Consider the following 72,089-nt stretch of genomic DNA (forward strand, 5'->3'; position numbering starts at 1 on the left):
ATTGAGTATTAACTTTGACAAGTCTAGCTTGATACCGGTGAATTGTAGCCAGGAGTGGGTTGGTCGGATATGCCAAATATTAGGGTGCTAGGCGGCGAGACTACCAGTGAAGTACCTGGGCATTGAGCTAGGAGCAAACCCGAGGCTAGTTAAAACATGGAAGCCAGTAATAGATAAAGTAGAGAAGAAACTTAGTTTGTGGAAAGCAAATGTGCTCAGTAAAGCAGTAAAGTTGGTCCTTATCAAGTAAGTGATTAACAGTCTGCCTACTTACTATTTGAGTTTGTAAATGCCGGTTACAGTGGCAAAAAAACTAATTTCATTGCAAAGGAGGTTCTTTTGGGGGAAGGATGATGGACGCCCTGGGCTGGCTCTTGTAAAGTGGGAGTTGGTACAGGCACCGAAGAAATTAGGAGCGCTAGGTGTGGGGGATGCGATGATCCGCAATACCGCTTTATTATTTAAGTGGTGGTGAAGATTTTTTAAGGAGGATTGTCTATTGTGGAAGAAGATTGTGTGCTCCTGCAATAATCTGAATCCTGGACAGTTATTGTCTACTCAATCTATACCGACAAAAGGAGGCCAGTGGAGAGATATTTGTCACTTGCAAATAAAAGAGCAATATGTAAGACAAAAGATGATTGACGGACTGGCTATGGAAGTAGGCGATGACAGATCAACCAGATTTTAGGAACATACATGGTTACAGTCGGAAAAGTTGAAAGACCCCTTTCCGAGACTCTACTTGATTTCAAATAACAAAGGATCCGTGATTGGGGACTGTGGGTTTTGGGATGGGATTGAGTGGGTGTGGAACTTTCAGTGGAGGAGGGAGCTCCGCCAGTGGGAGAATGACAGCTTGAACCATCTTTTAGATACCTTGCAAGCTGTGAAATTGATAGAAGGTGCACAAGATAGAGTGGTGTGGAAATTTGATAAAAAAAGGCGTTTATACTACTAACTCATTTGTGCAGGTTCTGCAGGTACAGACGGTAACAAAAGACATCCTCATCTATAAGTTTACAAATGGAATCTGGAAAGGACTGGTGCTCCCTCGAGTAGAGTTATTTACTTGGTTTGTCCTTGTAGGTCGAATAAATACAAATGATCGTTTGAGTCTTTTGGGTATCACTGAATGAAGTAATAATGTCTGTGTTATGTGTAACAAAGAAATTGAAACTATACATCATTTATTTGTTACGTGTGAGTACGCTTGGCAGGTGTGGTACGCATAAATTAGTTATGTGGGTTGTGCATGGAGCCTCCTAGGATCCATAAAGGAGCACTTTGAGAGTTAGAGGACAATGCCCTTGAGGAAAGATGCAAGGAAAACATGATTAGTGGGGTTCTTTTCTGTTATATGGAATATCTGGCTATGTAGAAATGAGTTCATTTTTCAAAATAAGTCAACAGGTGTAGTGGACTGTGTTTCTGTTTTGTTGCGCTAAGGAAAGATGTCAAAGTAAACCATGTTGTTGATGGCTCTATCGGAAATGATATAGGTGTTACTATAGTTCATGTTATGTCTCTTGTACGCTCCACTTAGTGTGTTGAACTCGTTTCCTTTCAAAAAAAATAAAATAAAATAAAAGAGAGTGAGTAAAAAATGTACGTGAAGAGAACAAGTGATCAAAACAAGTGAATTAAAATGTACACATTTAAATTTCGAATTTATTGTATAAGGAAAAAATAGAAAAATACATCAAGGATAAATGTGATGATGATAAAAGAAAAAGAGAACAAGATTCAAAAAAATTTAGTGAGAGTAGTAAAAATTTGATAGAGGTAAGACGAAGAGATTGAATTGAATGAATGAAAGAAGAGATTAGAGGGTGGAGACCTAGTGCAATGATGATTGAGTAAGTTGGGTGCATAAAAAATTTAGTATATAACTAATTTGGCGTATAAAAATATGGTGTGGATTCTTGTAATTTATACATTCTTTATATACATTAATTACATCATAATGCTTGATATCAAAGATAATAATTATTGGATTTAGCTAATATGTATTTTATAAATTAAAAAAATTTATTAAAAATATAAAAATATAAATTTTTAATATATTTATTTTGTATTTATTAAATAAAAATATTTAAAATTTTTTATTAATAGTAAATTTTTTCTTAAGACACATGTTAATTAAATCTATAATATTTTATAACTAGTATTTTTTACTCGTAATAACATTATGAGAATATAAATTTTTTAAAATTATGTCGGTTTTGTCTTGACATTATAGATTATAGCACAAAAGTTTATACAATTAAACTATTTTTACAAAAAAAATCGTAGGAGACAAAAGTCACAGTCGACTAAGAAGATCAGAGTTTCCGTAGATAAAAAAAAAAATCAAATAATAAAATTTTTAGTTATTATTTTTCATGTGAAAGGGTTTACTTTTTTTACTAATAATTAATTTTAGCATTCGTTATCTAAAATTTGAAAGAATTTAACGTGTATACTTTTATATTTGATTAAGTATTACATCTGGTTCACAAATAGAAATAATTAATTTTTATGCTTGTTATTTAAAAATAATATGTTTCTCTCTATGTATATAAAAATATAATTAGATATTAGTATAAAAAAATTATATTGATATTTATAAAATTAACTCAAAATTATTTTTTTTAATAAAACAATTGAATCTTGATTCTAACTTTAATCACAGCGTTAGTATTTTTTTTAAATTATATGTAATCAATATTTAAAAGAACATAAGTAAAATATAAATTAAAAAAATAAACAGTAAAAATTTAAAACTAAATAAAAAATATGTATATAATAATATTTTTTATTTGAATTATATTATGTTGTTAATTTTATTTTTTGTATAACAGAAAGGTAGAAAAAAATAAAAAATGAGAAAAAAGAGAGAGAAAGATAAAGAAGAAGAATGAGAGGGGGAGTTTGTTAATTTTGGATAAAAAATTATTTTAATTATAATGAAAAAAGTATGGGTGACATGTTTTGCTTTGTCAAAATACTAATATAAAATATAAAATATAAATTATAAATTATATAAAGTAGGAAGGATAGAGAGAAATAGAAAAAGAGAGATATAGATAAGAGAATGTAAGGAGGAAATTTATTAATTTTGGAGGAAAATACTTTTTCTCAATTTTAATAAGAGAGTGTCATGTGACACATTTTGCTTATTAAATTAGTTAGTAATATATAAATATAATATATAATATAGCTATATTTAAAGTTTATTTTTAATTTAATTTGCATACAATTAGAGAATGTTATGTTGTATATTTTGATTGTCAAATTTATAATTAGTCGTTGATAATGATATATAAGAGGGATAGAGTGAGTGAAGAAATGAGAGAGATAGATAAAAGGAGAGAGAGGAGAGAAAAACTCTTTAATTTTAGAAGAAAATATTTGATTTCAATTGCAATGAGAAAATGACACGTGACATTTTTGTTATAAAATTAGTAATACTAGTATATATTTCCGTATCCTGTACGGAATAATTCATAAAATTATATAAAAGATTTTATTGAAAAAATAAATTAAATATATAATAATTATTATTATAAATATTTTACAAAGTCATAATTAAAAATCAAATTTTTAGGACTTTTAATATTAAAATATTAAAAATAATTAGTATTTGTCTTAATCAATTTGAGTTTGATGAGTGATAATCTCATTCGTCCGCTTAAACAATTATTAGGAGTTAGAATCTCGCTTTGTGTGTAGTAATTCATTAGCTAGCGATAAACCCTTAATAAATAGAGCATCAATACGCGGGTATCCGACCCATCCATACCTAGTTTGGGAGGATAATAACTTGATCCGAGTCGGGGCAGATTTTGCTCGAGACAGGACTTAGTCGGGTTTAGGGTGTACCCCCAGATATATACATATAAACACTTTTTAGGAATTAGAATTTATATCACATCACAGATTCAGTGATTCATAACATGCCAGAGAAACCCAACCATCCTCACCGAGAGTCTTCTTCTTCTCGGCTTCACAAAAAATCTCATAACTCTCGTCATCGTGCATCGCCACCTACCCCTTCACCCTTCACAACCCCCATCTTTCTTCACAGTTCATCTCTCTCTCTCTCTCTCTCTCTCTCTCTCTCATTGTGAGTCTATTAGGTTCTTCTCTTCTTCTTCTACGGACTCATCACTTAGTCGCTGTCGCTATGAATCTGGACATTGTCATTGCAATTTTATGTAAGTCTGACACTGAATAAAATATAATTTTTATTCAAGTTGGACCAATTGAAAATAGGTATGCATGAGATTATTTTTGCATGTAATTTCTGAATTTTATTATTTAAATTTGATCTATGTGGTTGAGTATTTTAGTATGGCGATCATCATGGATTCGTTGCGATACTAATGTGATAAAAGCTGCGATAATTTCATAACTAATTAATATATGAGATTGACCAGATTATTAAAATAATCAAGGAAATAACATTCAGATATGCGCATAAAATTTATAAGATGTGATTATCTCAGAAAAATATATATGTATAGCCCAAGTGAAAGATTATTAAAAAATTATTATTTCTTAATATATTTATGGACAATACATATATTAATTATAATTACAATTTAAGTAATTTCACATTAAATAACTTATATAACAGTGATCTCATTTATTATCATAAATGTTAAATTAAATAAGTCATTATTACTTTTTATTTAGATAAATGAGATTAAAACCACATATTCTATTTTATTTGTGTTTTAGAGTTTAATGAGTGCCACACTTAAATATAAATAATAACTTCAAAATTTTGGTCCCCAACACATCAAACCGCCTCCGTAGCTCTTTTCCCACAGTAGAGTTGCGATTCAGCCCTATCAGGGATATAGAAGGTTTTGGTTGACGAAGATTAAAGAACCACAAGAGTCAAACTCTCTGATCTCAATCATGCTCTCGAATGAAGGGACGCTTTCGCTCTCTCAGTTATATTTTTTAATGATTTAACATGGATGATCTTGAGGTGAGAAATACTAAAATTTTCAGATAAAATAGAATTTTTATTCAATAAAATGATAATAAATAATTTTATTGAATTAAATTATATTAATATGATTATTGAATGATAAAGAATGTTAGAAAATAAATAAATAATATTTTTAGAGTATAAAAATATTAAATTGTCATTTTAATTTATTTTTTCAATGAACAAGAATAAATATCTTGAATTAATTAAATTTTTAAAAAAATATATACCTGAAATTATTTTATTTATTCAAAAATATTTTAAACATATAATGGTTCAATTAGAGGTTGACTATTGAAAATTGAATATAATATTTTTAAATTCATATTTTCAATAAAAAAGATGTACTTAATTCTATCCATCCTAAATAATTCTATATTCACTATTACTTATCCATCTAAATAATTCTAACATTGATAGAATATTATTTTTAGATAGAAAAAATTAAAATATATTTATTCTATTTCAAAAATTAATATTCACATTTAATTTAAGATTTCAACAAATATGACAAAAACATATTATATTTTTTAGTTAAAAAAGCAAAATATCTATAAATATATTTTTGTGCTTTAATTTTAGATTTTTCAAAAAAATTTGGCAAGTTAATAAAATCAAATCATATTTTTATAACATATATAAGAATGTATATTACACATAAATAAAAAATATTAGGTGTAACAAGAACAAATACATAAATTAAAGTAAAATTTAAAAAAATAAAAGCCAATAAAATATTAAAAGAAAGAAATATAAATAAAAAAAAACAAAATTATTAGACGAAAGAGAAATAATTTAATAAATTTTATATGTATATAAAAGAGGAATAAAAAGAAGATATACAGTACCTTGTTTAATTTAATAATATTTATGAAAATAAATACATAGAATAAGAGAATAAAAAATAATAATAAAAAAACTAAATATCTGAATTAATATAAAAAATAAAAAATAATAAAATAATAATAATTCATCATAATCTTAATCTTTTAATATAATTAATTAATAACAATATAATTAGTCTACTATAATTTTAACCTAAATTTTTAATATAATTAATTCTAATTAAATAATCAAATAAATTAAATATAAATATGTCTAATCTAATCATATAAAGAAATAGTAGATTTTCTACGATTAGACATATATATATATATATATATATATATATATATATATATATATATATATATATATATATATATGGGGATAAAATATTATTTTAAAATAAAATTATTATTATTAATGGCATATAAATATTAAAATAATAAAATTATATTAATACATAATTGAAATATATTATTAGAATAAAAATTTACAAGAATTAAAATAATTAAAATTTATTAACTTTAATTAGTTAAATTAGCATAAAATAAGAAAGAGATTAATCAGGTTAAATAAATTAAAAAATATTACCGAATAAAGCAAATATCACAATAATTATATTATTAATTGAAAAAAATCAATTCAATCAATTCAAATTTTTATTTAAAATAGATAACCAAAGATTACCAATGAATAAAAATAAATAAAATATAATAAAAAATAATTTTAGTAATATAAATAATTAAATTAAATTATTATATATAATTTTTACTTTTTACTTTATTATAATTGAAGTTAACATTAATAGTAAAAAACTAATTTTAAATAGTCCCAATTTGTATTTTACAACATAATTAAAACACAATTTATAATTTTTTATTTTGTAATTAACCAACATTTTTTAAATTTTTTGGTTAAGTCTACTGTATTTTATGATTGACAATTTTTCTCTACAAAACACAAATTTATGATGAATTATTACAATCATGATTAATTAATAAAATCAAAAAAAAATTATAAAAAATCAAATAAAAGATAAAAAGTAGAGTAAAAAATTATTTGAAACTAAAAATTTGTTAATTGTGCTAAATTTTATTACTCACTTCAATTTCATTATCTCTTTGTATCTAAAAAAGTATAGAATGTCACACTTATTTAAAAAATAAATAAAACTCTTTAAATATACGGTATAATATTTAATTTATGAATAATAAGCTAAAAAATATCTAGATTTTTATAATAGTATTTGAAATTTTAAATAATGATAATACAAAGAGTTTAAATCTACCAAATGAATTCTAGATCTCAATTCAATAATTGTCCTTTACACATCTTATTTAAATTTAAATTTTAAAATTTAATTTGTATGTTCTTTTTTTTCTCCTAATATATATTATTTTTGACAAAAAAAGAAAAAAATTTATTAGACCAAAAAAATATTCTATCAAAGAATTATTATATGGAGATTTATAATTAGAGAATAAATAATAATAAAAATATTAATAATAATAAAGAATAAGAAATGAAGGCCATATGAAAGAATGTTAAAAAAAATAATAAAATTCATATTAATAATAATAATAATGCTGAGAAATGATATTGTTGTTTTAGGATTCTAATCTCTGTCTTTGGCTATCATTTTTTTTTCTCTTTTTTTGCTCTTTTTTTTTAAATTATCAAGTGATAAAAAATTAAAGAACAATTCAAGAAAACGAAATCAGCAAAATCAATAGTAATTATACAAATCAAAATACATAAGAGAAAAATAGACTATTATATGATAAAATTAACATGATTATATTTCATTATTAAATAAACAAAGTTAACGCAAAATAAAATTACATGTAAAGAGAAAAAAAACAATGAAAAAAGAGTTAAAATATTCAAAGTGATAAAAATATAATTTTTACAATTTTATTCTGTCATGTATATATATATATATATATATAGAAGACTATAAAACAATGAAGTTCTAACTAAATTAATTTGTATTTATTATATTCAATTAATTGATATATATAATATTAAATTATGTGATACTTAAATATTTAATCAAATTAATTAGTTGATATAATTAATTTATCGTAATAAATTATATTTAATAAATTAAAAAATAAATTAAAAAATACTCTCAGAAGTATACTATGTAACACCCCAATTACCCTAAGCCTTACCTATAATCGTAAAGCAAAGGTTAATAAGAGGTTACGACAGTCCTAAGGCTTATACATATTTATATATAGAAAGAAATAATATATTCTAGGAGCCCGATGAAGGATTAAGCTCAAAGACAGATTTACAATAGCACGAGACGTTCACACGAAGCTAACGTATAAGATACAAGATAAAAGTATAAGAGAATAAAATATATATAAATATAAGAATATAATAATCATAGAGAACTAGCCGCAACTTGCGGAGTTTAAGCCGACTAGTTACAAATAGAAAGATACAGAGTTTTAGAATTAAAACAGCTTATACAACCTATCTCTCAAATAAGTCTCTAAGGTCATAAGGATAAATATACAAAAGGTGAGAGAATACTATGACGAAAGTAAAACAGAAATAAACAAGGAACGAACCATACTCTGCTCTGTCACCATATTCGCAATCTCACCGAAGAAGATTACGACCTACATCTGAAAAACAATAACAAAGTATGGAATGAGAACCGGAGGTTCTCAGTATGGTAACAACGCCCAATGATGTAAGATGTAAGGCTCCGGGATGCCGAAAGCAATCCTAGAACTTCACATCACATACGGATATTCAAGCTTAACGAAATAAAATAAATATATAAGAAGCTTAAACCATAAACCGGGTTATCTAAACTTAGGGGAATTCTAACTAATACTAATCACACCGCTGTATCCCACAGCCTCCGCCAACCTAACCTCCGTGCGATCCCATCGCCACCGCCTGCCTAACCTCCTCAGCACAAGACAATCACAAATAATGCAAGCAAGTAAAACACAGATAGTATTCATTTATAGCAAGTAATTCAAGAAGCAAGTAGGCATGTTATACAATTAGGCAAACTCAAGTAATCAAAGCAAACAAGCATATAGAAGATGCATATGATGAATACCTATCCTATTGGCTCGTGATATCACTTATCGGTCCGTAAATGCCAGCTCGACACATCCTCCCGAATGTAGCCTTTTCTGCCACGCCAGGGATATAGTGTCCTGCACACTCATGCAGCAGTTCTTCTGCTACGCCTGAGATATAGTGCTCTGCATACTCATGTAGTAGAGAGTCTACTACGCCGGGGATATAGGCCCCGCACACTTCCTGCAGCAAAGAAGAAAATAACCACAACAAATCATGCAGCAGAACTATCTGCTACGCCGGGGATATAGGCTCCGCACACTCTTACCAAAACTGGTCATGCAGCAGAACAATCTGCCACGCTGGAGATATAGGCTCCGTACACTTTCAACAATAACTGGTCATGCAGCAGAACAGTCTGCCATGCCGGAGATATAGGCTCCACACACTATCAATAACAACTGGTCATGCAGCAAAACAATCTGCCATGCCGGAGATATAGGCTCCGCACACTATCAACAATCCAATAACTTCATCCTCAAATCATCACCAGACATCACCATTTCTCATCTCAAATCACTTCCAACAACATCTACTCATGCAGCAGAGAAACCTGCTACGTCAGGGTTATAGGCCCTACACACTTTCTTTCCATATCCATCATCAGTTCTTAATTCCATTTCGAACTCATTAGTTCATCAGTTTCTCAATTTGTTGTCAATACTCACCAAGTTCGCTAACTTTTTATCAAATTACCAAGTTAAAATCACCTAGGACCTTCTCTACATTTTGATATCCAAAAAATGAGCCAAAAGTCTTAAATAAGTGTCACAGAAGTTTACAAGCCTAATTCTCCGTCTCTAGACTCAAAACGAAAGTATCCTATAGATTCGAACCCAGTTGAAATAGTTTAGTTGAATAAAATAGAAAGGAAAACCATTTCACTTGCAAAAACCGATTTTAAGTTTGAAATCTCTGCACCAAGACAGCAAGCTACCCCGTTCTTAGAAAATCCACCAAAAATCGTATTTTCATTTGATGAATATGAAATTTTCCAGAAATAAACTAGACTCATAGAGATTTAAATAAGTCAAAGTCTCATAGAAAAATCATTTTCCTGGAGAGAGTTTTACTGATTACAAGTTTACTTTTAAAAACTAGTTTTGTTGTTAAAATAACTAAGAGGTCTATTTTTAAAACGAGCACAACTCCTTCTACAAAATTTATAATAATATAAAATTTTGACACAAACAAGAAAATAGTCCAAGTCTCAATGTCCTTTTAGTCCCACTCAAAATTATGATCAGGATTGGGAGATCTAGGCTTAGAAAGTTGCTGGTTTGATTATGTAGCAGCAGAAAATCAGTTTTAAAGTAGCAAACTTCAAAAATTTATATTTCCTAATCCAACCATTAAACTTTAACCAAAATTTTCAGAATTTTTTTACACATCACAAAGATTCAAGAAAAATTAATCCCATTCAATTGTGATGGTTAGATCGTTCCCAAAAAGCGTCCAAAACTGCTACCAGAAAATAGATTATACAGAATTTTGCCAAACCTCAACTTTCAAAATATTTCAACCAAAATTAGACCAAAATCATACCAACTTCAATTTACCTCATAACTCACCCTTTAATATCCTCAACCTCAAATATCAAATATATAACACTATAATCATTCCTCTACCAACCACATTCATCAATTTCCATTATCAAATACATAACAATACATTCATTTTTCAAATCAACACATTAATCAAATTCCATTCCACCATTTCCAACAATCATCATAATCAATTTCAATCTCAATCCTCAATACCATACTATCAACATCAACATTTCAATTCATCAACAACCCAAATCATCAAATTCTCATACATCATCGTACAACAATTCTAACAACCAATTTAATTCAATCATATCCTATGGGTCACAAGTCTAAGTGTCAAGAAACATTACATATTATATAAAGGAAACCGAAACCATACCTTGGCCGATTCTCAAACGCACCAAACACCAAACGAAGCCACCAAGCTTGATCCAAAGCCTCAACCAACTCCAACAAACACCCAAAACTCAATCTAACATCATATATATATATATACCAAATCAAAACCTAAGATACACAAAACAACTAAACACAAGGATTTAGTGGAACTTTACCTTATCCAACGTGAGTAGGGGTAAAATCCAACAATTACCCGTTATTAGAGATCACCTAAACAACCAAAACCACAAAATCTATTCAAAAACCAAACATAAAAATGCGCAGAATCTAGAACTGGAAACTTGGGATGGAGAAGTGAGATCTTACCAGATTTCTTTAGATAGAAAGGAAGAGCTCGTCGGGAACTTCGCGTGGCCGTAAACAGCTCGTCAATCGAAGCTCTGAATCAAAAGTTATGGCTCCCGGAAGGTGGAGGTGAATAGTAACCACTCCCCTCTTCTCCTCTCATCTCAAAACCGCGGCTCTCTCTCGTTTGGGGGAAGAAATGAGCTGAAAAGCTCATTAAATGAGCTTATATTTGGTCCAGTCTAACTCGTTAGCGTTTTTAGCCCGTTTGTCCCACTTTGAGCCAAAACCTTTGAGATTAGTACTCAGTTTTAAATTCTAAATTATTTTTGTCATTTCAAAACAATAAATCAATCTTCAAAATATTATTTTTCAAGATATGCGGCACTGGATAGACTAAAGCCGGTACTGCCAGCTTAAGCGCCAATATACATTTTTTTTTTACAAAAGCTTTTCGAAAGAAAAATATTTTCCAACTCAGAATAGTTCACTGAAATCAAATTTTATATTTATATTTTTAAATTAAAACTTCTAAATTTTGAATTCATCTCGAACACTTAAAATTATTATTTTTATTAAAACGATTTTGCATGAAAATTCCGATTCTTACATACTACGTCAACTTTATTATTAAGTATAAAAATTTGATTTTTACATAGATAAACTAAATATAATAGATAATAAATTCGTACATAAACACACACCAATACACCATCAATTAGAATAATATAACCTCATTCAAGGATATCTCAATATCTATTTACTTTTCACATGACATAATTCATATATACATTAAATAATTACACAGCAATATTGAATACATATAGTATAGAAATTGGGGGTTAATTTTTTTGGATATTGGATAGTAATTAGTGTAATTTTTTAATATTAAAAATTATGGTGTTTTATAAAATTTTGAGGGCTATAGAATTTGCAGAGTGCGAATTGTCAGATCAATTTTTTTTTAATTTATAAAAACAATACACAAACTGCGTATTGTATTATTTTAATATTAAATTACAATACACAGACTATGTATTGTCAGTACAATATATGATCTGCGTATTATATTTACACAGAATAGCACTTTTAGAATACTGTAAAATTCTATTTTTTATAACATTAACCTAAAACTTTATTCATTCACTATATTAAAATAAAAAATCCGAAATTGGGAGCAGTGAGCATATTTAATAATTGTGGGGCTGCCGCCGTTCAAGAAGATGGCAAGTCAGGCCAACCAACTTAAATAAGGAAGATGGATCTAAATTCTAAAATCACCAGCCATATGATCTCATCCCTCGCTAGTTTTATTTATTTTTTAATACGTGGCAATAAATTATTTATTTTATTATTCGCAGGAATTTTGATAACCACCTAAATTATGTGGACTTTTTAACCTGGTGCTAAGACATACACGAATTTACTCTCTTTTTCTTTGAGTCTTTGACCTGTAACCTCCCAATAAAATTCCTTAATTATATTCATCAAAAGTCTATTTCTCCTCACATGAGAAAAATATGGAGCCATGCACATAAAAAACTCTAATGCTGTCTAAATCACATGAATCCCATACCCTTTTTTTTTTCTTGATAAGTAATTATGCAATTCTAAAAATACATGTTGAAATTATTATTAATATAAATGTTTAAACTTTTTTATTTAATAAAAACACAATAAATACAATGAAAATTAATTTTATATAATTTTTTAATTTATAATTTTATTATATATTTTTAAGATACATATTAATTAAATCTTATTACATAATTATTAAATCCAGTTGGACTCTCAGATTAAAACTTCAGTCACCCCTTATTAATTTGGATTGACTCATAATTTAAATCGGCCAAATAATTAATTTAGTTAAATTTAGTAAAACCTGATAAAATCTGGTTACATTAAGAAAATATATTATTTTCTATACATAATATTTTTTATTAAATGTATTACATAAATAAAATTAAATTATATTTACTACTTTACCAAATTAAAGAAAAATAATATTTTATTAATTATACTATATTTTCTATTTCTATAATTATTATTTTTATTTTTTTATAAATACTTAAAGAGTATAATAAATATAAATTTATAGATACTTATAAAGTATAATAAATATAAACTAATTGATGAGTTATTAATATTTAAAAATAATAATTAATTTAATATAAAATAAAACTAAAAAAAGATATTTTTTTATAAAAATAAAAAATAAAATAAAATTTATATAATTATTTAATTATAAAAAAATCAATCAATTGAATATGTAATTTAATGGTTAAATTAATAATTTGATAATTTAATAGTTTAATCTGTTCCATTACCAATTCGATTTGGACAACTATGATTTTATATATATAGCTTCATGACGTATTTACCTATGTATGTAATATATCGTTCCACATCTTCAATAAATATTTTATTCATGCGTAGATGTCTTTATAGTAAATAGTAGTAATTAATTAAATAAAGGATAATAACACTTTGTAAATACCTCAAGCAGTGTTGTCCTTAAGTAGCAAAACTTGATAAGGATCGTAAACAAGACCAGATCAAATTGTAGGTTGCTACTCCAATTTAAAAGGGGAAACCGATATTATTAGGCACATAGGATAATTAATGCAGTAGTGGAAATTAAACTGGAAAACGTTGTTTTAATTGCATTGGAAATATCACACACAACAAAGCATTGTAATATTGGTCCCACGTCCTTTTCTGGTGAAACAAAGCAATAAATATTAGCTTTTTTTAATAAAAAATATAAAATAGTATGTATATTATTAAGAGATTATTTAAATATACAACTCTAAAATAAATTTATATTATTTTAATAGAAAAGACCTTTTCGGTAAATTATAAAATTATTACTACAAGTTGAAAGAGATTATAATAAGAATAGAATTAGTAAAAAAAATAGCTAATATTATGTTAAAACTCTAAAATAATAGCGTCTGAAAAAAAATATTAAAATTTAAAACACTTATTTATAGATGAAGGAAATATTTAATACAGGTTTAAAAATATTTACAATTTTATTTTTAAATTTATAATATTTATAACTTATAAAAAAAAGAGAATTTTGCTACTACTTGTTAAAATTATTTAAAATAAGTATTTAATTATTTTTGAAAAAATAAATGCAGTACAAAAATGCTGTAAGCCTTAAAATTTTCAATTTTCAATAAGAAAACGTTTTATATTTAACACCTTAGCAAGTGTCACTAAATCCTAAGAAAAATAAGCACAAAATGTTATCAATAAATTTAAAATGCGTATTGAATCTAGGTGAAAACTTATGTGAAATTAATAGTACTGATTTAACTAAATTTTTATCTAACGATTTTAAACTATCAACTTTACATCATGAAGTTGACTGCATCTGAATTTTTACTTTGAATCTATTACAATAACATGTAATAAATTCTCTTTTGGTGAGTTCTGAACCAATTTAGGACACAATTTTTGGTTTTTGAGTAATGAGTATGGAAAATGTGTGTGTCAGATAAATCAATAATAATTCTGAGCTTTTTCAATACACATTGCATTGTTGGTGCTGTTTGAGTGAGTTTGGTGGAAGTTAGGCAAAGGAACAGGTACATCTTTTTAATGCCGTTGCAACCCCTCGTGATGTTAACACACCCAATTGTGTGTCATTCACTCATCTATCTTTTACATTTATAATATTCTAGTTTTAATTTAATAGTAACATAAACTTTTTAATTTAATTAAAATCCCCCATCATTCATTCATTTTTTTTTTCTTTTTTCAGATAGTAGTCCCTTTCCTTTCTCTTCTTTTACACAATCACGCCACACATATTCACACACTAATGAGTTGTGATTAAAGTAATAGAAACTTTTAATTCAATTAAAAGGGGCCCCACTTTGTATTTAGTTATAACAACAACAACAACAACAATAATAATACTATATATTACATAAAATTGCATACATCATCTTATCTTCTTTTATTTATATATATATATATATATATATATATAATTTAGTTACATTTTAAACTCCATTGTCATATTTTAGTATTTGGAGTTAGGGTGATATGCATGTACCATAATTGGTGACCATATATTATTATTATTGTTGTTACCTAAGTTTTTTTTTTTGGTTTAAATAGGTGTTTTTAGTATTTGCATTTAGCAGAGTGATTTTCAGCTTGTAATTCCCAGATATGATATGTCAAAAGTTCACAGCAAATGAGTTCATTGATTTTGATTTTGAATTTAGATTTTTGATATGATCCAAAAGAACATCATGGGCATGTCTCTTTTGGGGGTCATGATTACAATCTAGTAATAACCAAACAAAGATCATAAGAACACCATCATCAATCAGTGCCAGCTGCCTCCCACTGGTGGTACATGTTGTTGTTGCCCCCTCTCTTTTCTATGTTGGAATTCACTTTGTGCATTCTAGGTGTTTGTTCCATGTCCTGTGCGAGAGAAGTGTTTGCTTTAACTAACCATCTTTTGTGAGAGAACAAAAAGCCTTGTCGGTTGTGTAGTCTACACAAGTCCTTCTATGAAAGCATTGCATTGAGATTTTTAAGGCACTACTTTGGCCTAACCAATACTCACTCTTCTTCCAATGGTGGATCTTGTTTTTAAATATTTTCTTTGTAACAGTAGAAACACTTTTCCTTGTTTCTTTTTCTTCTGCTAAATATATAGACCCTTTTGAAATCCAACCTCCAAGTACAAATCACAATGCTTTACTTCCTTATATCTTTTGTGTCCTTTGTGATCCTTTCCAAGTCCTTCACCAGAAAACCACACTGTAGAGGAGATAGTAGTGGTAGGGAATCAAAACTAGTTTCAACTTGGTTCTTGGGGAATCTTCCAAGTGTGTTGATTTCTAGGGTCAAGAAAGGAAGCATTATTGGTCTTAGTTTTCTTCAATTCTCTCTTGGAATGCCGCTAAAGAAGAAGAGTTTGGTGTCTAATAAAGTGAATAATAATGGGGAAAAGGAAAAAAACATGGTTTCTCTGTTGGATTTGCCTGATTTGCCATTAGAGATTGTCCTTGAGCACCTTTCACCTGCTGAACTATGCCGTGTGGGAGCAGTGTGCAAATCTCTCATGGACAGAAGCAGAAGTGATTATCTATGGCAGAAACACATGGAGAGAAAATGGGGTAAAGTGATAGGTGATGTTGCTTATAGGCAATGGCAATGCCATGTAGCTTCAAGAACCAAAGAGAAGATGTTCAACCAAAGCAATCAGAGAGGAATATTTGCTTCTCTTCGTAGTTTTTCCCCATTCCTATGGCTCAAACCAAGAACAGGAAAGGGTGATAATAAGTTAAGGAACTCATTGCCTGAAGATTCAACCATGGCTTTGTATCTTTCTCTTGAGAGTGGCATGTTTTGGTTCCCTGCTCAAGTCTATAACCGTGAGGTAATTAATTAACCAATTGCTGATAATAATAACCTGTTTGTTGATTTTGGTAGGTTGCCAATATTGCACAGTGATTAAACTTCATTGGGATACTGTATTTCTTTATAATTGATTTCCACTTTTCCTTTTTCAGAATGGTCATGCTGGGTTCATGCTTTCATGTTATGATGCTCTTTTGTGCTATGACTCTAGAACTGACACCTTTCAGGCAAGGTATGTTGAAAGATTTTACTCCTTCATAGTTGAGCTTAGTCCAATCTAATGTGGTTAATTAGACTTCCAAATTGTCTGAAATCTTTGCATTTAGACAATTTTCAGAGTTATAATGTTGAAGTGTGAAAACTCGTAGCTCTCTTTAACATGAATAAGTTCATAATTTCTGGCAGGTACTCACCTAATGGAAGATGGACAACTGAAGAAAACATACAATGGGACAGGTTGAGAGTACCACCAATTGACAATTCTCCACATGTTCTTCATATCTCTGATTGTTTAGATGACTTAAGACCTGGTGATCATATTGAGATCCAGTGGAGGAGAAATAAAGAGTTTCCATATGGTATGTCTGATGAAATGTATCAAATCAATGGTTCTGATTCAATGGACTAGTTTCTAAATTATCCCATGTGAAGAATTGTATAACACTTTGGTCAACAACCATTGATGTTTTTAAATTTTTTTTTTTAATTTATAAGTTTTATGTGTGTGTGTGTGTTTGATTACCTACATTTACTAATTTTTTTGCTTTAATTGTATTGTTTTAGGTTGGTGGTATGGTGTCATTGGTCATTTGGAATCATGTCAAGGATATGCAAACCAGTGCCTTTGTCACAAAAATGGTAAGAGAATCCACTTTTTTACATTTTTCTCCCCCATTAAATTGAGCTTTCGTTTTGTTGCATCTCTGGTATGACAGGATTTTTCACATAATCATTTATAGAGTCTTATGTCATAAACCACTTTTAGTAATTAATTACACATATAAATCATGGGTTTGTCCTTTCTGGCTTTGGTCATTGGTAAACAAAGTTTGAGTTGATTTATGTGACAAAGTGGTAATTTGTGACAGATATGGTGATTTTGGAGTTCAACCAATACACCCCTGGTTCAAGGTGGAGACAAACCATGATAAACAGGAAGCATCATAGAGAAGAAGGAAATGAAATAGATGGTTTCTATGGTGGAATTAGGAAGCTGCATAGCAATGAGGAGATTACAACGTGGAAAAGCCTCTGGCCAACCAAAACTGTTGAATGAATGAGTTGACTCATAGCTTAGATCTTTGTATATTTTAATTGTTACAAGGATGAATTTGTCATTGAATGATGTCATTCCTAACAAAAGGTATAGCATAGAAAAGACTAAAGAGTACTACATTGGATGAATTTTCACACACTCCTTAACACACTCTATTGCCAATTTATAGTAGTGTATATGTTATATATTTTCTTGCTAGCTATGCTCATTCTCTTTCTTAATCCACAATGTTGGTCCTAGTGTTCATCTCTAATACACTTTATGGAGTGATAACATTACATATTGTTAAAGAATTAAACCATTTAGTTATAAATTATGACATATATTTGTTAATGTGTTTGTGTTAAACACAATTATGTTTTATTGACTTGTTGCATATAACAATGCCCTAATTTGTTCTTTTTTACTACCAATGTGAAATGATTGAAGAGATAGGTATTTTGACATCTTAAATATAAACTCGAAGACAAAAAGAAAATAAAATATTAGGAGACTTAAAATCTCCTTTGCAATCTGTATGAATTAATCAAAATTCTAAAAATGATACTTATTCAGCCGAATAAAAAATTTTGTTCTAGTTTTTAATGCCCAAATTAATTCCTAAAATTTGAAATTTCAATGGGATAAGTATTTGAATGTTTCTCTATGGGTATCTAGATGATGGAGATTACTTAAATTAGCACTTCAATTTTATGAAAATATAAACGTTAAATTAATCAATCTCTGAACAGGTTTATAAACTCAAATAATGTTACTAATTTTGGTCTTATATTTAAATTGATTTTCTTAAAAAATAAAAAGTTAAATAACTCAAGTACTCAACAGGAATTTACCTAGCACATGCCTCATTCCAAGAAAGAGGTCGACAGACTATACATAGAATATTCCAAAGAACCAAAAGAAGTCAAATATCTTAATTTTTTTTATTTTCATCCTTCTCTTTTCCATCAACCAATTAATCAAATTCAATGTCAATAAATAAATATTTTAGAGCTTTAACATATACTATTTTTTCTTAAAGTTCGTTTTATTATATATAATTTATAATATTCACTTTTATTTTTACTATATAAAAGATATGAAAATTTGGTGTATAAATTCCTTTTTATTAAATATCTTTTATTATATATAGCTTATAAAAATTAGGGAAAGTATAGGGCAGATTTATTAAAATCTGGCTAACACTTAGCTAACAAAAAGAAAATGAGTGATTATTTATTATTAGATGAAATCTTACACCATTAAATACACTATTGATGGCTAATTGATGGCTACAACTCACAAAATCTGCTGCCCCCTAGTACTCCTCTAAAAATTATTTCGAAAAATATAGGGGCTAGCAACTTTTGTGTTTTCTGGCCAGCATTTAACCATTAAATGTAATCTCACACCATTAAAAACACTATTAATGACCAATTCATGGTTACAAAACACAAAAATTGCTGCCCCTAGCATTTCTCTTATTATTTTTCTCTTAGGATTTTTTAGACTTAAAATAAAACTTATTGATTAAATTATAAAAGAGGAGTGTTAGGGGCCAGCAACTTTTGTAATTTGTAGCCATCAAATAGCCATCAATGATGATTTTAATGGTGTGAGATTGGTGTGAGATTTCATCCAATGACTCACTTTTTTTTGCTGGTAACATGCTGACCAAAATTTAATAAAGTTGCTGCCCTAGACTTTTCCATTATAAAATATTTACCATCTATGTTAACTTCTTGTATATTTTTTATTTTTCTTGTCATTATATTTATTTTTTTTAGTGAATAAAATACCACTGTTATTGGGGAAAAAAAATTTACGCCAAGAAGAGAAAAGGGAAAGAAGAAGAAAACAGAACAGGGGAGAAGGGAAGAACCAAGGTTGCGAGCGAGAGAGAGTAAAGAGAAGAACAACCCAGAAGAGCAACAAACACAAAAGATTACAGCCACTGAAAAAGGTTGTTGCTTTCTGCTAACACTGCGAAGATGAACGGAGGCCCCTCTGGTTTTAGTGCGTCAATTCTCTCTCCCTACCCATTCAATCATCTGGGGTGTTGAATTTTTCACACCCCAATTTTCTTTTTAAGCTCAATTTCTCATTTATGTGACAAAGTTTGCGTCTTTTCGATTCGCATATTGATGATTTGTTTATGTTACAGCAAATGCTCCGGTCACAAGGGCTTTCATCATCGCCTCAGCGCTTTTCACAATCTTCTTTGGGATCCAGGGTCGTTTCAACTCTCTGGGGTTGTCTTATCAGGTGGCCCTTTTTACCTTTTTATTTTATTTATTTTTGAATTTGGGATTCTATTTGTATCATGTAATCAGGTTCATTGGGTTTCCTTTTAGGGATGTATGTACAATTGGGTCTGGGTTTTAGTTTTCAAGTGTTTTAGGATTGAGTTGATTTTGATCTGCTGGGTTTATTCAGATTACTCTTTCCAATGCAATTATTTGGATTTTAATGTAGATTAGGTCATGATACTGTTTTAGTTTACTTCTACTTAAGGTGCCAGATTAGTTGTATGGTATGTTAACCATGTGATAGAGGACTTACGGAGAGATGGGGGATTTGATATTAGTGGTTAGATTTCTATTGCTGTGACTTTGAGATTCGGATTTTTTTCATTGTTTTTCTTGGAATGTTAGTAAGGACACTGAGGGGTTATGCACTTCTGCTATCAGTGAACAAATCTAATGGAGAATATGTACTAAGAAATCTTCTGATACTTGTTCATGTTTTGCACTCTATAGTATATAATGAACACTTGAAAGGCTACAATTTTATAGTCACTCAAACAAGACCATAACATCTCCCTTGTTCTTGTATTTCTGGCAGGATATTTTTGGAAAGCTTCGTCTCTGGAAATTGATTATGTCTGTATTTGCATTCTCATCGACACCAGAGATGATGTTTGGACTTTACCTGCTATACTACTTCAGGGTTTTTGAGAGACAGATAGGTTCCAACAAATATTCGGTAAGTAGTTTTATGTTTATGCTTATAAATTTCTCTAGAATTACTCTGAAACCAAGTTCAGTTAATGAAACGTTAGGCATAGAATAGTATGAGATTTTATATATCGTTGCAGATTTATGCATTTTAAATGTATTATACTATTATGTTCATTTTTCAACATATATACCTGCATCTCCCTTTTTCCCTCCATCTGCACTTTAGTATGCCGATCTTACATGACAAGAGGGAGAAGTGCTTTGTCTTAGATTACTATGTGTAGTTCTAAAATGTCTGTCTGTACCCTTCTGTGCAGGTATTTATCGTGTTCTCCGTATTAACTTCTCTACTGTTTGAGGTGATTTCTTTAGCACTCCTTAGAGGTATTATTCTCATTATTGATTGTTATAAATAACATGCCTTTCACTCAAACTTTGATGAATCTCTTTATGCTGCATCTTATTTCAATATATTTTGCTCCATCTTTCTTTGTTGTGCATGTCACTACTCACTTCTATGGTGCTTAGTTTTCCTTCAATTTTTTTCTTCGTTGTCTTTTGACATTTTTGCTTTTGGTGGGCATTCTAAACAGAGTTAGTACTGAGCATATACAACAACATATATGGTTATCCATTGACAAGGAACTTCTCTTTATATGAGATTTTTATGTTGATACAACTTTGGGCTTCATTAACTTAAACATCTTTGGTGCCTTTGTTTTTTTTTTTTAATTTAGATAGAGCGGTTGTCTATTTATGGTGCTATTATTTGGTTGGTAATTGTATGTCACTTATTCTGATTTGATGTTTAAAGCTCTGTCCAAATAAAATATTTTAAGTAAGAATGTTTTGAAATTCTTGCATTTGAAGTTGTATGCTCACTCTTGCAGATCCTGCAGCGAAGCTAGTCACTCCTGGACCTTATGGTCTCATATTTGCTTCATATGTACCTTTTTTCTTAGACATTCCAGTTTCAACACGGATTCGTGTATTTGGTATCCCCTTCTCTGATAAGTCATTCATATATCTAGCTGGTTTGCAGGTAAATCATAACTGAACTATTTGTGCTTATATATTAATAACTATATGCATGTTCTGAACCATTCAGAGACGTAAAGGTAATTTATGTTATTTTAGCAGCTTGTGTTATCATCATGGAGAAGGTCCCTCTTACCAGGAATGTGTGGCATCCTTGCGGGATCCTTGTACCGTTTGAATGTCTTTTATATCCGCAAAGCAAAGGTAATTTTGAATCTACAATATAGGTTTGTTCTGTTATTTTAATTTTGAAAATTATGTGACAGCAATTCAGATGGCCTGTAATTTGTTTATCCATTATTATTAATACAAGCTTCCATTAAGTAATGTGTGTATAAATTTATAGGAATAGGTTTAGTTGAAATTGGTTTGAGCCAAATCAATCTTTCACCTATGAGTAACTTTTTGGGTAAATTATACCAATTTCCTTTGAGATTGGCAATATAACACGCTTACCTCACGATTTACACACCACACACACAATTACAAAAAAACAAACAATTTTTATGTTCAGACCTTTTCCTTTCACACTTAATCCAATTATTTAAAATTTAAACCCTTTTCAATGACTATGCAGTATAGATTATTATACACCAAGTGATTACAGGGAACTTCTTGTTTTTACTCATTTGTGCTGATGTGTTGATGCTTTGCAGTTCCCAGATTTCATCTCATCCTTCTTCTCACGATTTTCATTGCCATCTATGGGGAGTCCACGAGGCCCATCAACAAGGAATGTTGCGGGAAACGTACCATCCTATCCAACTCACCAAATGGAGGCAAGTTTTACTTTGTAGCTGTAACTAATATTGTTCGATTTCCATTACTATGGAGCTATCCATTTATGATTTTAGTACTTGTTCAGATTTCTATGCAGCCATTATATTAGCATCTTATGTAATAAGAATGATTCCCTCTTGGATTGGTATATATGTGATACAGCAGTTTCAAGTAACCCTTGTAGCTACGAACTACAACTGAGCATCATGGAGCTTTTCTTGGATTGCCTTATCAAAACATGTCTCACCCTTTGAAGTAGGAGATTTAGCTGAAAAATTCATTGTGCTTTGCAATTTGATGAACTCATTTATAGCATTCCGTTCAATGCGAACATTTGTTGCATGAAAAATATATGGTTTTTTCTTCTTTTTCCTAACTAATTATCGGTATTTTTGTTGGCTGACCGAAGTATTATATATGGTGGTTGCAGAGAAACTACCCTGCTCCAGTACAATATGCAGTAGAACCATCAGAGGACTCGATCACTACACTTGTTTCGATGGGTTTCGACAGGAACTCTGCAAGACAAGCACTGGTGCAGGCCAGAAATGATGTCAATGTGGCCACAAACATCCTTCTAGAGGCGCAGTCCCATTAATTCCGTAAATGTTCCGTGTAACGAGAGCGACATTGTTCCGAAGTGATACGCACAAATGATGAAGTATAAGGAATACACTAATCATGATGTGAGGATGTTTATGAACTTGAGGGATTCATGGTATTTATCATCCTCAGGGTTCCTCCTTTACGGTAATCATTTTTTTTCCACCTTAACTTGAATGTTTAGATATCCATCACAGGATTGTTAATTGATAGATGAATGAGAATTTAGAAGCCTGTACAAATAACTTGCACAATATGGAAATCATGCTTAATTGCTTATCCTTTGATGAGATGTTGAATCGGATATCTGAAGTGGCAGGTTCTTCTTTGTAGTACATTTTGATGCTGTTGTCTATGAAAGCAATTTTTTTATTTACTCTCCCCCTATATAAAATAGAAAGAGAAAAGGAAAGTATTTGGTTTTTGTTTCCGTTTCTCGTTTTCATTTTCAATGTTCATAAAGGAAAAAGGAAAAAAAAGGGAGATTTCATTCATGGTTTCCGTTCCTTCACAATTATAAAAAAGCAGAAACACTTGAAATTGAAACGGACTCCAAAATTTCATGTAATCCCATGATCACATCTCAAGATTAGTATGCCGATGTAGTATGGAAATATGATTCAGAAATTTTGTAAAATGAGATGATGGGCATAGAAAGTCGGTGCCTAATTGACTCCGATTAATGCATATATTTATTTATTGGGCGTTCTTAAAACGTTGATACAAATATTGGTTAGCGATGTGTCACTGCAATTGTAACGTGGAAAAATCTATACATATGTCAATACTTAAGTTCCAACAATAAGGAAGATATCAACTAGATAGTTTGAGCAAAGACGAAAGTATGCAGCTAGTAGATCCTGCAGGATTACACACACAAATCTTCTCAAGAATGAGGTGGTTCTGTGATTTAAATATATGGCAATGGTTTTACCATCGAAATTTGCATACAAAACTTGGTTAAGTATAAAACAATCAGAATAATTCCTCTGTATGACCTCATGCTCTTAACGACATCCCCGCTACGCTAAAAAGAAAAATGTTTTATATTACAATACATCTAATTAGTTCCATCTTTTGCTAAATACGTACATTCTAATTTAGCTATCTAATCCAAGCATTAAAAAAGAGAATGCAAGGGAAGGATCACAGACAATAAACGCCAGCCACGAAATGCATTGGTATTCAAGTAATCGATGATTCGTTCATTCATTGATTTCGACAGTACGGATCTCTTAACACCATGGAAAAGAAATAAAACTAAATGCAGATAAAGAATAGAAAAAGTGAAAAACACGATACAAGGGAGATCATTTTCTTCTCACAACCTTAATTTTCAAGGAAACAAACTCAAATATGGAAAACCCAACTCGTGCCTCATTATGTATTAGAAATGCATAATATCTCTTAAATCCATTCAGCAAGAAGCAAGAGAAGTGGAAGAAGACTAGAATCCTCCCCCTCACAATTGCATTGGTTGAGCCTGCAATAACTGAGCAGAATACAGCCAGGTCCATGGAAACAAGACTTTAATCCTCTCCCTCAACAACTTCATTGGCAATAGACCAGCTTGGAAAATTTGATGGGTCCAGGAGCAACAAAAAGAATATAGGTGGCATCCGTTATCAAGGAAAGAGGATATGCATAAAGTTTTACAACTAGGTTCATACAGGGCTTATATCTACACGGCCTTTGTGGAGTTGAAAAGCTGGGGTTATCCAGCTTCCGCAGCTGCACTGTATGCCTGCCCAGTTGAAGTATCCCAAACGGGCATCGCAATGAACGCATGACAGTTTTCCCTCCAACGCGCCTTCCTCAACTGAGTGAAAGAGATATCAGTACAAAGAATTTGGCACTTTTTATGCATATATATGTCTCAACCAGTGTATATCACCAAAGAATCAAATATATGTACATCAGTCTACTTAATGAGATATGGTTAAGGGAACCACCCAGAAATGCTCCAAGATAGCAAAGCAAGAAAAGAATTGGATACACTTCAAAATGTTTAAGACCACTCATTTACAGAATTATTAAAATACTCTGCACTGACGTCATAGGTAATTGCCGAAACAGAGACACTAGTATTGTAGTGAATGCTTTCTTACCAGCTTTCATCCACCGGAGAGGCTCAATAAATATGGACGAACACGATTCATTAGACTTGTTGAAAGGATTGCCACTTCTTCGCTTATGCCACTCAAAGGACGTCTCACCCTCACCAGGAATGTGATCCACAACATGTTCTTGCAATGCGACAATTCGTCGGCACTTCTTACAGCGATATGTAGGACTCCTATTATTTTCTACTTTAGTAGCTCCTTCAACATCTGAAGAAATTTGGACAGGCATGCCAGGGTCTGCACCCAGTTTGGAACTGTCTATTCTCGACCCCGAGAAATGACTCTCACCTGAAAGAAAATGGACAAAGACAAATGTTACATAAGACGACATCAATTAAGGGTTGAGAACTTCAGTGTTCATAGTATAGTAGACTAATGGATTATATGCATACAATGTGTCATGCAACCAGAAAATCTATGACATGTAGCTTAGAAGCAACCAACAATTTTCCATACAAGTAGAACCAAAATTCTAAACAAATAGTACTTGTATTTATTCTCTATGCCACCTTGGAACATTAGCAAGAATGCAAGTTACCAGAAAAACATAACAGGGAGATGGATCCATAGTTCCATACCAAGTATTTTCAGACGAAAGCGCTTATATATAGGACTGGAGTGATCAACCTTGAAGCCCATCTCCTCGAACATTCTCAACTAGAGCAGGAGAAAATAAATAAAAATAAATAATGCAATAGTTCTAATTGGTAGATAAAATAAGTTACAGAAGACTTAAGATATCAGCAAGTCATACAAAGTTGACCCCATTCATATCACACCTGCTCAAGAAAGCCATCATTGGGGCAAACAAATTCATAGCTCTTCCTTAATGATTCAAGGGAATCTGCAGGGGGGGAAAAGATAACATCATATAAGATTGAGAAATGTCAATATTTCAATGGTTCTACTTTCAGAAAATAAGCCCGAATTAGAGAAGACACTCATATTTACATAGACACTGATGATGATATTCACAGTGGCAGTAACAGAAGCTTTCAAAATAGCTTGTAATTAAAGTTGAGCATTCTAAAAAGGGAAGTATCACACCTTCGAGAGAGAGATTTTCCATTCTCATCAAATACGCCGTAATCACTGCCGCACTGCAACAAAACAACCGGAGGAAAAATTAATAATAATAATAATCAAAACGCTTTCTTCTTCCTTAAAAAGTTAAAATATGAAAAATAAAAACGAAGGTAAAAAAGTTTTAACAAAAGAAAGGAAGAGTGGTGGAACCTTCTAGAAACTCCAGCGAAGCAGTGAACCAAAACGGAACCTTCCTTCCTGCTACGATCAATGAAGTCGATGCAAACTTCGAGGTAATCAAGCAAGTCCTCGTTCTCCGTGTCCTTCAGAGGCACCGCCATCCTCACAAGCTTGAGGTCACGTCCGGCGTACTCGAGAGAGTAGAGGAGCTTCTCCGGCGACAAGGCACACTTGCCGGAGTCACCGCTGCCGGCGCCGGAGACGTAGACCTTGTTGATCTCCTTTACGGGGATGGAGACGGATGGGCGCCATTCGGAGAAGAAGGAAATGGAGGCGGAGCTGAGGACGGAGAGTATGTGTGTGAAGTCTCCTCCTCCGGCACCACCGCCACCTCCACCGTTCTGGAGGATCTCCGCCGCGTCGCTGATGTTTCCGATGAAGAGATTCTCGCGGACAAGGTAAGGCATGACGCCCTAACCCTAATTACTTTCTGTGTGTGGATTTTATGATTTTTTCTGGAAATTTATTTGGTGATGCTGATCCAATTCAGAAGAAAATGGAGGGATTTCGAAACAGGTTTCTTTTTCTCCTGTTTTTGTGCGCTCAACTCAAAATTCAATGATTCTATCACTACTTTCTTTTTTTTCCCTTTTCAATTTTTAATTTCATAATTTTGAGTGTATCGTGTATGTGGGTCATCACTTATAACTTTCTTTTTTTTTTTTAATAAAAGAAGCTCAATACAAAAGTGGAGCATAAGAGACCTACACAGCACAAGTAAAACACAAGTCAAGGTATAATCCGTTGTCATTTCTGATATAGCCATCAACAACCAAACGGATCAATATCACACCATTCCCTATATCTCAAAAACGATCTATTTATAATTCCATTAACATCTGTCTCTGAATTCTGGAAGACTCTGCTATTCCGCTCCAACCATATGTTCCAAATAATCGCAAAGAAGCTTGTCATCCACCTCTTATGCTCAGACTTCTGACTCGGAGCTCCAACCCAGCTCTCAAAAAGTCTTTTGACAGATCCCGGAACACACCAATCTCTATGAGCACATTTCAACCAAGCACACCACACCTGCCATGTAAACTCGGAGCCATGACTTATAACTTAACGAGGAATAAATAAATAAAATATGGTGAAAACTCAGGTGCAGTTGACTTCACGTGAAGTTGATAGTTGAGAACTGTTAGATGAAAATTTAGTCAAATCAGTCAAATTATCTAACAGCTCTCAACTATCAACTTCAGGTGAAGTCAACTGCACCTGAGTTTCCATTATAAAATAATCACATTAATTTTTATATGCGAGAAACCTTAGTGTCACGGTCTTGAACACACTCTAACGCTATCGTGCCGACACTCGAACTTACTAAACCTCTTAAGCTAAGACCAAGTCAGTATAACCTTCAAATACTTAGTAAGAAAGCTAAGAACACAAGAGAATACAAGAGAAAGAAAATTTTGGTGGAAAGAACACTTTATGATTCAAGTGTTTATTACAAATCACTTACACATGACTTACACACTAACTCTCACTCCTTATTTATAGTCATCCACCTCCTCAATAGATGGTTAGGATTAAATTTAATCAACGGTCTAGATTAATCATCTAAAACTTTCATTACAAATATCTATCATACCACAACTTTCTAAACACTTCTAGATTATTCCATACTACTATTCATACTTTTATATACATCCACACTCTTCTAGAGTTTTCTAGAACCTTCTAGGGTATTCCGGGACCTTCTAGGACATTCTAGAACGTTCTGAAACCATCTAGAACATTCTCAAACACTTCAGAAAACTATACAAACACTATTAAATCTAACCTTTTAAAATTTACCGTGACATTCTCCCCCACCTAATGCGCGAACGTCCTCGTCGCGTTCTATTTATGACAGTGCTCTCTAGGTGTTCTTGGAATTGCCACAAATCTTCACGAACTTCTTAGCTAGCTTCGGTTATCGGGAGTCTTTTCCACTTGATCAAGTATTGGATACTTGGTAGTACTCCTCTTCGTCGCACGACGCGATTAGCTAAGATCTCTTCGATTTCTTTATCAAAGGATCTAATCACCACAGGCGGAGTACGACTCGAGTCACCTCTACTCAGTTCATCTTGGTCTTCATGATGCAACCCTTCCTTGATGGTATGCAAAATATCTCCTTCGACCATGAAAATGGCTGCCAACTCAGCCTTACGGCTCAGCGCATCTGCTACCACAAATCTTGCCACCTAGCTTGTTTGGGGCTTAACTTCTTCTGTGTTTGGAAGTAACTTGTAGCCACATTGTCTGTCTTGATGATGAAGTGTGAACCAAGCAAGTAGTGACGCCAAGTTCTCAAACAATGCACCACTGCGGTCATCTCCTTTTCTTAGACGGTGTATCACCTCTTTGTATCATTCAACTTGTGACTCTCAAAGGCAATAGGATGTCCTTCTTGCATCAAAACCCCTCCAATGGCGTAGTTAGAAGCATCGGTGTGGACTTTAAACACCTTTGAGTAGTCGGGTAGTGCTAGTATTGGTCCTTTTGTGATAGCAGTCTTCAACTCATCAAAGGCCTTTTGACACTTCTTTGACCATTCCCAAGAGTGATTCTTCTTGAGAAAATCAGTTAATGGTGCAGCCTTGGCGGAGTATCCCTTGATAAACCTCCGATAGTAATTAGCCAACCCAAGAAATGACCTCAATTCAGATACTTTGTTTGGCGACTCCCATTCTTTGATAGCCTTCACCTTTCCTTGATCCATGCAGAGAGTTCCATCTTTAATGATGTGTCCTAAGAAGTGGACTTCATCCCTTGCAAAGGAACACTTTTTCTTCTTCACATAAAGATTATTCTCTCGCAAGATTTTGAACACAGTTCGTAAGTATTCTACATATTCCTCCAAGGTATTGCTATAGACAACAATGTCATCCAAGTAGACCACTACAAACCGATCAAGGTAAGATCGAAAGATCTCTTTCATCAAGGTACAGAAGGTCGCAGGAGCATTGGTCAAGCCAAAAGGCATCACCAACCACTCATACGATCCATACATCGTGACACACGTGGTCTTTAGGCTCATCACCATCAGCAATTCTCACTTGGTGATATCCTGACCGCAAATCCAGTTTTGAGAACCACTTGACTCTACCAAGTTGATCAAATAAATCGGCTATCAAAGGAATAGGGTATTTGTTCTTGATGGTTACCTTGTTAAGTGTTCGATAGCCGATTCATAGTCTCAACGAACCATCATGCTTCTTTTGGAACAAGACTAGTGCGCCATAAGGTGCCTTCGATAGACGGATGAATCCAGCATCTAGAAAATCTTTAAGTTGCTTCTTCAACTCCTCAAGTTCTGGCGGTGCCATCCTATAAGGTGCTGAGACAGGCGGCTTTACTCCTGACTCCAATTCAATCTTGTGGTCCACCTTCCTCCTAGGTGGTAGTTGTTTTAGCAACTCGGGAGGCATCACATCCTTATTTTCTTCAAGGACTTCCTTGATTTTGGGAGGAACGTCTTCTCTTTCAAGTGTTGACTCCTCTTGTAATAGAGCTAAATATGTAATCTCCCCCTTCTTGAACCCTTTCTTAAGTTGCATAGCAGAGAACATCGGTGGTCCTCCAACTTTAGAGACTGTAGGGACCATGCATGGAGACCCTTTCTCCATGACGCATACTATGTCGTAGTATGGCATATGTATTATATTTGTCTTCCTTTGTAAATCGATCCCGATGACTATTTTGAAATCGTCCATGGGTGCTACTGAGAAATCCACAAGGCCCTTCCAAAAACCAAGAGTCATCTCAACCCACTTTACTACTCCCTTAAGGGGTTCACCCTTGGTATTCATGGGTTTAAACCAGCCATTCTTTTCGGTGATCTTCAACCCAAGCCTCTTTGCTTCATCAGGCATGATGAAGTTGTGCATAGCACCAGTGTCGATCATAGTCATGACGATTTTTCATTGATAAAGGCTTTAACATACATCAAGTCTTTCTTTTCTGCGGTGCTTGTCTCTTTGCCCTTCACAGCATTCATGAGTTGGATAGATCCAACACACTCATTTACTTGAGTTTGGACCTCTCGTTCCTCGGCAATAGACGCCAAAGTCCCTAGCTTGGGACAGTCCTTCATTTGGTGTAGTCCCTTGCACATAAAGCATCCTCCTTTGGGCACAAAAGCCTTCTTCTTTTCCTCATACTCTTTCTTTGAAGAGTATTTCCCCTCCTTCTTGGTTGAGAAACTCTTCTCCTTGTCTCTCCCACCTTTAGTAGAACTAGGTTTGGGGAAAGACTTAGGTTTAGAGTCTTCCTTATGATACTCAGTGAGTGATTCGGCCACCACGATGACTTCATCAGCATCCTTAACATTTCTTCTTTGTAGTTCTTGATTTGCCCAAGGTTGGAGTGTCCATCAATGAAGAAGAATAATGCATCCTCTGATGCTAAGTTGGGGATTTGAAGCGTAAGAGTAGTGAACTCCCTTACGTAGTCGCTAGTACTCTTGTGCTTCAACTCCCTCAATTTCTTCCCTACTTCATAAACCACATTCTCAGGGAATAATTGTCTTTTTAACTCCTTTTTGAAATCTTTCCATGTGGCTATGTTGCAAGTACCCTTTTCCATGTATACGCACTTTCTCCTCCACCACAAAGTAGCATTATCAGAAAGGTAGAGAGCTGCAGTGCGTACCTTTATTGCTTCTTCGATCACCTTTTGGCCTTCAAAGTACCTCTCCATTTGCTATAGGAAGTTCTCCACCTCTCGAGCGTCCCTCACGCCCTTGAACTCCTTTGACTTTGGGAGATCAATCTTTGTCATCTCCCTTATTATAATGGTTGGTCGAGATTTTGCCTTCTCGAACCAAACTCGAACTTTCTCAAATAGCTTCAAGGAATTCTCAAACTTCTCTTCGATTTGGAGCATGCTTTCTTTGAAAGCATCTAGTTTTCCCAATACGTAAGTCTCGAGGGTCTCCTTGTCATGTTCTATCATTTGGAAGCGCTCATCCACAGAGGATAGAACATTCTCCAACATAGAAACTCTCTCTTCTAAGAACTTAGAGTCCTTACCTCTAGGCTCACTTGAAGAACAGACCTTCTTGCCTCCCCATTGAGAAGGAATAACGTCCCTTCCTCTTTGAGACTCAACATGCTCCATGGTTACACTAGAAGCCATACCCACAAACCATTTGTGCTCCCTCTCGAACCTTGCTCTGATACCAAATTGTCACGGCCTTGGATACACTCCAACACTACCGTGCCAGCACTCGAACTTACTCAACCTCTTGAGCTAAGACCAAGTCAGCCTAACCCTCAAATACTTAGCAAGAAAGCTAAGAACACAAGAGAACACAAGAGAAATAAAGTTTTGGTGAAAAGAACACTTTATGGCTCAAGTGTTTGTTACAAATCACTCACACATGACTCACACACTAACTCTCACTCCCTATTTATAGCCATCAACCTCCTCAATGGATGGTTATGATTAAATATAATCAATGGTATAGATTAATCATCTAAAACCTTCATTACAAATAGCTATCATACCACCACAGCTTTCTAAATACTTCTAGATTATTTCATACTACTATTCATACTTCTATATACATCCACACTCTTCTAAAATATTTCATGATCTTCCAAAGTCTTCTAGAACCTTTTAGGATATTCCGAGACCTTCTAGGACATTCTAGAACGTTCCGAAACCATCTATAACATTCTCAAACACTCTAGAAAATTATACAAATACGATTAAATCTAACCTTCTAAAATTTACTGTTGACATTAGCCTCCTAGTATGTCTTTTATAACTATATTCTTAAATATTAAATTTTTTTTTTCTAAAGTTAGGAGTGAGACTCGAATCCGCGATTTTGAGGTAAGTATAGAAAGACTATGCTATATGAGTTATAGCTCATTGGCATCTTCTTAAATATTAATTGAAACAAAAAATCATTGTTGTTTGATTAAAATTATTTAAAAAAATTATTATACGTATCTTTTAACTTATTATTGAGCATTTAAGGTTAATTAAAAAATTTTAATTATTTTATTGATTATTATAATTTTATTAAATTTTTAATTAAATTTTTATATTTTCTTTCAATTAGATCTCTATACCATATTAAAAAGATAGTTATTATTATTATTATTATTATTATTATTATTATTATTATTATCATGCAACCTGCTGTTTAAGCAACAATACAGCAGAAAATTGAGGTCCATTATTATGTGAAGATGGATGGCTTTGCCACTGAATGATCACAATGCTATATCGCCTTTCAATGAGGAGAAACAACTGAAAATGCTTAGATTCTCTCAAGAGTAGAGTGTTAATGAATTTTCTTTATTTTCTTCATGTTTCATTTAATTTATAACCACAGATAAAACTCAGATTTATCGTGTCATGATGGAGAAGATTCCAAGTTAAGCAGACACATGATAAATGGCATTTCAATTTTGAATCCTTCAGCCTCAGGTAGTGAGTGGCTTGATAAGTTGATATCCTACACCTAATCTGCATTCCTTTTTCAGGGTCAAATATGTGGAGCCCTAACTCGCATGATGTGTCTTCCACCAAGTACTAGGATTAATGTAATCAAATTACTGTGACAAAGACATAACCGGTGTTGTTAACATAAAATGTACTCAAATATGTGTAATCTAGAGATTAGATCACACAAGATCAGACTTCTGTAACAGGTAGAAAGATATTAAAATTAACGGTCCCGCTACGTTACTAATAGCATATCTGCTAACTTCTTCCAACTCTTATTTATAACTATGTTTTATGAAAGTGTCTTCGTGGATGTGTCTAATAAAAATGTCTTTTTTATGGTTGTGTTTAATAGAAGTGTCTTTATAGATATATTTTTTAGATGTGTCTCTTTATATATGTATTTAAAATATAATAATTAATTATTATTGACAATAAATTGACAGATAATATGTTGATATCCTATACTTTTTCTAAAATTAAAGTAACAAAAGTTTTGTTGCTCTATCCAAGGGGGTCAATCAAAAACGGATTTACGTGTGTAATTTTAATAAAATTAAAGATATGAGGCAACGGAGGAAAAAATATAACAGGAAACTTAATTAATTTAAGTTGGTTTAGTGATTAATTCATTAGTCTTTTTAAATAAATATTTGAAATTTGAATTTTAATATTATGCATGCAGAAACCTAATCCATTGACCAATAACGAACCAATAAATGAAACTCTGAATCGTGACTATAGAAAACAAAAGAATGAAATATGGTAGGGAATTTGATTCTGGACAATTAACAAAGTGTTGGCAACTTGGCATAGATGCTATTTGAAAGCAACAGAAAGTGCACACACATCACACACGGGAATGTAGGTTCCACTTGCGTCCATCCAAGTCATTCAATGGAAGAAACACGGTTGACACCAATTTTGCTTCTTTGTCTCTTTTTTTAAGAGATATATTTGACTCAAATAAAAAAAATTGACACTCTATTATTAAGTAAAATAAATATTATTTCATTTTTTGACAGGAAATCCCATAATTATGTGATATACACCACCAATTTGTAATTTGTATGCTTAGGAACTTAGCAGAACAACGGTAGGAAATCTGGCTAGCACATCACATGCACACGTATCATTTATACACTTCAGTCTTAGCTCGTGCTTAACCAATCAAAATCTGCCACTCTACACAGCTGTCTTGTCCACAAGAGTTTAAGGCAGCTTTTGATTTATGTCTTTTTTAAAATAGATACACAGACACATAGATATTAAAGATATGAACACAGATTATTAATGTATACGTATTGTATTTAATAAAACATTAAATAAGATACAATAAAATTTTTAAAAAAATTCATATTTTATAAAAATTGATAAGGGATAAAAGTGTAAAAAATTGATAAAAAATAAAAGTGTAAAAATTAATTATATGAAAATTAATAAGAGATAAAAGTATAAAAAAATTGTGTCTAATTAATTGTGTATTTATATATTAACATATTTATTCAAAATTTGTGTCTCAACAAACAAAATAAACATATACTAACGTGTCTATATCTCTTTGTAGGGAGTGGATCTTCTCCAGTGAAAAAAAAAATTGGATGGTGTCAATTGTGATCTCTTACTTTTCATTATTCTCTCTCTCATTTTTAATTTTAATCCCACTTATAAAATTAAGAGTGAGAGATCACACTGTATTTTCTCAAGTGTTAAAAAAATTTGAGAGGATCCATTTCGTGTGTCTTTGAAACTAAAACGTTGCCTAAAAGAAAGCCAACAATAAATACAAAACAGTTCAAGGAAGAAAGGGAGAGACAATAAGAAGACAGCTATAAACTAGTTTTGGGGTCACATTCTCACATCACACTTGTTTGAAATATTTTTTTTGGTTTAAGTGGGTATCAAACCTACATGGGAAAAGGAAAAAACACTATCTTAGAGTTCTATACAATTGAGCTAGCCTTATTCAACACTTGTTGGATATAATATAATTTAGTTCCTTTACCTTAACTTTTGATTAAATCTTTTGGCTTCCAAGACAGTTTTAAATATCAACTATATGTTAGGAAATCTTAGTTGCTTTTTATTTTTTATTTTTTGAATTTTATAAAGATAAAAAATAGTAAAAATAATAAAATTCTATTTTTTATTTTTACCTCATATTTTTTCATAAAATTAAAAAAAATAGTAAAAATAAAAATAAAAACACAAATCAAGCGAATCCTTAATTTTCAGTCCAATTTCTTAATGCAATAGAATTTGTGACTACTGACTAGTAACTGAATCTTGGATTGCCTATTTGGAACACTAAAATCATAGAGATGCTCTTTGGACATTCAAGAATAAAAACTGATTATTCTACTAATTTTACATATAATATTTTAATAATTCATCCATTATTGGATAACATATGTATATCTCATTAAAATTCAATTCTAAACTATTTAAATAGATCAACTCAGCATTCTATATAAAATAAATACACCAAACATAACTCTTCAAAAATGGACATCCCATAAATTACAGAAAGAAAAAAAAAATCCTTGATTGGAATAATTGAGAGGGAAATGCTAGAATACATAAAAGCAAACGATAGTGAAACCAAAGAAGAAAGAAAAGAGGTGGCCTCGTCAGCTTCAGAGCGAAATAATACATGCATTTTAGTGAATGAATCTAATTTTAGTTCTAACTAACCTCAAAATTTACAACATGAACTAAGAAGACTCACATTTCCCCTTAGTCCCTTACTCAGCATTTCTTCCCAAAGATTTGGGGTTATGCAATGTTTCTACTTAATGTGGATTGATTACAAAGAAATTGTAGTGTACTATGTATGCATATAGGTGTTAGCATGGTTCATCTGCTGTGTAGACAGGTATTTGCCAAACTTTTGTGTTCTTTTTGGGATCATCGGTGAGGCTAAGATCCGTGTCATCTTCTTTGAATGTTCTAATAAACGTTTTTGCACCCATCATGATAAGCCTCTCCACCATGAATAACTCGTAATTGTTCTCAATCAAGGGATCCAGGAGATAACTGTAGTTTGAAGAATATGCCATTTTGTACCTGCAAATTTCAATTTGCATCATCATGAACATCAATATGACTGGGTAAAATCAAAGAACCAACCGCAATAGAATTGTGTTATATGTTCTTATAGGCGATGGAATGGAACACACTCACACTCCATCCATTGGATAGGGTGTGGACTTAAGTGATGTCCAAACTGCATATGAACACAACATTTTCACCGCAATAAGTGAACCAATAGAAAGCAGATACAACATATGATATATCCCAACTTAAGAGAAAATACCTAGTCTCATGTCTCGATGAATGCACACAAAGAAACAAACACACATACACACAAACACAGAAACATGCATGCAGATGAAGTCTTCAGTTTCACAGCTATGCAGATTAGTATGATACAGCTGTTGCACCATTTGATAAATCCAGATGTAATTCTAACCTAGAAAATGACACACATAAATCCAGTATGTAATGCACATCCTTTGATGGTTCCTGAGTGACAAGTATTTCATATTTATAACATCAGAAAATTGAAAAGATCAACATCATCCAGTGATCAACACAAATACTCTAGATTATGCCATATAGAATCATATACTATAATACCTTTAACAGATTCAATTTTCTAGGAACCCATATGCACAATAGAAAAGTTACCTGACAGCAAGTGGTGAAAAAAATCCAGGAGTCCTTTCATTTGAAGCAATAAATAAGGTTCTTCCAGGAGGGACCCACTTTGCGATTCTGCAGAGTATAAATTCCGCTCGTGTATCTCTGTCAAGGTGAGGATGCAGGCTCCTTGCTACTCCAAATCTGTCCTTCCTGGTTTTTATTTTATCCCCACGACGAACATGTATGGCATCATATTCACCAAGTTGTGCTTTGATCTGTGACCAGTAAGCAGGTCAGAAATTGAACAGTGTCACATAAATGAAATATGCAAGCAGGGATTCAAGAAGAATCTAGACAATAACATCCAACCCTTTGCATGATTTGAAAATTTTCACAAACAAACTTCTCACTCACTCACCCTAAATCTTAAATTCTCATCTATAACCTCTCAAAAGGAAGAGAAAAGGTGTATTATAAAGCAATGAAGACATTTGGCCACAGAACACTGTAGGCACACTCTAAAGTATATTATAAAGGACTACCATTACAGTAATCTATTATTCAAGTAATAAACATCTTACAAAATATGAAAATTCAACGTATCTAGCATGAGAAGTTTACCAAACTTAAAGAGAAACTTTAAAGAGATTGCGTGTCAGGTGGACCTTTTCTGCTGCATCTCTTAGTTTATGTGCTGCCATTGATGGCAGAAACGAGTATGGCAACATTATAGCACTACGATTGTTTCGATCCTTGCATTCCATAAACCTGAAACACCATCATTACTCATATATCTCAGGAAAATTGGAAATTTTCAGAAGAATAATTTCTACTGAAAAGTACTAATTAAGTTCCCAGATAACTGCCAAATATTAGGAGGAATCCTGTATGTACATGGTCTCATAACATAAATCCCTAGCCATGATTTTACAATCAATAATCAAAATTGCACAAAATTCTATATTAAACATACGTCATAACCAAACAGGGTTGGCTGACCTACCAAGAAAGAGGGCTAGCGGTTCTGTTGATAAGCAACAGAGTCGAATAGCGACTATCTTGTTTAAGCTCGAAGCGGCTAACACCCTGCACATGTGCAACTCCCCTGGCTCCCAGCTTCATGGTCGTTTCCAGAACACGATACCACTCCTTTGAATTGTCCAAAATCACAGGAAGAGTCTCGGACATCCTGTCCACGTCATACAAAGAGTCCATGGCGCAAGAACTCCCTGCCCACCTAAGCAATGCAACATAAAAATAATAAGAAAAGAGAAAATATAGGGAGTCAATGGAATATTTGTACAATGTGTACAATGGATGTTTAGAGATGTCCAGTTCAGTATTAGAGATATAACCATGAGTGTTATCTTTTCCATCAACTAAACTTTTTGGATGATTGGTATCATGACATGGTATCATAACATGGAATCAGAGCTTTAGATCCAAAAGGTCAAGAGTTCGATCCTTGGTGAACCCAAAATCAGCTTAAGCTTTTGGGATGAGATGTTTATTATCCCTAGTACTCGGATAATTATTCTGGATAGTATGGATGATATTTATTTTTAATTCATATAGCACATTATACACATTATACAAATATTCCATTGGTTTATGGCAGGACTCGAAAAGGGAACAACAAAAACACAATTGCAGATGTAACCGTTTCTATAACTGAATCATGATAGCAAGAGCAGCTGCATCAATGAATTGAGTAATGAGAAAGAACTCACATTTCCTCTGAAGTAGCATTGGCAAGAGAATGATGAAGGATCCCTTTCTTGTTGTGTATGGGGTTGATGCACATCCTAGACGGCATAACAAAGGTTCTTTGGAGGAAGAAGGCTTCTTCGAGGGCGCAGCGGAGGCTTGATTCCTGGTGGCCCAAACCCTCGCAGGAATCGCAGTGTTTTCCGGGGCAATCGATTCTGTGGCCCCAATATAGGTACTTCCGGTGTTGCGGAGAATTGGGATTTGAAGAAGTGGTGGAGAGGAGAGAGAAGATGAGGAAGATAATGGCAATGGCGGTGACTGTTGCTGCTAGCACCAGGATCGGGGATCTCGCTGATTTCGTAGCTTTCGATTTCGAGAACCCTCTCTGAATTGCCATCTTCACTCAAGCATTCTCATCAACGCTTTTGGATCTATCTTCACTTGAGTTATGAGTTTAAGATATGATTTAAAAAACATGTTTAGATTATATTATAATTAATAAAAAATACTATTTTTTATTTCAAAAAATATATTAAAAATTTAATAAATAATAATTTTATAAAGTAGACTAATATTTGTTGAGACAATAGATAATTTTAATGCATTGATAAAGTAGTAAAGCAAGAATACAAATAAACGATTGTGTAATCAATATAATACATGTAAATTGGTAATTATCTTACACTTTTTTTTTTTATGGAAGATGGAAAATAGAAGAAAAAAAATAATAAGAGAAAAGAAAATAGAAGTAAAGAAAAGGGTAAAAAACAGAAATAAACCAAGGGAGAAAATAATTTACGTGAATAAGTCAAAATAAAAATTGCTTCATGAATCCACCAATACACATTTATATGTAATTCGAACCAGCTTGATTCGAATTCTATTTTTACATAATTCGAACCAGCTTGGTTCGAATTACACACAAACACACGCACACACTAATTCGAACCAGCTTGGTTCGAATTATACACAAACACACACACTAATTCGAATAATTCATGGTATAATTCGAATTATGCTGTTAAAAAATTAATAATTTATTAAAAAAAATTTATTAAAAAAATTATTAAAAAAATTAATAATTTAAAAATTAAAAAAATATATATTTTATTTCATACGTAAAAAAAAAGCTAACAAAATATTTAATTACGAGACTTCTTTAAAATATTAATGAGCTATCAATTCGAATTCCATACAACACTTTTCTGTCCATTCTTTTTTGTGACTATTTTCTGTCCATTTTTAATAGCTCATGAATATTTTTTAATAAATTTTTTTAATTTTTTTTAAATTATAATACAAAAAATATTTTATCCTATGCAAAACAATTTTAAAAAAATGGCTTAAAAAATGTTAGGAGTACTATAAAAATTTGTAATGTTATAATAACTTAGGTAAATACATGCATGTACTCAAATTTTAAATAAAATATTCTACATAGTCAATAATAATTTAGAAATGAAAGAAAATATTTTATTCCATACAAAATAATTAAAAAATATATTTTATTTTATACAAAATAATTTTAAAAAATGGCTTAAAAGATGTTATGAGTACTATAAAAGTTTGTAATATTCTAGTGATTTAGGTAAATACATGATAAAAATATTTTTTCTTTAATTTCTAAATTATTAGTGACTATGTGGAGTATTTCTTTAATGTCCTAAGTCATTAGGACATTACAAATTTTTATAGTACTTTTAACATCTTTTAAGCCATTTTTTAAATTATTTTACATAGAATAAAATATTTTTTTGTGGTATTATTTAAATAAATTTATTAAAAAAATATTCATGATAATTTTTTAATAAAATTATTTAAATTATATGGTGAGATATTACATGATTCGAATTACGCATAGGAAAGTTCGAATCACTCTGATTCAAATTATATGGTGAGCAATTCGAATTCTATACAATACTCTTCTGCTCATTCTTGATAGCTCATGAATATTTTATTCTATGCAAAATAATTTTAAAAAAAATATTTTTTAATAAATTTATTTAAATTATACCACAAAAAAATATTTTATTCTATGCAAAATAATTTAAAAAATGTTAGAAGTACTATAAAAATTTATAATATCCTAATGACTTAGGACATTAAAGAAATACTCCACATAGTCACTAATAATTTAGAAATTAAAGAAAAAATATTTTTATCATGTATTTACCTAAATCACTAGAATATTACAAACTTTTATAGTACTCATAACATCTTTTAAGCCATTTTTTAAAATTATTTTGTATAGAATAAAATATATTTTTTAATTATTTTGTATGGAATAAAATATTTTCTTTCATTTCTAAATTATTATTGACTATGTAGAATATTTTATTTAAAATTTGAGTACATGCATGTATTTACCTAAGTTATTATAGCATTACAAATTTTTATAGTACTCCTAACATTTTTTAAGCCATTTTTTTAAAATTATTTTGCATAGGATAAAATATTTTTTGTAATATAATTTAAAAAAAATTATTAAAAAGACTTTATTAAAAATATTCATGAGCTATTAAAAATGGACAGAAAAGTATTGTATGGAATTCGAATTGATAACTCATTAATATTTTAAAGAAGTCTCGTAATTCAATATTTTGTTAGCTTTTTTTTAACGTATGAAATAAAATATATTTTTTTATTTTTAAATTATTAATTTTTTTAATAAAATTTTTAATAAAATTTTTTTAATAAATTATTAATTTTTTAACAGCACAATTCGAATTATACCATGAATTACTGTGTGTAATTCGAACCAAGCTGGTTCGAATTAGTGTGTGCGTGTGTTTGTGTATAATTCGAACCAAGCTGGTTCGAATTATGTAGAAATGGAGTTCGAACTAAGCTGGTTCGAATTATATATAAATGTATATTGGTGGATTCATGAAGCAATTTTTGTTTTGGCTTATTCACGTAAATTATTTTCTTCCTTGGCTTATTTCTGTTTTTTACCCTAAAGAAAATAAGAGAAAAAGTTGATTTTTTTATATTGTTTGGATAAAGAAAAAATAGATAAAAAAAAGAAAAAAATCATAACTAAGTAAAATTACATTAATATTCTTCATTTTTCTTTTACTTTTTTTAACACTATGGATAAATTAGTAATTTGACTTTCATTTTAAAGTTAGAATATATACCTATTTTGGTCCTCAAAGAATTTCAAACTGGACGCTTTAATCTCTAACTAAAATTAATTATTTGATTGGTCCCTAACAATTAATTCTGTCAGTCACTTAGATCCTTTACTCCGTTAACTCTAACGGAGGACAAAATAGTCCATGACAACTCTAACAGGGGACAAAATGGTCATTGACAACTCTAACAAGGGACAAAATGATCCCTGACCCCTCTATTCGAAAACGACACTGTTCTTTCCCAATTTTTATCATATCTCGCATAACCCTAACATTCATACTCTCATTCTTCACCTTCACAGTCTTCTTTTCCATCTTTTCCTTCCTTCTCTTTAACTCCAAGATTAAGCTATGGTGTAATTGTCACACGTATCGAACCTACCTCAATATGTTATGGACTACACACTTCCTAAATCTTTGTGACTGGTACATCCACCTCCTCTGCACTTCACCCACCAAAAGCATCAACTTCCACGTCTTCGATAACATCACCTCCAACCCCGACACGTCCACGACATCCTCAAGATTAAGTTCCATAACTACTCCAAGGGCACGCCTTTCTCCACTCTCAGACAAGCAATATAGATTGTTGGACATTAGGATATCATGAGAAGATTCTCCTTCGACATCATATGTGAATTGAAATAGACACTGAGTGCTTCATTCCTTCTTTTCCAAAGTCCAAGTTGGCAGACAGTTTCGACCTCGCATCCAAGCTATCAGTACAACGAGCAATGTTGCCGTTGCCGCTCATATGGAAACTGAAGTGATTACTGAACATTAGTTCGGAGAAGAAGCTGAAGAAAGCGATCGGAGTGGTGGACAATGTGGTCATAGAGATGATAGGGCAGAGGAAGAGGGAGATGGAAACGACGATGACGGGTCTTAACAAATCAGACTTGCTGTTTAGATTCATAGGATCCATCGAAGACGATAACTAGTCGAGAGACATAGGCATTAGTTTCCTGAGTATGAATTGGTTGAGAACAAGTTGAGGATTTTTTCTTGTGAACATTAAATTTATAGAGTATGCATTGTGTAGTTTGAAGTTACAGTGTTAGACTGCTAATGTTATGCGAGATATGATTGAAATTGGGAGAGAACATTGTCGTTTCCAAACAGAGGAGATCAGAGACCATTTTGTCCCCTGTTAGAGTTGTTAGGGACTATTTTGTTCTCCGTTAAAGTTAACGGTGTAAAGGACCTAAGTGACTGATGAAATTAATTGTTAGGAATCAACTAAGTAATTAATTTTAGTTAGAGACTAAAATGTCCAGTCTAAAATTTTTTGAGGACCAAAATGAGTATATACTCTTAAAGTTATCATCCATTTTCATGGCAAGTTTGAGAGGAAAACTTGGAGGTGGTCCCATGCAACTATTTTTCCTTTCCTTCCAATTTTCATTGTCATTCAATCAATGAAAAATGAACTTTTTCTTGCATTTTTCTTCTTTACATTTTCCTTCCTTGCATTTTCTATTAATCCAAACAGTGCATAAATAATAAATTTTAAATTTTTAAAAATAATTTATTTTTATACTTTTTAAATTAAATATTAATTTTTAATAAATTAAATACCACCTTTTACCTGTCATACCAAATTAGCAATCGGCAAATTCTTTGATGCCTATAATTTTAGTGTCGAATTTGTCGAACTTGTTTTTTATGGTAAGTTTTAAATATTAAAAAAATTATTTATTTTTAAATTTTTTAATTTAAATCCTAACTTTTATCCTTTTTTTAATAAATTAGGTAATTATATATAGACATCATAGAATACACTATAACAATCACCTAATGAATTATCTTCTTAATGATCAAAAGTGTTGCCATATATATATATATATATAAATGCAGTGAGGATGTACTTTAGATTATTATAATATGAAAAAAATAAAATAATATTTTATTCTCTAATATTTTAATTAAATTTTAGTTTAGTCTTTAATATTTTAAATGTCTTATTAAAATTGAATGCTATTAATTTTTTAATATGCAACTTGTTTGTATCAAATTTAATAGTGAGATAATAATAAACTCGTGAAACCTTTTTAGAATTAAAATATAACGTTGAAAAATTTTTGAAACTAAAATAAAATATTTAAAATATTACGAATCAAATTAAAATTCGATCCACTAAAATAATACTTTATCCTATAAAAAAACTGATATGAGCTTATCTGAGCTTTGCATCCAGTATCCACTAGTGGATGGCAATTCTCAACCTGATTTCTAAACAGTGGATTTCAAGGAACAATGAGTTTTTATGAAGAAGCCAAGTTCTCTTCAAGAATGTTGTAATTATGACCAATTTTCTCTAGAAAGAATTTCTTTCAACTTCTTAGCCATTCTTTTCTTTTTCTTTCTTTCTTTTTTTTTTATCAATTTTTAGTTTTATTTTTTAATATTAATTCTCTTGCAAATTTAAACTTCAGAAAATTTCTTTTGTGAAAAATAAAATTAAGTGAAGTATATTTATTAAAAATATTTACATTGTACATATTTTTTATTAAAAAATAATCTTCACTCTTTATCGTAACATTACTGTTCAAGTTTACCAAAGAAGTCCTTCTCTGTTAAAAATATACATATATTACTGGAAACATTTCTAATGCACCAAGAATACGTTTTAACCGTTGAGTTGATCTAAATTATAAAATATATATATAATATATATATTAATTGAAATCAAGTACTCCACGGTGCACTTGAAATGTTTCCTATATTACTTAGTTGTGAAATACGTGTAAACGTTGAACTGTTTGTTGGTATGATGAAGCTGACACAACATAATTAAGCAGAGTCCACTCGCAAAGGAAGAAACTTTGCCATGCTTCTTTTGTGAAGAAACAAGGGACCATTGAAGCAACTACTTCTCTGTGCTCTCTGCCTTGACCCTACTCCTATTATGCTTCTTTGAAAATGAAAGGGATGTTCTAAAGAAGCATGCACACAAAAGTTAAATCAAACAATTAATGAGTATTCAATTCATACAGCTAAGGAATCTCATGATATTACTGGACTCGTTTAAAGACATCATGAAAGGGATGTTCTGTCATTTGTTGTTCTCTACTAACAAAATGACCATGAACAATGCTGGAAAAATATGATGTTTTAAAGCAACTCACTGAATTGGCAAGAGTTTATTGAAAAGTGGCAAGGGTACACAAGGGACAAACCCAAAAAACACTAACTCTTTTTTTTTTTTTAGTAGAGTAGTTCCTCTAGTCTTTTAAGTACAATCAGTGCTCTACTTTCATCTGTACAACTTACAAGCTTCTAACTCCCAGCACCACCAACCACTGACCAGAGTTAGAAATAGCATTGAGGAAAAAGGGTTTGTTTTTTATTGCACAACTCTGGACAGAAAGATGCTGCATATAATAGCTTCAGCAGCAAGCATCAAACTTTTAGGCATGAAGGATCCATCTTTTTTGCAGTCAAGATCAACACTATCATCTTCTGATGGTGTTTTTTCCTCATGAGTCATGCATTCAAATCCCCTAAAGATTTATGGCCAATGATGGCAAGAAAAAAATAATAAAGACCATGTATTAATTCGTGTCAAGCTTTGTGAAATGTGCGAGAAGAAGCTCCGTGCAGAAGCCTGACGAACCCCAGGAAACTAAGCTTCCCATCCGAGTGTCTTATCCAATCTTGGAGTACAACATGGACGGGTACTGATGGACTAAGCCCAAGTTCCTGGAACAAATCAAATTACAAAGTTTGGTATTAGTACCATTATGCATCTTGTAGATAACTTGCTGATCAAGAATATGATCAGAGGTATCTAACTCATGAAAAAATTCGAAAGAGTTAACAGGAAAAGCAAGGGAAAAAATCATCACAAGGACTTGTAGAGCGGAACAATTATAACCAGCAATTTGAAATCCAATTGTTTTATAAATCACTCTTGGGAATCATTAACATTGCCAGGATCAAGAGATATTGGTAAATGATGACAATTGATATTGCACAAATGGAATAATACCGAGGCTAGCTCTTCAATCATGATTGGCCTATTTCCATCCTTTTCGAACAGCTCATAGGCACGCCTTGCATGGTGTTCCCAGGTCTCCATTCCCTCTAGCTGATGCACACTTATAGCAGCAGCACAAAATTCCTCGAAATCTAATTTCCGATATTGGATTGAACTAACCTGAGAGATGATCAGTAACAATTCAGTCTCTGGTAAAGCAGAATCAAAAATCAGTATGAGGAGCTACAATTCTTCATAGACTTACCATGCTCACGTAATCTAAGACCCGAGAATCCTTTGAGGCATCAGTGGCACACCTTAAAACACCCTGCAAATATAAATGTTAGTGGCAGTGAAAGTTACTTGGAAAAGCAGGGCAAAACCTTATATAATACATGCTCACCGTCTTGAAATTCTGCATAGAAATTGTCCCATTTTTGTTTGGTCCTAACTGAGTAAATTGTTCTCTGAGATAAGCTAGCTGCACTAATGTTAATGTCTTTGCAAGGGCCTGGAAAAATGACAAAACTTTAATCATGATATGCATGTCTTCAAAAGGAATTGCTGAAGGTTATATCGATAAACTTGAATATTGCTTTTTCAAATAGTAAAAGAAAATTTATTAGATGAGACAAGAATAGTACAAGAGAATAATGATGATGATATGCACTAATGCACATAAAGAAAGCTCTACTACTTCTAAATTAGCTAGATTAGATTTCTAAGATTCTCTCCATTTCATCATTACCTTAATTAATCTCAAATCAAGTTTACAGCACATTTAACAATGAAAGTAGGTAATCACCAGGTAAAGAAATCCAAACTCCACAATGAGATATAACAATGAATGAGAAAAACAAAAGCAACACTGAGTGATTGTACACATTACATACCCCTAACGCCGATTTACGTAAAGATGATGAGCATATATAAGCTTTAACTTGCTTGGGGATTATCATGTCAATAGGTATCTTCAAATCATCGCAATGATTCGCCAGCCACGGATGACCTAAGCATAAAATCAAGCTATAAGAAAGAGAATTCACAACACTATAGGGGAATAAATTAAATACCAAATCCGCCATCCAGAGTGAATAGAAAACATACTGAGTGCCTGAGCTGCAGTTAGTCTTTTACGATAATCCTTGTTCAACAGCCTCTTTACAAAATCTATTGCATCAGCGGATAAAGAAGGCCAAGGAGCTTCATCAAAACTTGGATCTGCCTTCAGGACAGCTCGAAATATGCCAGATTCCGTCCGTGCCCAAAACGGTCGACTTCCACATAAAAGAATATAGGCAATTACACCAATGCTCCACATATCTGCTTCTGTCCCGTAAGATCTATGCAAAACTTCAGGAGCTACATAATATGCGCTTCCAACAATATCATTCAACCTCTCATCTGCAAAAACTTCCACACTTAGTGCTGATTGCTTTATCTTTTGTTAATAAATCAGAATACATAGGAAAAAGGCAACTGGCCTGACCTGGCTTCACATAGTCGGAGAGTCCAAAATCAATCGCCTTCAGAGTGGAATTCTCTTCCTTAGAAGCAAAAAGAAAATTCTGTAGCAGAAAAATCAACCTTGATAATTAAAAAGGGAGGTACAACATGGCAAAATGAAAGAGCAAGAGAATAACAAGGCTTAATCATACCAATGAAAAGAAAATGGCACATGGATAACCAGCAAAGTTAACACAACTAAAAATCATCATTCTGTGACCTTGGTCACTAGTTAATCCCAACAAGCTAAAAATCAATTAGATATCAGTTAATCACCTCTGGCTTGAGATCACGGTGAACAACACCCTGCAGATGACAATAGGCTACAACACTCAATATCTGAATCATGACAACCCTGGCATCCTCTTCTGAGTACTTTCCACCTCTGTCGATCAGAATTTAATATAATATGGTTAACAGCAAGAGAAAAAATAAACAAACCAGAATGCCACTTCCTAGTTTCTTTCTGGTTTGTGGCACAAAAAAATGAAATTTGAAAAAATTGAGATTGTTTACCTGGAAAGAATCTTATCTAGCAGTTCGCCTCCTTTGCATAACCTGAACATCATGGGTTACAGTAGAATGTGAGCTCCAAATCAGTTGAGGGTTGATGCACATTTATGGAAGTTTTGCTTCCCTCATCACACTAGTTTATCTTGAGATTATAAAATTGTGAGCTTAATTCATAACAGAAGTTAAAGCAACAGGTAATATGAACTTACTCCATAACTATATAAACATTGTCATCATCTTCATAGGCTTCATAGAATTGTACCAGGTTTTTATGCCCGGTTAAAGCTCGCAATATCTTTACTTCTCTCCTCACATCCTCAATAGCAATTGCAGTTGTCATCTGCCATACATGACCCCATTTTCATAAGAACAAAGAGCAGACTATTGAATATCAACAACAAAGTCAGACAACTGATTAAACCATAACCGTTGCATGATACTGGAATGAAAACAAATCAAACTTCAAAAGAAAAATGATGTCATTAATTAATATAAGAAAAGTGCTAGAGTAGTCCACTAAAAATATACAATCATACATATCTAAAATTCAGAATTTTGCCTAGTAAAAATTAATCCTGGAAAATCTTCAGAGAGAACAGAAAGCATGAAATTTTCATAAACAGTATCCATCGGCCATCACAGAACAGCTACACCGACAAACTCTACAAAAACAAACCATGTTCCTCAAATATCAACATCCCATCAATAATGCAGTGTCGGTATACCACAAATCAGTTGAAAAAAAAAAAGGTTGCATCCTTCAGTACTTCCATAACAATATGCACAAGGTAACTCATCATCGTGTAACTAACACACAACTCAAATTATAAAATACAATAAACTTAGAAAAAGACAGTTAACAAAACTCTAAAAACATGAAACTCAAGAGAACCAACCAAAAACCAAAGCTTCAACAATAAAAATAAAAATAAAAATGAGACCTTTGCTTTTGGGATGACTTTGACAGCAACCTCATGGCCCTTGAAGGTTCCTTTTTTACCCTTGGCAGAGCAAGTGTACCCAAAATGGCCACGCCCCACTTCTTCCCCAAGCTCATAGTGAACCAAAAACTGCTTAGAGAACCCAAAGCTCTTGTCTAATCCAACCTCACACTCACTCCCTTCAGGAATTGATGCCTCATTGGGCTTCACAGAGCCATGCCTCCTTGCAAGCAAAGCCCTTATGTGCTTTGCCGGAGAAGGAGGAGGGAATGGCCTCTTGAAGATCCTCAAAGGTGTTGAACTCACACTTGAAGGATTTGAACCTGGTGCAGGTGAGTTCTTGAAGAAGCTTGGCAAAGGGCTTGGGCTGAAAAATGGGAACTTTGATGAGGGTTTTGTGGTTTGGGAACTTGGTGTTGGTGGTGGCAGTGAAACAACCACACCTTTCTCATCAATGAATGATGAAGGGTCTTCCCCTCTTCCTCCTACTCCTCTCTGTGAGGTTTCAATGGGTTTTCCATGGCAGAGTCCCATGAGGGGCTGAAAACCAGAAGCAAAATCCAAAATTGGTAGCTGAACAGTGAGAAAGTTTAGATTTTTTAGATCAGTTGGAGAAGAAAATGAACTACTTAGAGTGAGGAACCCAACAAAAAAATGAGAGCTTTTTCTGAAGCTGTTAAAACACCTGGAAGAAGAAAAAAAAAAGGTCTTTTCTTCCTTTCTGGGTTGATCAATGAAACCCAGAAAAGATCAGAAAACTTATCATTTCAATTGTAATAAAGATGAGAGAAATTTAAGAAGCTAGGGATATTATTGATAATGTAAAATCATGTGAAGGAAAAGGGAACAGAACAAGGCCTTCTTGTGAGTAAGTAAAGAATAATAGAGAGGAAACACCACCAAGAATTCACCTAAAGAACAAGCAATATCTGTGAGTAGAAGAGGCAAGGAATATGATGCTGCTAATAAGAGTAATAGTAGAAGCAGCTTATACCAAATAGAACTTGGTTAAAAATAACAAATAAAATTAGAGAAGAATGCAGAAGTGGCAAGGAAGAACCCCAAAAAAAAAGGGCAAAAAAAAAAGAAGGATGAAAAAAAGTGAGGCAAAGATGCTTAGCAGACTCTGCAAGAAAAAGAAAAAGAAGACTGAAAAAAAAAAATCCAATCTTTCTTTTGCTGCTTTATGTATTGTAAGCCTTCTTTTTTAAATTTTTAATTTAATTTTTTCTATGAACTTAGGAAGAGAAAAACACACTTTATTGGAGAGGGTAGTGTTGGTTTCTTCCTTCTAATAATAATAATAGTAGTTAGTGGGGTTAGTTTTGGATCCTTCCAGCCTGTCCTTATTGATCCCAAAAAACAAACCAAGATGAATACTGTATACATTTCATTTCATACTCAGAACTTTGTAATATGATATGTTAAGGAACTAATAATCTATTTATTTTATGTATTTAAGTTCTGAACTTTGACCTCACTTTGTAAAGCTATGAAAAATTGTCTTTTACTGCTTTTAAAAATTAAAATAAAAAATAATTATTAGTTTTTAATGGCAGATCTATTTTTTTGTTGATTACCAATAAAGAACAAATTAAAGCTGAATGCATATGTTTATTTGATGAGTTATTTTTTCATGTAGCAATTTTTTTTTCTCTATGATTATGTCGGAGACATATTGCAATCTTTATGAATATAAATTTTTTTATTTTAGGACATCAAGTTTTGTATTACTGTTACTACTACTAACATGCATGTAAGAAGTTGCAGATAGAATGTTCCAAGCAAAGAAATATAATAAACTTCATGTCAGAAAAAACCATGGACTACATTCCATATACCTGTAAACCAAGAACTGGATTTTATTTATTTATTTATTTTTTTGGTTTAAGAACTTTAAAAGGGGAAGCTTTCAAGGACTTACAATGATTACATAAATATATAATTTAGATTTAAAAAAAAAAGTGCCTAATAAGCTACCAATGATATACTCCTGTAATCACTTGTTAACAAAACTCCTATAGTTATTTGTCTATATATTTTGTCATATTTTTGTGTCTTTTATTTATATTGTCACCTCCGCGTTTAACCAAATAAACTAACCACAGAAACTAAAATGGGCATCTTATAAATTTAACTAAACCAAAAAAAAAAGGTTTTATAAATTTAATTTAAGAACAAAAAAATATTTTAATCCTATATATTCTATAATATACTTTGCATCATATTAATAATGTGCACAAATGATGCACTGTGTATTGTTGTATTTGTTTTTGAAAACAGGATAAGACAAGACACTGAAAACGAAATACAAATGATAGAAATATAAAATTTTGTGTTCTTATATCCTATTTAGTGATAAAGTAGAACAAATTATAAAAATCTAATTTATTCTTATTTTTTTTTCATTCAAAAAATTTGAGACGAAAAATATAATAATAAAAATATAATTATAAAAAGTTAATAAAAAAATAAAAATAAAAAATAAGTTGTATTTTTTGTTAGTATTTTTGTGTCTTTTTGGACACAAAATACACTAATTCAATATCTTTTGACACATTATCTCTATTTATGTCTTTTCTATCAAACATAATTTTGTGTATTTGTGTTTCTATTTCAATGTTATGTCTCTCTAAACAAAGCCAGTAGTTTTATTCATTCATTTGACATTTTGAAGCAGTGTTTGAAATGATAAATAAATGAATATAATTTTGAGTTTTGCACATTATATTGCTGGATGCAGGTGACCTAACTTCCACAAAAACACATACAATAACGTTGAATATTAAATCATATCATCGTCCAATAAGAGAAAATTTCAAGTTGCTTTAATTCTCTCACTGCATGTTTCCTTATCTCAAGCTCAACTTGTCAATCACTACTTTTCATATAATATAGTATATGTTTCGTTTAATTCTTTCGTATGCATCAAAATTCCCACCAAAATATAATTTGAAGAAAGGTTTATTATAAATTTAACCTTGCTAGATTATTAATTTGAACTTTGTAAATGAAGAACTAATTATATTATTAATCCCACATTAGTTTCTGGCTGTCAAAGGGGACAGTATCCGCTACATGAGCCGCATATTATTATTAGCAATTTATTAGCATTGTCAATACAATAAATCCGCCCTGTATATATTAATTAGCAGAATTAAATTAGTGCTTTTAACATGAATAATTATATATATTAAATTGAAAATAAATAAAAAATGTATTCTACTATTTTCTAACTAGAAAAACAAAAAAATTAAAATTTATTTTATTTAATATTTATTAATTATTATTTGGGTAAAGTATATTTTTTGTCCCTAAAATTTAACAAAAGTTTCAAAAATATCCCTAAGTTTTATTTTGTTTCGATTTTGTTCCATAAGTTTTTTATTTGCATCAAATATACTCCTGACGGCTAATATTTCAAAGAATTTAAGACCTATTCAACAATAATTTCATAAGAACAACCCCTCAACACAAGCAAATCAAGCACAATTTTCATACATTATTGTTAGATTGGCCTTAAACTTTTTGAAAATTTAGTCGTTGATGGTATATTTGATGCAAATAAAAAACTTTTGGAACAAAATTAAAATAAAATAAAACTTAAGGATATTTTTAAAAATTTTGCCAAACTTCAAAGACAAAAAATATATTTTACCCTTATTATTTTTAACATTTATCATAAAATTAATAAATATTAAATACAATAAATTTTTTTTTAATTACCAAATATTTCCGTTGTCTAACTATGGAAAAAACCCTATGACTTCAATAATGCAAGTAATTAAGTCAACATACATGTCCACTCAATTTATTTTGATTAATTGGATTTTTCATGCAACTATTAAATGTGTACTTCTTATGAGTATGGTTATAATAATTTCACCATATGTATGTCTACATGTGTCACATGCATTTGATTACTATTTGAAAATAGTAATCTTGCTACAAAGTTGGTGCACCTACTTTTTAAGCTCCTACATAAAGACTTCATAAGTATAAGCTGACAAGCTAGATAAGGAAAAAGAATAGATAGTAGAAAGAAAATTAAATTTTCAATCATAAAACTATATAACTCAATTCCAATAATCCAATGTATGACTTAGATAATAAGCATTGCATTGCATGTCCTTGATGATGAGTAGTATCACTTTATTCTTCTTAACTACTATTCTAGTTTGTTAGGGGGTACTTTACCCTTAATATACCTTTTGAGTCCTTTATATCATGAATCTGATTCCCATATCATCGATTATAGTAATATTTAAAGAGAGTTTAGAAATGTTATTTTGAATAGTTTATAACTATATAAATTACATATTATTATTTAGTTCTAGAAATGAGACAAAAATATAAAGACAAGAAATAAATAATATGATCATTTTTTGTTTTATTGTTTTGTTTTTTCTCTGTCTTCTTTAAAAAAAATATATAAAAAATAATTTTTATTTTATAACACACTGGATTGTTTCTATTTTTTTTTATCTATAAACGTTTTATATATTTTTAATTAACACCCATTTTAAATATTCAATTGGTACAACTCAGAGGCTTAAGAATCAGGTAATGCATAACCTTATTTGACATACTTTATACGTGAGATATATAATTATTTATGTATATTTTTGTCTTTTAATTTAAATTTTTAGAATTAAGAATTTTATAATATAATTTAGAGTTTTTATAATTAAATTTAAAGTTTACTCCTTATTATTTCAAAAAAAAAATTTCATATCATTGAATAAAAAAAATTGTTGTTTATCTATAATCACACTTCCAATTCATACAAAAGTTTTTGTACAAAAAAATATACAAAATATATAACCATTCATATATTTTTAACTATCAACTTAATCTTTTATAGAATTAGTAATTTTATTATAGAAAAAAAATTCTAAACGGTTTTTAATAATTATTCCATAAGATAACAAATTTCCTAACAAAAAAATAAAAATATATTTTTTTATTTTTTATTTTCCTAAAACTGGTTAACTTTTCTATTGATATTTTTTCTTTGAGTTAACAAAATATGCCTACATATATAACACGTTAAATTGTTGATTTGTCTATTAAATACAAACTAAAATTGACTGATTTTTTTTTTGTTATTGAGAGTCTTATTATCTTTTGAGAGTAATTGTTAAGAGTCGTTTTAAACTTTTTTTTTCTATTTTTATTAACGTTTTCATATAAATTGACTAAATTTAGTGTGTAAGAATTGAAAAATATTAATAATTTTTTAAATCTCTTTACTGTTGCTTAAAAAAATTGTTAACATATTATATTATTATGATTATATTAAGTCTTAGGTATACTCAATTTAAATTAACCATTATAATGCATATAAATTTCTTATTATTAAAAGAAATACATATTCTATTTTATAATAGGTAATAAAAAAATTGATGCAATATTTTATTTATATATAAAAAAATGAAAATATTTATATCAACTAAATAAGTAGATATAACATCAAAGATTTAAAGTTTAACATTTTAGAATAACTAGTAACAAATAGATAACATTAATAACAACAATTAGCAATATCATTCTTATTAATGTGTATATCTTTTATTCAATTTTATAAGCAAAAAAAAAACTAATATTTATCAGTTTTTATATATAGTAAATTTGGCCAATGTATATAAAAAAATAACAAAAAAAATCTTAAACAGCTTGATAGTTATCCAAAAAAAGGGCTTCCAACAAAAAATTTGTCAATCTTAACTGATGCTTAATGAATAGATCAACTAATTAACATGTTACATAAATATGCTTTGTTAATTCAAAAAAAAATTAACAAAAAAAATAACCAATCTTACACAATTAAAAATAAAAAACTAAAAAATACATTTTTTTATTGAGACTTCACAATCTTTCAAAAAAACTTATCGGAATGAATATTCACCCTTTATTATAAGATGGCTATATATCCAAATACATTAATTAAACAAGCTTCGATGATGATGGCATTTAAACACCAATATCTTATATAAGCATGACTTATTTTGTAGGGCAGCTTTTCGGGTATATATCAAGCATCAAATGCACTTTTGTTTTTGTATGGTAGGATCTATATATGTGAATGGCCCTAAGCTTTTATGACATTTAAATTCTGTGTTCGCCATTTCTTCCAGCCATTACAAATAATACACAAAAAGAAACTCCATTTATCTTAATAAAGTTAAGGAGAATAGTATATATTCCTTGAGCACCAAGCTTTTACTATATGCTCTTTCTTTTCTTTTTTCCATTACTTAATTTGATATAACAAAAAAAAAAAACAAAATCTTTCAGTTATTATTACATATTATTTCTTTTTTCCGTTCGAAGAAAACGAAAAGTCTAAGGTTTGAAAATTTGGGCCTCGGTTAAGGAGATGTTGATTTTAATTATACAATACTATTATTATTATATTAACATATGCACTATGAAATTGGGATATGTATTTTAAGAATAATAAATTAAAATATTTCTGTCCAGTGAGGCTTAGCTTGGTGATAGCAAATTAATATTGCATCATTATTATTCAGTCAGGTTGTCATTTTGCAACCAACACATGATTGCTTTTGATTTAATTTGTATGGTAGTTAAGTCACCCTCAATAGATAATATAATAATGAGAAGCTTCTATATATATTTTTTGGTTCACAATGATATTCTTTAATTCGACATGCTAAGAATAAATTTGTTATCAATTTAGACTCTATTTAAAAAATTGTCATTAGTTAATAAATTATTATATATATAAAATAAAATTTAAACTTTTAACATTTATTTAAACAGACAAATATATTGATTAGTGATTACTAAATCAATTTAAATTAGTCAAAAACTTCTATATGTTAATACACCAAATCACACGAAGTAATTATTATTTTTCAAAAAAAGAATTTGAGAATGAAAATTTTATACCAACAATATTAAAAAAAAAAAATAGCCAGAATTTATATTATTTAATATTTATTAATTATTGTAATAACTAATAAATATTAAATAAAATAAATTATAACTGTTTTTAATTAATTTTTTTGTTACTAAATATTTCTGATTATTAATTAGTTAATCATGGAATTATGGAATGGCTCAAGAAGAATGACAAGGTACTATTACATTGTCAGAGATATGTCTCAATTATTCCTTAATTTATTTAATGAATGAATGAATGAATAAAGTATATTTGTGTATAAATGTCTCCAATGAAGTGAATGCTCCAATAGAAACTTTCATAAAACCAGGCAATGATGTATATTGCGAATTTAATAACTTTGATGCTCCAATTTCGATATGTTTAGCTTTGACCATCTTCCTTTTTACATGGTGTACTATATTATATCAAAGTTTTAAAATAATTTCTATCACGTATATGATATGATATTCAGAACATATATTTTTAAAATGAATTAAATAATATAATATATATAATAAATAATTTATATATGTTTGAAGTATGTTATATTATTACATAAAAGGTGATATATTTTTTTTCCAAAAAAAAAATAAGTATTTTAAAAAATTGAATGGTATTAAGGAAATAGTTTTTTTATTTAAGTAGACTTCTTTTAATATTATTGACTACATTGCATTGCAAGATAAATTGATATGGAAATTTTATAAAGATGATATATATTTTATTAATTTTTTCTGCAAATGTTGTAGGCAAAAATTTTGATAAGAGATATAACTACTAATAATTACAGTTTTACTAAAAAAATTTGAAAATAATATATTTTTTTTCGAATTGAACTATTTTTCTGATTTGCTTTAGTTGAACGGATTAATACTAAAATTAAGAACAAATTGAGGAAATTAGAAATTATTAAACAAACTGATATTATATGTATTTTCTGTACAAAAAAAGTTGAAATGATATAATATACATTTGTTAATTATTTGATAGATATAGTATATTTGAATAGTTGATGTGGGATAATATTAGACTACATACACCAAGAATTATAAAACAATACTTTGAGAATAAAAAAAAAGTACTCAGTAAATAATTGATTGATTTTTTCTCTAATATTTAGAATATTTTGTTAAACATGAATAATGATAGTGTGTTCCATAACAAAACAACAGAGACTACAAACACTATTAACAGGACTTTCAACAAATATAAAAAATGGAACTATATATAGTGAATTCCTATTATTGTTAATGATAATATAGGAGTTTTAACATAAAAATAGTATTTTGTTGTTTAGTTTCATATTTTATTTAATTATATGATCCATCTTATTGTATGTGTTTGGTTATTTTCTTTTATTTTTTTTGAAAAAAAAAATTCCTACTAATTGTTCATACTCTGACTAATAGAACAAAAGCTAGGTCCAATAACGTAAAAGGCCCATAAAAAAAGTAGGCTTCACAATAAACCCGACCTCTTTAAAGAGGTCAGACAATGACGTGGAGGTCCAGCTTTACTTCACCTAACGAGTAACTACCTCTTTAAATCTTTCTTATTATCTCTACCTCATTCTAACAAACTCCCAAGATAAAGAGAATATTTATCTATCAGAAAAAATAGAATTACTCTAACAAAGATAGTTATCTACTCTATATAAATATACTGGAACCCAGGTATAACTCACGTTATAATCTACTAAAAATTTGTCTAAAATCCTTGTTAACTTAAGTATTGGAGTCTCTTGCAAGTACCACCCCCACCTATTCACGAAGAACTCAGCCGGTATCTCGGTATATCAAGTCGGATGCTGCCACACAAAAAAATCTGAACCTCACGTTCAGGCCTAAATCAACATTTTAGGTAATCCCAGAACACTAATGAATCCAAATAATTTTACAATCCTAAAAATTAAATTAAAAATCATGCAAACTCTTATCTGATCTCCTAGCTAATTCATATCACATAAATATGACTCTCAATTATTATTTAAATAAACTTGATCATAGATTGCTATACTTACTACTATTGAGGTGTATTATACATCCCTCCCTGTCATTATATGCTCCACTCCATGAGATACACTAAACATGTGATGTTAATTCTGTGGTACAATCAATCTACTCACCATTATTTATTCATATTGCATGATTGACCAATTGAGAGTGTAATTATTGCACCGCACAACAGTCTCATTAAAAAAAAAAAGAAAAAAAAAAGCAAATGCTTTTGGATATGTTCCTCTCTCCCTTTCTGGTTCTCAAATCTAAATCAAAGTTTGACTACCTTTCTTTGAGGACAAAACAAACAAACCAAGCTTGTGGAGACATATATTTACCCACCACGTCACATTCAAATACACTTTGTGGCCTTCATCTAATTCTAACTATAAATAACAATAATAATAATTTAATTTTCATGCAGTATAGAATAATTTTAGATGTGGATTAAATTACGTAATAATATTACATAAATAAAAATAATTCTTTTTTTTTATATATTGATGGTATAAATAATTATTTAAAAAATAAATATAATTGTACGAATGTATAAAATATTTTACACTATTAATATATTAAAATTAGACTATAATAATAATAATGGTATCATATAATTGTGTTACATGTCAGAACAAATATGAATGAAATGAAATAATATATATATATATATCTTGAAAAGTTAGATATTCTCTGAACCAAGTGTGAGAATTTAATTGAGAATATATATTGCATTTGGGAAACTCTTTCCTGGCCACTAGATTTAACAAAAGCTGAAAAATACTCCAATAATTATTGGCCCTTTTACCTCATAGTGGATGCTTTTATTTATTAGTAATTTTTTAAAAGGTGGAAAAAAATTCTTATTCTTTGATGCTTTCCGATCTTCCTACATTGTTCTCCAGTTTTTTTTTTTTTTTTTTCCTTCATTCGATTTGGTGGTAATAGAATAAAGCTTGTGTTTGTAAAAGTGGGGAGAAGAAGGAGAATAAAAAAGGGAATATTTTTCTTTACATAGAGCATAGATATCCAAATTGATAGGTAATGACTAATCTAAAAGATTTAAATGGTCAATACAAAAAATAAATGTTTTTTTTTTTCAAATGTTTAGATATTTATTTAGATAATTACATTTCGAACACTTAAAACTTAATTTGAATATTGACACAAAAAGAAGGAACTTAATTTGAATATGCAAATAATGTCATTATTAGTGTTAAAAAGATTAATTTATTGCACAATAAATTTATTCTTATTTTCATATTTGAAAGCATTAAATAGTCTTATTATTTTTAATACAATCATCAAATGTGTCCCTTTCAATTTATATTACAAAATAATTAATATTTAACTATTTATCTCCAAATATGATTAAAGACTGAGCCACTTTAAAATATTTATAGTAGAAAAGTTATTTATTTTAACATTATGTTTATTAATAAAATAATATATACTTTCATTATCACTGACCGTACTAATGATTTTTTAATATGCATTTATTTATTTATTAAAGAATATATCAATCTTTAAAATCATCATTACTGTATAAACTGGACAAAATAGGGATAAGTATTGTTTTTATCCCTAACGTTGGGAGTCATAATCGAAACAATTTTCATTGTAATTGTCGATTTAAAATCATTCTTAATGTTTTTTTTTTCGTATTAAAATCGTCCTTTTTAATAAAATTTTTAATTTTATTCATAAAATATCCCCTACTTAAAAAAATTATAAATTAAAAAAAAAAGAACGCGTTTTGGGGAGGGAGAAAGAAACGCGTTTTGGTGGGAGGGGGGAGCCGAAAGGAAACGCGAAGGGGGGATGGGAGGGAGAGGGAGAGGGGAAAGGGAAGGGGAAGGGGAAGGGGAGGAGGGGGATGGCGCCGGCGAAGCTTGGAGCTGCCGTTGCCGTCGCCGAAAGAAAGAAGAAAGGAGAGGGGCTGCGACGGGGGAGAAGAGAAGAGGGGAAAGAGAGAGGGAGCGCCGGTGGGGGGAGGACCGTTCATGCATGCTTCTGCCGCCGTGGAGTGCATCGCCGGGAAAAGGAGCCCGACGCGAGGAGGGCGGCGCGCGAAGGAAAGAGAGAGGGATCTGAGGCTGAGCTGGTCCGCGCACGCTCCGTCGCCGGTCCGCGGGTGATGGGTGGTCGAGGAGAGAGAGGGATTCGAGGGTGGAGTGCGTCGCAGGTCCTCGCACGCTCCGTCGCCGCCGCTGGTGATGGGTGGCCAAGCACCGGTGGTTCTGTATATGCTTCTTCTTCTGCTTCGCTTTTGCATCTGCTTCTTCTTCTTCTGCATCTGCTTTTGCTTGAATTTCTGCTTCTGCTTCTGTGACTGCATCTGCCTCTGCTTCTGCTTCCGATTTTGATTTACTATTTTTTATTTTATTTTTATCTTTCGTTGATTTAGTTATTGAATTTGTTGAATTTGTGTTGATTTGTTGAATTTCTGATTTCTTGATTTGTTGAATTTGTGTTCATTTCATTAATGATGTTATTTTTGGTGGTGGTGGTGGTATTGGTGTTGGTGTTGGTGTTAGTGGTGGTGTTGATGGTGGTGCTGGTGGTGGAGGTAAAAGTGCTGGTAGTGGTGATGATAGTGGTGAGAGTATTTATGTCTAAAAAATAAAAAGGACGATTTTAATAAGGAAAAAACATTAAGTATGATTTTAAATCGACAATTACGATGGAGACGATTTCGATTCTGACACCAACGTTAAGGACCAAAACAATACTCATCCCGACAAAATATATTATTAAAAGAGTAAACTACCATTTCTATCCATAAAAGTTGAAAACCCTGATATATCTACCCATAAAAGATAAAAATTACCATTTGTACCCATAAAAATTGACTTTCGCAAACAAAATTACCAAACCTTAAATAATTACATAAAATTTCCAAACTACCATTGGTGAGTCTCATCTTCTTCATCTTCATCTAAACCGTGAACCAGCATTGCCGCAGCACCCTCCCCTTTATGCACACTCTCTCTCTTCTTTCTACTCTATCTTCTTTAATCGTTCCTCTCTCTTTCTCTCCTCCCTCTTCGCACTTTTCTCCTTCATATTCTTTTCCTATTGATGTTTCTCTCATCTATGTCGTTCTTCTCTCTCTTTTGTTTATTAATGGTGGTTCTTCCTTTTGCTGTCGCGAGCTCCATCTTCTCCTCCCCTCCTCTTTTTCTTCTTCTTCTTCGAGAGATTTTTGGCTTCAGGAAGTAGCAATTTTGAGTCCTCTATTTTCTGCAACCACAACTTCTTCAACGTTGAGTTCCTTCATTTTTCAAATGTCGTATCTTCGTCTTCTTCTCTCGGGGTCGCTGCTCTCTTCTCCTCCTAGCGATGCGTTTTCGTCATCTCCTCCCAGCATCGCCAAAATCGAATTAATGTTATGTGTTATTTACAACGAAAATAGTAATCTTGAATCTGAGAAATTGACAATTTTTTGTGAAGGTTCTAAGTAATTAGGGTTTTATTTTGAATTTATGCATGTTCTATTTTTCAATTTGATCTGAGTTTGTTCTTTTTTGTGATTTTGAAAAGGATAGTGACTGGGCTATGTTGATGTTCAAGAGGTGAGAGAGGAAAAGTGAGAGAGAGAGAGAGAGAGAGAGAAAGAGAGAGAGTAGAAAAGGAGATGATGCTACGGCAATGGTGGTTTAGATGCTGCAGATAGTGAGTGAGAGTGGTTGCGTGCGTGAGAAAAAAGAAAAGGGTAGTTTGAGAATTTTATGCAATTATTTAGAGTTTGAGTAATTTTGCTTAACTAGTATTCATATGCATGAACAATTTTTGTCAAGTCATATAGTTATCAACTAATTATATACCTAGTGTTTATATTTATTTGAATAATAATCCCCAAATATTGTTGACACATACTTATACATAACAAAAAATTGTAAAACTTAGGTAGCATTTGTTTTTGGAAATTAAAATTGAGATCAAAAGATTGAGATACTAAAATTAAAATTTTAGTTTTTTCAATACATTTAAAAAATAAAAATACAAATAATTAAAATTTTTAAAAATAGACTAAAATTTTAATAATATTTTTTTTAAAATATTCCTTTTTTCAATTAACAAGTACTTTTACTTATTTTAGTTTTTATATTTATCTTAAACTAAATAGTATATTGAGACATTAGTAGTACTAAGAAATTAGCATATTTTATGATTTGTAGCTATTAATTAGTCATCATTAGTATTTTTAATTATATGAGATTACATCCAATGATGTAGAATTATACACTCTTTTTTAATGGTTAATAGTACTGACTAAATTTTAATAAAAGTGCTGACACTGAAACTTTCTCTTGAAAAATAACATAATTCAGCTTCGTACACTTTATATCAAACATAATACAAATAATTTAATTTAATATGTGTTTCTCAATCTCTTTCGGTCTCTATTTTTCATTCTCAATTTTCCTTCTAAATGCAATTTTATAGAACTTATTTTCTAGACGTGCCAAGCAAATACAAATACATGTATACAATATAAATAGGTTTAGTTATTCTATTTGTTGGTGTTTCCTGAAGAGTCCGGGTTGCATCAAAGACGTCCAGAGACTTGCTGGGAGATTGACAGCTTTGTCCCGTTTCCTCGGCGCATCGGCGGCAAGGGCCATACCCTTCTTCAACTTAATGAGAAAGGGAATGACGTTCGAATGGACACCAGCGTGCGAAGAGGCATTCAACCACTTCAAGCAAATCTTGGCGGCACCACCAGTCCTCGGGAAACCCAGAGCCGGAGAACCGCTCTACCTCTATCTATCAGTAACCGAAGAAGCGCTTGCCGCGGTCCTCGTTACAGAAGAAGCAAGGACACAACAGCCCGTCTACTTCGTGAGCAGGGCACTCCAGGGACCAGAGCTGAGGTACAGTAAACTGGAAAGACTGGCGCTGGCGCTCCTAGTATCCTCCCGAAGGTTAAGACAATACTTCCAGAGTCATCGTATAGTCGTGAGGACAGATCAGGCGATTCGGCAAATACTACAAAAACCTGATTTGGCTGGTAGGATGATGACCTGGGCCATCGAGCTCTCACAATATGACCTACAGTATGAGCCGCGACACGCAATTAAGGCCCAAGCGATGGCAGACTTCTTGGTGGAAGTAACGAGCGACCCTCCCGAGGAAACGGGCACACGGTGGAGGCTTCATGTGGACGGAGCCTCCAACCAAACGTCCGGAGGAGCAGGGGTCATCTTGGAAAGCCCAGCAGGGGTCATCTATGAGCAATCGACCAAGTTCGAGTTCCCCGTGTCGAACAACCAAGCAGAATATGAGGCTCTCCTAGGCGGACTAGTGCTAGCTCGGGAAGTCGGGGCGACGAGGGTCGAAGTATGCAGCGACTCCCAAGTCGTCACCTCGCAGATAAACGGAAGCTACCAAGCCCGGGACCCCCTCCTCCAAAAGTACTTGGAAAAGGTTAAGCAAATGACAAGCCAGTTCCAGGAGGTCATTATCCAGCACGTTCCAAGAGAAAAGAACACACGAGCAGACCTTTTGTCGAAGCTTGCGAGCACAAAGCCAGGATCGGGTAACCGGTCGCTCATCCAGGGCATGGTGAAGGAACCAACGGTCGCCCTCCACCTGACGGAGTCGAGCCCCTCATGGCTGGACCCCATTACCAACTTCCTGGAACTCGGCAAGTTGCCTGAAGATGAGAAGGCGGCCAAAGCTTTAAGAAGGGAGGCGGCCAGATACGCAATCATACAGGGACAACTATTCAAAAAGGGACTCAGCCAGCCCCTATTGAAGTGTTTGCACCCCGACCAAACGGACTACGTGCTTAGAGAAGTCCACGAAGGGTGTTGCGGACATCACATCGGGGGCAAAGCCCTGGCAAGGAAGCTCATCCGAGCAGGATACTACTGGCCAACAATGATGAAGGACTCGAAGGAATTTGTCACAAAATGCACAAAGTGTCAACAAAACGCCAACTTCCACAAGGCACCAGCCTCCGAGCTAAGCTCGCTAACGACTACACGTCCTTTTTCACAATGGGGAGTCGACCTCCTGGGACCCTTCCCGGTCGGCCCAGGACAAGTCAAATACCTCATTGTAGCCATTGACTACTATACCAAATGGGTAGAGGCTGAACCACTAGCCACGATATCGTCCTCCAACTGCCGGAAGTTCATGTGGAGGCAGGTGATAACCCGTTTCGGCATCCCAGAGGTCGTCATCTCGGACAATGGGACCCAGTTCACCGACAAGAAGTTCATGGAATTCCTCTTTGGCCTGGGGATAAAGCAAAAGTTCTCCTCAGTAGAACACCCCCAAACAAACGGGCAGGTAGAGGCCGCAAACAAAGTCATCCTTCTTCGTCTAAAGAAGCGCCTGGACAGTAAGAAGGGAAACTGGGCCGACGAACTCCCCTCCGTCTTATGGTCCTACCGGACAACCGAGCAAAGCGCCACGGGGGAAACCCCCTTTCGCCTAACCTACGGGGTCGACGCGGTAATACCAGTCGAAATCGGCGAACCAAGCCCCCGACTACTCCTCGCGGGCATGAGCGAAGCGGTTGAGAAAGACTTGATCGAAGAAACAAGGGAGATGGCTCACCTAACAGAAACGGCGCTGAAACAAAGAATAGCCCTGCGTTACAACGCAAAAGTCCTCAAACGAGACTTCGAAGAAGGGGACCTCGTCCTGCGACGCAACGACATCGGCGTCCCGACCCCAGGAGAAGGCAAGCTGGCGGTAAATTGGGAAGGTCCCTACAGGGTAAGGGAGGTACTCGGCAAGGGCGCTTACAAACTCGAAAAACTTGACGGCAAGGAAATACCCAGAACATGGAACGCAAGTAACCTAAAGAGGTTCTACTCCTGACCCACCGGCTCACCGACCAGGGAACCTAGCCAGATAGTTAGTATTCGCCCCATCCACATGTTAATTCAACTTGTTTACTTACTTTGTCAAATACTTACCCAACTGACGAGTAATTTTCACTTGTTCAAATTTTTTACTTGTTAAAACTTTCTTACTTCATATCTGTTCCTCGTGACCAAAATATAAAACGGCACCCCGGGACTGATCACCCCGGGAGCCAGACGGCTCATAGGCCTCAACCAATTCGACGACTACGCGACCGAATCGGTCCGAACTGCTACCAAATGCGAAAACGGCAAGACGGGCACAAGATATAAGCCCGCCCAGAATAAACGGTAACACGAAAACGACAACACGACAAAATAATGAAACAAGCAAAAATCATAGCAATCAAACGACGATAACTTATAAAGCGTCAAAATACGGAACGGACAAGTAAAATTGTTCAAGGCAAACAAAACGACAAAGTATCAACAAGTTGTTCAACAACTGCATTACAAAATATCCTAAGTTATGAGACTTCACTTCCTCGGCATATCGACAATTTTCCCGTCCTGGATAGTCTTGAAAACACCAATTGACGACGTCTCGAAATCAGGAGCAGCAATCTTCAGCTGGGCCTTCAGGGCATCTTCGGTCATCAAGATGGCATTCTTCCCTTGCTCTTTGGCCACCTTAAGCTTCTTCTTAAGATCAACGGCCTCTGCCTTAGCGGCTTTCGCCTCCGAGATGGCCTGCTCCCGCTCCTTTTCCAAAGCGACAACTCGACCCTGAGCGGCGTTCAGTTGACCTTCCAATGTCATCTCACGCTCAAGAAGCCGAGCCACGGTCTCATCGGACGCCTTCAGCCTCTCCGCAACAAACGACGACTTCTCCTCAGCAGCATTAAGCTTTCCCCCCATCTCGGACAGCTGACCCTGGAGGAGCTCAACTTGAGCCTTAAAGTCATTATTCGCCTTAACAGAAGACTCAAGCTTCCTCCGAAGCGCCTCCATACCAGATAGCTCAAACTCGGCCTTCCGAGCTATCACGGCCCCACGAAGCAAGGTGCGATACATCCACCTCGCCTGCCCGGACAGCTCGGTTGCATGAAAATGCTCTTCTGTCCCGGGTATCAGCTGGGAGTCAATGAACTTGGAAGCATCAAAATTCCTCTCCATTACGGTTAGGACCCCCTCCGGGCTGGAAGACATCTTTCGTTTCTTAGGAGTGTGGATAAGCTCCACGTCGCTATCCGGATGAGGGGAGAGGGTCGCCTTCCCGTCAGCAGGACCCTCCTCATGGGCAGGGGAAGCCTGACCCCCTAAGCCCTGCTTTCCCGACGTCTCGGTATCCTGGGCAGGGGAAGCCTGACCCTCCTTTTCCCCTGACGGACCCTCCGACTTGCCGGCGTCCTTCTCTTCGGCATTCTCATCATCACTAGCCTCAAAAAAGGTCTTCATCAGATTCTCGAGACCGGTCACGGTGGCAGACATTTCCACTGCGAATAAACAACAAGAACGTTAGTCGTCAAACCGGAAATAAGAAGAACAACGACAAAGAAACATAGACAAACAAGAAAAGCAACTCACGAATATAGCTTCGACCGGCCTCCCGTTCACCCATAAGAAGGTGGGGGTTCACAGGATTCTTTTCAAAGATAGCAAGAAGAACGTTCGCTATCTGCTTATCTACAGCCGACAACCTCTTGTACGACACTTTCACAAAAGGATTCGACCCCGCGCCGAAGCTCCAGTAAGTCTGGATAAGGCGCTCCCCCTCTAACGACAACCAGAAGGGGTGGCGACCCTTGACGGGACGAACCTTGAAATACTTATCCTTAAAACCATGGTAGGAATCCTCAAAAAGGCTAAAAATCTTCCTACCCTGGGCAGCACGGAAAGAAAGAAACCCCTTTCTTGCTTTCCCCTGTTTGGAGGGGTTGGTAAGGTTGAAATAAAAGAGAAAAACGTCCACCGACGCCGGCAGCTCTAAGTACTCGCGACCATCTCGAAGCAGCGGATCGAAGCCCAGCTGTTCGGATGAAGTTGAGACGGGGGAACGGATATCCGGTTCAGCAGCGCCATTTGAAAATCGGAGAACGGTATCCGAACACCAACTTGTGTGAACATGGACTTATAAAACCAGATCCAATCGGGGACGCGGGGAGAATGAAAATTGAGCTCATAAATACGCTCATGAGGAAGCGGAACAATGGCCTCGTAGTTGGCCTCCTCGTCAGTACCCCCACACAAGTAGCCGGCCTGCCGGAACTCCGTCAGTTCCCCCAAGTCCATCTGGTTGGGTGAACTCCTTATATCGTCTGTCACCCAAGCATACGGGTCGTAAGCCGCAGCAGATCCGGAAGACCGGGAGACAACGCGAGGCATACCTACAGCGGGGTACCACTCCGTTAGTCTATGAGGTCGGGAGCCCGAAAAATTCTCAGAAACTACACCTTTTCAACTCAATCATAACCAGATACGACTAAAAACTACACCTACCTCACAAACCACCCAAAAAGGCCTATCCTGGAATGGTACCCCTTCCCTAACTCACCTATCCCAACACTGGAAAAACCTCTTAACAAAAATAAACCAACCATGCAACAAATGCAAACAACAAATCACACAACAGCAGAACATAACATAGATACCAGAAGAAAGAAACCAGAAGATTACCTGAAACGATGAAGAAAATCTGGATTGAAAGTTGGAGCAAGAGGGAGTTCGCACAGAAAGCTTTGGATGCTAGGGAGAAAGAGGGGATGGAAATAGTGAGAGTGGGAGGTGGATAGGGAAAAAACTGTTTAAAAACCACCCCCAAAAGCGCGAAAGGAAGCAGGGGCAAGACTGTCTTTACGCACGGGTTTTTCAAATCATTATGAGCATTAAATGCCCAGCGCGGAGAACGAAACGGCAACAGATGCCACAGCAGATCAAGAGACGCGCGCAAGAGACGCGTCCCTCCCACGATCAGCCGACCCGACGACAACGCACGAGTGTGAACGTCACGCGCCACCCATGGCCCCCACGACCATCGCTGACGCGTCGGGGGCACTGTTACGGCCTGGCCCAAACTCGCGCGGGTCGACCCGACCCGAGTTCTCGCCGGCCATATAATACGCCGTCTGTGTTTCCTGGTAGACACTCCGACGCCCTTGTCAGAATATGTGCAGGCGGAGAGGAAATGATGTGTGAATGTGACGTACCTTGGGGGGAGAGCCAGTCTCCCCCTTATATACATGTCAGTAGTGGGCCCCTTCAATGGCCAGGCCCATGCCCTCAAGGGCGTTGTCATTCGGCTGTGTGCAAGCCGTACGGGACGCGTGTCCGGGTCGGGTGGAGGGCGTATTATATGGCCGGCGAGAACTCGGGTCGGGTCGACCCGCGCGAGTTTGGGCCAGGCCGTAACACTATTGATCCCTATAACTTCACCAAATTTTCAATTAGGTCTTCATACTTTATTTTTCTTTTTAATTGAATTCCTACATTACTTTTAATTTTGTAATTAGGTCATTTTCATATAAAAAACGTTAAAATTAATATAATATTTATCCTAAAATACATGTAATAAAAAATTTCATTAAGTTTTTAATTATTAATATTTTTAATTTATAAAAAAATATTCAGTTAACTCAAATTTTTTTATTTTAAAAATCCTAATTATACAATTAAAAATAATATAAAAATCAATTAAAAAAATAAAAATTTAATTAAAAATTTAAAAAAACTATCAAACTAACACAAACACAATAATTAAATCAGATAAATATAACAATAATATAATACTTGTACATATTCAATTACCATAATAACACGCAATACATACCAAATATATGCAAATAGTATACATATTCATACACTACTCATAGAGATACTTTGTCAGCGGATTGGATTAACAGAACTAATTGTAATAAATATTAATTAATCAAGATAAACTTTAAACGTGGCAGAACATGGAATACAGTTGTGTCCTAATTAAGCGAGGGAGGGGAATAGAAGACAATGTTAACTGAAAATTGGGTCAAATGCTTGTTAAAATCACACCCATCATTCTTTTAAGAATCCAATGGCTCTAAGCGCCGCTAATCACGACATCTATTTGCATCTGCTCTCTCCTCATCACATTAATCATTTCTCTCTTTCTAAGTTGGCAAGCAAAAGTGTCTAATTAATTGGATTTTGACAAACTTTTCCATTTGAAGTTGTTGGGTAAAGGGACAAAGTTTTCATGGTGCCAACTGAGAATTGCCTTCGGACAAGCTATTAATTAATTAGGATTAATATCATGGTTAATTAGGTTGTAACACTACTACTAGGCTGCATTTGTTTATGAAAACAGGATAAGACAAGACATTTAGAATAAGATATAAATGACAGAAACACTAAATTTTATGTTCTTGTATTCTTTTTAGTGATCAACTAGAACAAATTATGAATTCAATTTATTTTCATTTTTTTAATTAAAAAATTTGAGACAAAAAATATAATAATAAAAAATTAATCAAAATAATAAAAAAATAAAAAATAAGTTATGTCTCTTAATAGTGTCTCTGAATACATTATTTTTGTCTATATTTTTTTTTGTCAAACATGATTTTATGTTTCTCTGTCAGTGTCCTATTTTTGTAAATAAATACAGCCGTATAATAATACTACTAATAATTGAAATAATTATTACTTAATTAATTAATGAATGTGTGCTTCTCTAAGTTGGATAGGAAGCTGCTAAATGGTGTGTGAAACGTTGGAAGCCCCTTTTTAAGAGGAAATTTAGGGTTATAATCTTATGGTTGGGGTTTTATTTGGGAGGAAGTAATCAAGTAATGCCTAGAGTATTACTAAATGGAGTAATGCTATAAAGTTCTTATGTATTGATTTGGATGTTGAAACTTGAAGCTACTTTCTAATTTCTTCTTTTTTTTTTAATTTTTATTTTTGGATAGTGAAAAATAATATATATATATATTATTAAAATTAATTATTAAATCAATATAAAATATATATTAAAATATAAAATACATATTAAAAATAAATTAAACTATATATATTTATATATAATAATTAATTTTAATATACATCTAATATAATTCACCTCACGAAAAAAATACCATGATTAGAGGACTTTGGTGGGAATGGCCCACTTTATCTTCATGATGAAATTGGAATTGCTCCAAATGACCAGACCAAGGAGAAGAATGGAGGGAAATACAAGAAAGGGACAACCATTTGGGAGTTTTTGATCATTGAGCAACACCATGGTATTGGTGGCAGTTACTAAAATTTTATTTTATTTTATTTTCAAACTGTTTATTACTTTATTTCTTAACTAATTTTATTTCTTTTCATTATTTTTCTTGCTAGTCCTTAAGAAAAAAATATTTACATAATTTAGAAGTGGGAGACTGGGAGTAATCATCGGCAAAAACATGTCAAAGACTGGTGGATGGAATCTCTGACAATTTCTTGGGCAAAAGATTATGCTTTGCAGAACTTTCTTAGGGATTAGAGAATCTCTGCCCAAATTCCCTCCCAAAGTTTAACTTTGATGCTCATTTTCATTCTATTTTTCTTTCATGTTTTGCTTTATGTTACGTAAAACTACTAAATAAATAATTTGGGCCTATGAGCGGATAAACCCATTTAGGGAGGCCCAGTATGGAACTCATAATTAGGCCCATATATTCATAGCTTTTTGGTCACGGTCCAACCCAGTTAGAGAAGCCCAACTGGACCGGGCCACAACACCCAAGCATAATCCGACCCGGACAACCCAGATCATCGTCTTCCATGGCTGCCGCTGCTGAGACGCCTTTCTTTTCGGGTTGCAGATCTTCATTCTTCCTCTGCTCCACTCGCATGAGATAGGCGCCACACCGCTGCGCTTCCAGGGCAGATGCTCGGAACGGACGACGAAGAGAGATAGACACGGCTTCGTTATTGCTCGCTCTTCCTTCAATTAGCGGAGAAGCCCATGTAGCCCAAACAAAGAGGTTAAAGTTAAAGGCCCAAGCCCAAGTAGCCCAACTTAACAAGACGGCGAAACCAAACTGCCACGGGAAGGGAGGTTCTTCTCTTACGTAGGAACGGAGTTCATAGCAGAGCCATCATCTTACTCAGAAGAATCTACTTAGTAAGTACCATCTACTGCTACTTCCCTCTGATCTAATCTCATTTATTATAATGTTTCTTTTATGACCATGTATATATATAAGGAACTTAGTAATTGAGGGTTTGGTGCGTTTCAAGTTTTGCTCACCTTCAAGGTGTTTGATACAATGTCAGTGTCAGAGTCAGCTTGCTTTCTAGTAGCTTTTTTATTTGTTTTATTTTATTGTGTGAATTTGCTTTTGGAATTTCCACTATTGGATCCTTGTTTTTGTTTTTGAATGTTGGATGATCTGTTTTGTTATGGTAAGAAATATGCATGCTGAGATAGAGATAGGAAGCCTGCGCGTTTTGTTAATAATGTTGCTGGTTTGATTTATGAGCTTATTGATTGTGTGCTCCTTCGGGTGATTTTGCACTTGAGCTGTTTGATGAAATGCGCAATAGGCTTATACATGTAAAATCCAAAAAAACTTTTATATTTATTTTCAAAATACCTAATTCCAAAATGAAATCCAGTCTTTGCCTCTCCTCTTCCTCTCCCAGCCCAACTGCGAGTTCCATCGTTCTCTTCCAGCCAGCTGCTGTGAGTTCCCTTCTCACTCTCCCAGCTGTGCGAATTTCTCCAGCCTGATTCTCCTTCTCAGTTCTCACCGTCTTCTCCTTCCCGTCGCCATTGCCTTTTGCAGTCCTCACCTTCCAGTAGTTGTCCGGTCATCGGTGCTGCTGCCTTCCTGCAGTGCCCTCCGGTCGCTGTCATCACCTCAGTTCCGGTAGGTTCTCTACTCCTCTTTGATCCCTTGTTGTGTTGTTGGTTTATCTTCTTGGTGCTAAGGTGGTTTTTAATTTATTTGCTATGTTCATATTTCTGATGTGTTAGACTGTTAGTTGTTCTTGTAAAGCTAATTAATAATAGTGTGTTAGACTGACTCTGGACTAGCGACTATCATAACTGGTAAGTCCGTCTCTCGTTGATCGGTAGGACCTGGAAAAAGCATGCCATGAAGGACTCTTGCCCTCAGCTCACTGAACTACAGGGGTTTCTATAAATATTAAATTAAAGCGGGTGTGAACTCCAACCTTACCCTATAACCAAGTAAAGCTTTTGCAGCTCTATATCCAATTCCTACTGCTAAGCAAGCCCACCGTCAAGCTAGTCAAACTAGAGCATGACTTTATTCTTTATTTAGGATTACTCTGTTGAATTTATTCTTTATTTTTTTTTAACATATGATTCTTTTGGAGTCTGATATTCTGATCTACATTGTATGTTAAGAATGATGATTACATGATTATTCTCTATTTTTCTAGCTTATCTCTAGGGTGAAAACAACAACCTTTTCAGCCAGTTTTCCTTGTTTCCACTTTGATCAAGCATCTATTTTGATTTTTCATCTCATGTCTTGTTTCTTGTTTCTTGTTTCCCCTCTGAAGACAATATTTCTTTTATATATTCTATGCCTACACTGATTTGTTTGCTAATAACAGTGGAAATAATTGTTAAATAGTAATAATGAATTTATTGAGACTTGAGCGTGTTACATTCAAACTAGGAATTTCTCATATTGGGAAATACAAGATATTATATGTTGTTAATTGGCAATCAAAATGTATTACTGTGACATTACAAAAAGCTATATAAGGCAAGGCAACCACAAATGAGTATAGGATGCAAGACATGGCATGTTGTACCATGATATGAAATCAATTTCTAATTATATTACATTTCTTCTGCTTGGGTTATTAAAATATGTTGGAATGTTGTACAAGATGCTGTGAAAACTTGCTTGCATATTGAGCCT

General features: G+C 32.7%; 6 protein-coding genes and 1 long non-coding RNA gene across 12 annotated transcripts in view; 3 read left to right on the plus strand and 4 right to left on the minus strand.

Annotated features, from left to right (window-relative positions):
- Positions 1–8,246: 8,246 nt before the first annotated feature.
- LOC140182619 (uncharacterized) lies at positions 8,247–11,344 on the minus strand. The gene is made up of 3 exons (XR_011878568.1): positions 11,176–11,344; positions 11,025–11,079; positions 8,247–10,942 (listed from the first exon to the last, which is right to left on the minus strand). It is a non-coding gene; the product is annotated as an uncharacterized lncRNA (long non-coding RNA).
- A 3,817-nt stretch (positions 11,345–15,161) lies between these two features.
- On the plus strand, positions 15,162–18,052 carry LOC112784629 (F-box protein At2g26850). The gene is made up of 5 exons (XM_025827904.3): positions 15,162–16,567; positions 16,701–16,780; positions 16,954–17,126; positions 17,332–17,406; positions 17,637–18,052. The coding sequence occupies exons 1-5, from the start codon at positions 15,878–15,880 to the stop codon at positions 17,822–17,824; spliced, it is 1,206 nt and encodes a 401-aa protein (XP_025683689.1). The 5' UTR covers positions 15,162–15,877; the 3' UTR covers positions 17,825–18,052.
- A 1,495-nt stretch (positions 18,053–19,547) lies between these two features.
- LOC112786759 (rhomboid-like protein 20) lies at positions 19,548–23,560 on the plus strand. 2 transcript variants are annotated; one of them, XM_025830132.3, is made up of 8 exons: positions 19,548–19,819; positions 19,968–20,068; positions 20,648–20,788; positions 21,081–21,147; positions 21,654–21,805; positions 21,901–22,005; positions 22,458–22,580; positions 23,012–23,560. In XM_025830132.3, exons 1-8 carry the CDS (start codon positions 19,795–19,797, stop codon positions 23,177–23,179), a joined length of 882 nt encoding a protein of 293 aa, XP_025685917.1. In that variant the 5' UTR covers positions 19,548–19,794; the 3' UTR covers positions 23,180–23,560. The 2 variants fall into 2 exon arrangements, with proteins under 2 accessions (XP_025685917.1, XP_025685918.1); XM_025830133.3 differs by having other exon boundaries at positions 21,904–22,005.
- A 775-nt stretch (positions 23,561–24,335) lies between these two features.
- On the minus strand, positions 24,336–27,304 carry LOC112786758 (uncharacterized). Its single transcript, XM_025830131.2, has 6 exons — positions 26,544–27,304; positions 26,355–26,407; positions 26,087–26,151; positions 25,886–25,964; positions 25,293–25,595; positions 24,336–25,003 (listed from the first exon to the last, which is right to left on the minus strand). Exons 1-6 carry the CDS (start codon positions 26,978–26,980, stop codon positions 24,849–24,851), a joined length of 1,092 nt encoding a protein of 363 aa, XP_025685916.1. The 5' UTR covers positions 26,981–27,304; the 3' UTR covers positions 24,336–24,848.
- An 8,242-nt stretch (positions 27,305–35,546) lies between these two features.
- Positions 35,547–38,842, minus strand: LOC112784194 (uncharacterized). Its single transcript, XM_025827319.2, has 5 exons — positions 38,402–38,842; positions 37,675–37,908; positions 37,337–37,439; positions 36,717–36,946; positions 35,547–36,092 (listed from the first exon to the last, which is right to left on the minus strand). The coding sequence occupies exons 1-5, from the start codon at positions 38,776–38,778 to the stop codon at positions 35,873–35,875; spliced, it is 1,164 nt and encodes a 387-aa protein (XP_025683104.1). The 5' UTR covers positions 38,779–38,842; the 3' UTR covers positions 35,547–35,872.
- Positions 38,843–44,630: 5,788 nt separating this feature from the next.
- Positions 44,631–49,926, minus strand: LOC112782662 (CDPK-related kinase 7). Its single transcript, XM_025825155.3, has 11 exons — positions 48,458–49,926; positions 47,726–47,856; positions 47,520–47,561; positions 47,280–47,388; positions 46,987–47,065; positions 46,605–46,901; positions 46,391–46,506; positions 45,901–46,008; positions 45,763–45,825; positions 45,510–45,677; positions 44,631–45,220 (listed from the first exon to the last, which is right to left on the minus strand). Exons 1-11 carry the CDS (start codon positions 48,989–48,991, stop codon positions 45,083–45,085), a joined length of 1,785 nt encoding a protein of 594 aa, XP_025680940.1. The 5' UTR covers positions 48,992–49,926; the 3' UTR covers positions 44,631–45,082.
- A 19,954-nt stretch (positions 49,927–69,880) lies between these two features.
- Positions 69,881–72,089, plus strand: part of LOC112783097 (general transcription factor IIH subunit 2) — a 6,021-nt gene continuing 3,812 nt past the window's right edge. Inside the window, exons 1-3 of one of the 5 annotated variants that reach the window (XM_072231633.1) lie at positions 70,002–70,312; positions 70,807–70,873; positions 70,977–71,060. The gene's annotated coding sequence lies outside the window, so the exon portion shown is untranslated. Of the gene's footprint in view, positions 70,313–70,806; positions 71,061–72,089 lie in introns of all 5 variants that reach the window. The other 4 variants (XM_025825867.3, XM_025825868.3, XM_025825865.3 and 1 more) reach the window with 4 other exon arrangements.

This window comes from Arachis hypogaea, chromosome 20 (genome assembly GCF_003086295.3).
Source record: "Arachis hypogaea cultivar Tifrunner chromosome 20, arahy.Tifrunner.gnm2.J5K5, whole genome shotgun sequence".
In the NCBI taxonomy this organism is placed as follows: Eukaryota; Viridiplantae; Streptophyta; class Magnoliopsida; order Fabales; family Fabaceae; genus Arachis; species Arachis hypogaea.

Coding starts and splice junctions, on each gene's coding strand:
- LOC112784629 (XM_025827904.3), top strand. CDS start 15,878: ATGCTTTACTTCCTTATATCTTTTGTGTCCTTTGTGATCCTTTCCAAG. Junction 16,781..16,953: donor ACTGACACCTTTCAGGCAAG/GTATGTTGAAAG, acceptor AATTTCTGGCAG/GTACTCACCTAATGGAAGAT. Junction 17,127..17,331: donor AAATAAAGAGTTTCCATATG/GTATGTCTGATG, acceptor GTATTGTTTTAG/GTTGGTGGTATGGTGTCATT.
- LOC112782662 (XM_025825155.3), bottom strand. CDS start 48,991: ATGGGACTCTGCCATGGAAAACCCATTGAAACCTCACAGAGAGGAGTA. Junction 47,857..48,457: donor AAGTCATCCCAAAAGCAAAG/GTCTCATTTTTA, acceptor CATGTATGGCAG/ATGACAACTGCAATTGCTAT. Junction 47,389..47,519: donor CTAGATAAGATTCTTTCCAG/GTAAACAATCTC, acceptor TCTGATCGACAG/AGGTGGAAAGTACTCAGAAG.
- LOC112786758 (XM_025830131.2), bottom strand. CDS start 26,980: ATGCCTTACCTTGTCCGCGAGAATCTCTTCATCGGAAACATCAGCGAC. Junction 25,965..26,086: donor ATGATGGCTTTCTTGAGCAG/GTGTGATATGAA, acceptor CTCCTGCTCTAG/TTGAGAATGTTCGAGGAGAT. Junction 25,004..25,292: donor TCTCCGGTGGATGAAAGCTG/GTAAGAAAGCAT, acceptor TCTTTCACTCAG/TTGAGGAAGGCGCGTTGGAG.
- LOC112784194 (XM_025827319.2), bottom strand. CDS start 38,778: ATGGCAATTCAGAGAGGGTTCTCGAAATCGAAAGCTACGAAATCAGCG. Junction 37,440..37,674: donor ACCGCTAGCCCTCTTTCTTG/GTAGGTCAGCCA, acceptor ATGGTGTTTCAG/GTTTATGGAATGCAAGGATC. Junction 36,947..37,336: donor TAAGAGATGCAGCAGAAAAG/GTCCACCTGACA, acceptor TACTGGTCACAG/ATCAAAGCACAACTTGGTGA.
- LOC112786759 (XM_025830132.3), top strand. CDS start 19,795: ATGAACGGAGGCCCCTCTGGTTTTA. Junction 21,148..21,653: donor TTCTTTAGCACTCCTTAGAG/GTATTATTCTCA, acceptor TCACTCTTGCAG/ATCCTGCAGCGAAGCTAGTC. Junction 22,006..22,457: donor TTTATATCCGCAAAGCAAAG/GTAATTTTGAAT, acceptor GATGCTTTGCAG/TTCCCAGATTTCATCTCATC.